General features: G+C 45.2%; 1 pseudogene across 1 annotated transcript; it reads left to right on the top strand.

Moving 5' to 3' along the window:
- Window positions 1-658: 658 nt before the first annotated feature.
- LOC147692116 (adenosine receptor A1 pseudogene) lies at window positions 659-28,016 on the top strand (annotated as a pseudogene). The gene is made up of 2 exons (XR_015299994.1): window positions 659-1,530; window positions 25,685-28,016. The product of XR_015299994.1 is annotated as an adenosine receptor A1 pseudogene (transcript).
- The last annotated feature ends 44,073 nt before the right edge of the window (window positions 28,017-72,089 follow it).

The raw sequence follows: 72,089 nt of genomic DNA on the forward strand, positions 1-72,089 counted from the left end.
ATGGCCACCCTACGTATTTTATTGTGGATTCCTATAATTGTAACTTGAAAGCATTTTTTACGTGTTTAATGTGTTTTAAAACCAGCTTTTTATTAATGCGTTGATCCGTCATGATCAAAAATTGCATGATTTGAATTAATCAAACAATAAAAATATATTACTTAAGTAGTACGTGGAGTTCGGAGTTTTTCAGTTCATGCTTATTTTTGCTTTTAGAACTTATATAAATTCAGGGCTCCTCGCAAGGATTATGAAGCTAGTAATAGGGTTTGGAGGACGACCTCAGCTTCGATGCGAGGACTGTTTGTGTCTCGCCCGTCTCGTTTAGCCGCTCTCTTGGCCCTGGCTGTTTTCCCACTTAATTTCACGAAGGCATTTTATCATTAAAGGTAAACAGATATGGGAGGTTTAGGGCCATTTGTGAGACAGCGCTAATGAAGCGTTGCACTGATAAACACCTGCCCACAACGCCTAGCCTGGAGGAACAGTTAATATTTTGCCTATGGCGATTAGAAGGCAATATTTGCTTGAGCTTTGTTTGCCAAACAGCCTGGCCGCCGTGACGTTCCCCAGATTATATTGATAGACAAACTGAGCACAATGTAACGGCCAAAGTCCAGCTTTCAGTTTCTACATTTTATTTTTTGGGTAACTATCTAATCCTCGGCCTAAAGAAAGGGTGAGAAGCAGCGGGAAGGCTTATGCGTGAATTTTCCCAAGGAGCCACTGTACACCCGTCTTTAATACTAAAACGTATGTCGCAGATGCATAGAGTCAGAGGGGGGCAATTTAGCTGAGAAGGGCGTTCTCTATCTGCAGATCTTTCATGGCTGTTTGTCGAGCTGGGAGCAAAGAAGAAGGAAAACGAACGGCCTAATAACATGGACTCCAAGCCCGAGCACTTTCTTCCCTCAAAGCCTGTGCTATGAACTGAGATGGTTGGCTGCAGATGAGCTGCTTCGTTTTGCCACTAAAAGGGTGACTTGGCTGCAAGATGAGAAGCTCGGTAAAAAGCAGGGGGAGAAGGTAACCTGGATACAGAGCTAGAAGGGCGCTTGGTTGAAGACTCAAACATTGGCTTGTCAGAAGGAAAACAGTTGCTCATCTATAAGAAGGTCTATTGGCTTCAGACAAAAAAGTCATTTTGCTCCTGACATGTACTGTCTCATTGCTGGAAACTGAGATTTATTTGGCTGATACAGAGGTTGCTTGGTTGTAGACATAGAATTGCTTTGATGTCGTTTGATAGGGTGGTGTGGCTTCCGCCTACAGATGAAGGTGGTCCTTGGCTTCAAACATAAGGGCAATTGGCTACAGTCGGAGAAGGTTGTTTTGCTGTTGACAGAAAAGGTCTCTTGGCTGCAGAAGATCACTTGGCGGAGGTGACGAAAGATTTCTTGGTTACAGTAGAATTGCTTGCTTTTCTGCAGACGAGAAGATTACTAGGTTGCCAGCAGAGACGTTTGCTTGACTAAAGGAACATGATTTCTTAAACTGTGAGTGAGGATGCTTGACAACTGAAACTGACAGGTGAGGATACATTATCTTTCTCAGAACACAATGAGAAATCCAAAAAGTACCATTGTGCCTCTATATATAGGGAACAGAGCAATAATTTAGTAAGAACTGTTTAGCTATTAGCTGCGATTAACCAGGATAATAATATTTTTCTGGTGTTTTATGTACTTCACTTACACCATTTGGTAGATTCTGCTGTAACAGCGCTTGGGGTAGGACAGGGTAGGTTGGAATGGTTCACGATGCCGTACAACGGTGGCTCAGGGGAGTGAGGAGAGGATTTGGCCTAATGGCTGGGGCAGGCCCACTGGGGAACCGGGTTCGAGACTCGGCTGGGACGCTCAACATCCTGGGCCTCATTTATGAAAAGTGACGCATCGCTGCGTGAAAACAGCGATGCGTCACTTTTCACTGCGCACTCCTTGCGACACCAATGATGCGTCATATTTAATGTATGATGCATCATGTCGCAAGGACTTACAGATACGTCAGTATTTCTGACGTATCTGTAAGCGCAAAAGTGACGCATTGCTGGAGTGTGTCACAAAAGTGACGTAACTCCAGCAATGCGTCCTTTCACATGGGGAAAGCCCCATGTGAAAGGGTTTGCGTCAGTCTTATGCCTGCTGTGAGGAAGGCGCAAGATTTTGACGCAACAGCATCCTAAAAGTGATGCAGTGAAATCTCATAGATTTCACTACGTCACTATTACGAGGCTTTTTGCGGGGGAACGCCCCCTCTGCATACATTATACCTGACGCAGGTATAATGTGGCGCAGGGGTTTAAAAAGTGACGCATCTACCTAGATGTGTCACTTTTTAAATATGGCGCGACAAGGCACATTTTTTACGCCGCTGCTGCGTCACAAAAAGTGACGCACCGGTGGCGCAAAACTGATGCAAGGCCTCATAAATAAGGGCCCATGTGTTTCTGTGCAAATCACGTAATCTCAACGTGCCTAAAAATGAATATGTTAGTTTGTAAGCAACTGGTGATCATGTAAAGTGCTCTGATACCTTCTGGTCTAGTTCGCCCTATATAAAACTCCCCCCTCAAAAACCTGCATTTGTTGCTATTAATGACTGACAAAGTCTTCCTTGATGTTTGTGTTAATTTTTTTTCTGTAGTGCAGGAGGGAAGAAGAGAGTTGCATGTCTGGCAGGATGTTATTTCAGATCGTGCATGCACGGATTTTCTTCTGTTGTTTTCCACTTCTCATCGCTTGCTTTCCAGTCTAGCAGTGTCATTGATTTGTGTGACTGCCTCAAATGGTTTTGCTTAGGTGTTAACAAACATGCCCCAATATAATAGTAATCTGATAGGAATATCCACAAGTTTGCCTGCAGAACAGTAGTCTTACTCACAATACTGCAAACGTTCCCTGCAGTATAGAAGTCTACAAAAAGTACAGCAGTCTGACACGCAGTACTGAATATGTTCCCTGTGGTATAGAAGTCTCAGAGAAAGTACAATAGTATGAGACACAGTACTGAAAATGTGTTTCCGTAGTATAGAAGTCTCAGAGAAAGTACAGTAGTCTGAGACACAGTCCTGAAAATGTGTTCCCGCAGTATAGAGGTCTCAAGGAACTTGGACACAGTACTGAAAATGTGTTCCCACAGTATCGAAGTCTCAGAGAATGTACAGTAGTCTGGGACACAGTACTGAAAATGTTCCCCGCAGTATAGAAGTCTCATAGAAAGTACATCCGTCTGACACAAAGTAATGAAAATGCTCCCCGCGGTATCGAAGTCTCAGAGAAAGTACAGTAGTCTGAGACACAGTACTGAAAATGTTCCCCGCAGTATAGAAGTCTTATAGAAAGTACAAAAGTCTGAGACACAGTACTGAAAATGTTCCCCGCAGTATAGAAGTCTCATAGAAAGTACATCCGTCTGACACAAAGTACTGAAAATGTTCCCCGCATTATCGAAGTCTCAGAGAAAGTACTCCAAGTGAGCCTCAGAGCAACGAGTGAGCTTTCCCTCATTCACTTTTTGTTCTTGGCTAGGAGTCTGAGGGAGAGTGTCACAAAGTGCACCCCTCTATAACGGTGGCAGAGAACCATAGGAAAGTGCCCCAAGTGAGTAACTACACAGCCTGGCAGATGGTGTCGGAGGTGAGTCTCGCAGGATAGTGATGTAGTAGAGTCATAGGTGTTTTCTTCAATCTGTTTTCTAGAAACACAATATAAGAGAGGCCTACCACATTGGCAGATGTTCTGCATTGAAGGGCAGCAGAGTAGATCTCGAGAGAAAATAAGATCACTAACAAGATTTTGATGGTAATCCATCTCTGGATCTTGGGTCTCACCTACTGTTGCTGGTGGTTGGATGCCTTGGATTATTAACTTTATAGAAGACCTATAAGTTATTCTATTTAGTACATTGGTGACTTTTGATTTCTATGGGTTTTTGAGTACATGATTGTCTCTTTGTTGCTTAGACCCCCAGGTTTCTTTGTAGTTTCAAAGGTATTCCATGCACAACAGCATTTTGGCAGATAGTGTCATAGTACAGTACATTAGCCTAACAGAAAGTGACGCTGGAGTCTCAATCAATGAATCAATGGATTAATCAAACAAGACTTGTAAAGTGTGACTTATCACCCATGAGGGATTCCAGGTGTTGAGGATTCTTGTCCAGCGGCTCAGTCGTACACCCAGGTCTTTATACCTTTCCTGAATTCCAACAGCGAGGGTTAGGTCCGGAGGTGTAGAGAAAGGTCATTCTAGGCCCAGGCTGTGTGGTAGGAAAAGGAACGACCTCCGCTGAGGCTTCAACGTATATGAGGTGTGTGAGCCCGGTGAAGGGAGTTGGAGTGCAGGAGCCTGGAGGGTTGGTGGAAGCTCAGATGGTGGTTGATGTATGCTGGTCCTTGGTTGTGCATGGCTTTGAAGGTGTGGATAAGCATCTTGAAGTGGCATTGCTTCTGAATGGGGAGCCAGTGGGGATCTGTTGGTGGGGGGTGAAGTGGGTTCACTTTGGGAGGTCAACGATGAGTATGGCTGCATAGTTCTGTATGGTTTTCAGGAGGTGTGAGGTGATTCCTGCATAGAGTGCATTGCCGTAGTCCAGTCGGCTGGTGACTAGGGATTGGGTGATTGTACGTCTAGTATTGATAGGCAGTCATTTAAAGATCTTGCAGAGCATGTGAAGAGTAAGAAAACAGGCTGATAAGACTGCGTTCATCTGATTTTTTCCGGTGAGCTTGCTGTCCAGGATGATGTAGAGGTTGCAGGCACGATCTGTAGGTGTCGGTGAAGGTCCTAATTCTGCGGGCTATCATGAGTCGTTCTACTAGGGAGGTGTTATTTTGGAAGATCAGTACTTCCGTTTTTTTTAATTGTGTTTATGGAATTTGTCTTTTATCCAATTGGCGATGTTAACCATACACCTGTGAAAGTTGGTCCTTGTGGTGGAGGGCTTTTCTGACAGCGAGAAGATGAGCTGGTTGTCATCCGCAAAGGTAATGATGTTTATTCTGTGGGTTCTGACAATGTCAGCAAGGGGATTCATGTAGGTGAGGCTGAGGGAGGAGCCTTGTGGGGTGCTGCAGATGATGCTCTTATGTTTGGAGGTGAAGGGAGGCAGGCAGATTCTCTGTGTTCTTCCGGTGAGGAATGAGGTATCCATCGGAGGGTGTCTCCTTGAATTCTGATGTGGTGAAGTCTCTTGATAAGGGTGCGGTGGGATACAGTGCTGAACACTGCTGAAAGGTCTAGGATGATTATGGTTACCATTTCCCCTCAGTCAAGGAGGGCTTTGATGTTGTCTATAGTGGTGATGAGGGTGGTTTTGGTGCTGTGATTGGCATTAAATCCAGACTTGGAGAAGTAAGAAGGTTGCTGTTCTTCAGGTGTTTGGTGACTTGGCAGTTGAGGGCGTTTTTTCGGGGACCTTGGCAGGGAAAGGGTGCAGAGAAAAAGACAGATATTCTTGTGTTTGCTGGGGTTGCCGGATGGTTTCTTGAAAAGGGGTGTGAGTTCAGCATGTTTCCATTCCTCAGGGGAGGTGGCTGTGGTGATGGATGTGCCGAAGATGGTGGTGAATTCATTGCTGATCGACTTTCTCCCAAAGTTGAAGATGTAATGGGAACAGTGGTCCATTGGAGCTCAGAGTGGAAGTAGTTCATGATGGCAGTTGTGTTTTGAGTGATGACCTGGCCCCAGGTGGTTAGCAGGTGGTCGTTGTTTTCCTCTGTGGGGGTGATGAGGCTGAGGATGTTCGTGGAGGTAAGTTGTGGCTTGAAGTGTTTGTAGATGTTGGAGATCTTGCTGTGGAAGTAGTACAAATAATCAAAAACAACAATTCCCTGTGTGGATTTGGACAAACCGATAATAAATCATACATCATTCATCCAAGCATACTAATATCACCATAGAGTGGTGATCGTATGCAAACATCAATATGAATGTTTATTCTGTAAAATCAGTTTAAAAAGTCATACAAATGGTGCATATAATACAAACATGGATTATTTCAAGATAAAATAACTCTCTAAATAGAGTCACATCAAAATTTCACAAAGATCATACACATTGTTACAAAAATCAGAGTTAGTGAACATTGGAGAATTTCATAGATGCACACAAACGAAAGACGACTGAAGTGAGGCTGGAGGCAGACATGTCCGGGCATTGATTTTGACTTGAAGAAGTCTACCTATGTAACCACAGTAAGGAGGATCAATAATTTGGAGATTGTTCAATCCCAAAACTCGAGTGACAAAAGACTCAGAATATATTAAGACTACATTTCATTGAAGATCTGAAGTTGTTAGAGACAACAAGTCTTTTTCCTGAAGGAGGTGGCCAGATCATTTTAACCCACAGAAATGCATTGCGCTGGCTCTACAAAAGCACTAAATCAACCCTATCTTGGCCAAACAAGAGACTGTACAAAATAGTTGTTTGATCAATGAATTTCTTTGCGATTAGTGTATAACTATAACAAAAAATTAATGTCTAAGATATTCTCCCATGTTCATTTACTCTGATTTTTGTAACAATGTGGATGATCTTTAAATGTTGATGTGGCTCTCTATTTAGAAAGTTATTTTATCTTGAAATAATCCATGTTTGTATTATATGCACTCTTTACATGACTTTTTAAACAAAATTTACAGAATAAACATTCATATATTGAATTGTTTTTAAACGGTCAGCATTCTTTGGTGATGTTGGTATGCTTGGATGAATGGTGTGTGATTTATTATCGGTTTGTCCAAATACACACAAAAGGAATTGTTGTTTTTGATTATTTGTCAATTTGGCGTCCTGTTTCTTTGTGTAAGGTGGACCCCTCTCTTGTCATTTGAGACTCTGGGGAAGAAGTACGCATGGCTGTTGCAGAGTTACTGCGAGGGTGTGATGATCTTCTCAGCGTCTGCAGGGTTGGTGAACTCTCCGATGATGATGAATAGTTCTTTACTATGGTTGACTCTGGCCTTAATGCGGTTGGCAAGGGCTCTCCTTTTTGTCTTCCTCAGGAGTTGGTGGTATTGAGTGAGTGAAGTATTTTTAGGATGCTCGGTCTGTTTTGTCCTTGCTGGTTCACCACCTGCTTTCCAGTTGCTTGCAGTTGTATTTTGTGGCACTTAGTTCTGTACTGTACCAGCTGGTACACTTCGAGGTTCTCTTTGATTTTATGGGCTTGATGGGGGCGACTCTGTCAGCACAATCGGTGATCCAGGCAAAGAAGTTCGTGACAGCCTGTTTTGCAGGATCCTGGTGGGAGGCTTTGATGGTGTTGGTTCATTGGCTGTCTACTACTTTGTTCCAGCTTCGATGAGAGGTGCTAGGACATTTGATGGTGGTGCCAAGGGTCCTTTGATTGTGATGTGGACAGCAGCCTGGTCTGTCCAAGTGAGTTCAGAGACGTGGCAGTACTTGACTCTGTTGCTGGCCATGAAGATAGGGTTGAGTGTGTGTTGTACAGTGTGCGTCGGGTTGGTGACAAGTTGAGTGAGGCTGAGGGTGTTAATGTTTTTGAGGAGGTAGGTGGTATTCGTGTCGTCTGGGGTGTTGAGGTGGAAATTGACGTCTCAGAGGAAGATGCAGTGCTTGGAGTCGATGGGAAGCGAGGTTATAAAAACAGGGGTGGTTTCGCAGAAGCTGGGACAATGTCCTGGGGGTCTGAAGGCGAGCGTGCCTCTGATGGTGGTTTTGTCGTTGGTGTGGAGTTGGAAGTTGAGCTGCTCCATGATCAGGGTGGCGTCGCCAGTGGTGGTGATATAGCAGATGATGTTTGTTGATGCCGTCTTGATGTGTTATCTTGTATCCTTCTTGTGTGGATAGGGTGATGTCGGGCTCCAATGTGGAGTTGAGCTATGTCTTGGTGAGGAATATGACTTCGGTGTGAGGGAGGAGATGGTGTCCCAGATCTAGGTAGTGTGCTTGCTGAGAGATTGTGCATTCAACAGGCGGCAGTTGAGCTGTTCTGGGATGGTTGAGGTCGGTGTGGTTGTAGATTCCTCAGGAGCAGAGTTCTGGTGTTGCAGGTGAAGAGGCAGTGCTGGCAGGTGAAAGGTCCTATCATACATTGGGGCTAGGTGCGAAAGCAGTGTATAGTAGTAAAGTTTAATGTATTAATCAATGATTACAGTAAAAATATAAAACAATACACATAGCTTAAATAAGTTCCTAAAGTGGTAAAATTTTACAATTAAAACGTACAATTATTACTTTCAGGTAATTAATTCAGTGCATTAAACTCTGAGCATAAATTTGTATTTATATTCCACTTTCAGTTGTAATTTACATGCAATTAATCCATATATGGTCCACATAATCTTTTGCAATTATAGAGATGCATGATTAAACTTTTCCAGTTTCAACCAATAGCAGCACTGGCCACGTTGTTCATACCATTGACCAAAACATTTACAGCCTTCCTTCAATCTTACTTGGCGTACTGCCTTTTACCTTATCAAATGAAGTGCTAATGTGTCCCAATGTTCAAAGATGCATAGCAGTTCACAGAATTTGTGCAAGAGATAATTTGTCCCAAGAGGTAAATCAAATTAAATAATGCATTTTGTCTTTTCCCTTTAGTTGCACAATGATCATAAAATCATACAGGTAATGCTCTGTAGGCCTGATCTAAAAATTTTATCAGCATTATTATTGCACAGTCTTCTCTGATTCTAAAACAATATCCAACAGCTTCCGCAGTTGTTCTAATTTTTTTCTCTTTAAACAAGTTACATATGTATTTTCCTTATAAACAACAGTAAAGGACATATAATGTGTATAAGAGATTCGGTAAAAAAAAAAAAAATTCCACCATAAAAGAATAACATTTCCAACAATATACATTGCAATCCATTAAAAGATAAAGACATTAAATAAAGCCTAACACAATAAAATTCCTGATAAAAATGGAACCTTACATGATTACTGTACATTGGATGTTTACTATAGGCCCAATTACAACTTTCTCAACAATACATTATAGGCTAAGTAATAAAAATACAACAAGCTATACTAACTTAGCTTTACATAGGTCCAGTGGCCAGCGAGTGTCGACTATCTATTTATCCGGGGGGGGTCTGCTGCTTTAATCTCCTAGTACGGGTCAGCCATGCGCTGCCTAGAAATTTGGCCACCCCGCAAACAATAAGAGATTCAACTGCAGGGCCACAGAGACAACAGGCTGTTTTTCCTTTAAAAACTGGGTTCCATTTCCCTTCAAACCCCCAAATCAGAATGTGTAGCAATCTAAAACTTAAAAAGTTATTTTCTAACATAGCCAGGCAGGTTTAGCCCTAAGTATTCTTGGCTCTGTACAGTGTAGGTTTCAAATACTATGCCCAATGCTTGTATTTTACAACTTGTGTCAAGTCCGAATTCCAATATTTAATTGTAAAAATATCACAGATAAGGTTTTTCCAGGCTGATTGATTCATTGGCCCCAGTGTCTGTGGATCAGGTAGATCATAAGATTCTAAACCCACCTATAAGGTGTGCAATGCTATATCCTTGTATACAGATTTACCCAGTTCTTGGAATATTAGATGTTTTAGTTAAGTGGTGTCAGCTTTTGCACATTTGCAAATTTAATTCACAGTACTTCTGTAGTGGAGTGAAACCAAAGATGATAATGCACTGAGGAGTTGCCAAGCATAAGTGCAATTGTTTACGTACACATTGCATAAAGATTTTGTCAAAACTGGAAATGACCTTGTGGTTCATTACCGGAGATGCATGCAGTAGATATGGAAGCAATTTCTTATTTAATGTTTTGAGTGATGGCCTAATCGCTTTTCCACCAAACATATTTGTTAATCTTAATACCGATCTGGTAATCGTTGTTGACTACAATTTCCTAGTGACCAGGTGGTTTGACAATGATAATTTACTGTAGAGAGTCACTCTGAAATAGCCATGTTGATTTACTAGTTCAATTTAAGTTTCTCCTACAGCCCGCCCCTTGGTTTTAGTTTGCCTTCCAAAGGTCATCATTTTAGTTTTGAACAGATTGGTAATTAGTCCATTCTCCAAGTTGTAGATGTGTAATTGGTTTAATTGATACTGCTGTCCTTAAGGTGTCTGTGACAGGATCACCAGATCATCAGTGTAGGCCAAATATGTTTTTTGGTACCTCCTGACTTTGGAGGAACACCCTTATCTGACTTTAATAACACGGTTGGTCAGCGATGTACAAGGAGAATTATGTAATTATGTTACAACACTCAATAAAATATTTTGACCGATAAAAGTGGAACACTTCTGCTGTCCAGTAAAGAAGTTTGACAAAGGTGTCCCAAATGTGTCCTCCAGGTACATTGATCCAAAAGGAATTATCACAGGTGTGCTATACAGTATGACAGACTTGCTAAAAGTTTCCCAGGTGTGCCCTGCAGTACATCAGTCTGACAGAAATTATCACCTGTGTGCCCTACCACATAACAGACTGACAGAAATTCCCCTGGTGTGCCCTACAGTATGGCTGTTTGACAGAAGATATTACAGGGGAACCTGCCTAATAGTATTCTGGTAAGTTGCAAACTAGTGCAGGTTCCCTGTGATGACAACAAAGTGCACTGGATATCATCCATATAAATTTGATGAATTACAGAAAATACAGGTACACCTAGAAAAATGATACACCAAGCTGCACCTTTCTTCAACTGTCCAGTTATTCTTCAAACATCCCCCTCATCGTAGCCCTACATTCCGGCCATAAAATAACTAATTCAAGTACCAGCATTCTACATTCCACTACAAACACCACCATGAATGACATACCTTTCCTCTGTCTACTACATAACCGATGCACACCACAATCACACTGCCAAAGACACACTTCCCATGCGTACCTGAAAAATAACCTGCTACAAAGTTGCTAAGTTTTCCTGCTGACCTCGTCCACTTTCAACCACACCTGATATTCTCACACAACAGCTCCTCTCTTTTAAATCAATAGACTTCAACCCTACTCAAATACCCAATACCTCTACAGAACTGACAATCTTTTCACCCTGTCTTCTGAGGCCTTTCTCCTTACTACTGAAATTTGTCCATTCTACCTCTTTCTCTAAAACATCTAAAAATGCATTGTTTCTAGTATCCACATTACTCTTCAGGTAAAGGAGAACTTCCAATAGGCCATACTTTACTATTATATACCTTTACCGTGTTGTTAAATATTTCAAAAACATCAATTGGTTCTGACCACCAAGCATACCCTTTCCTATCAAGATTGGGTTAATGAAGACCCACCCACTGTTCTGCCATGCTATTCACTTCCTTCATCTTTTTCAATGTAGGATCCATATACAATCAACTACATTTGGACCAAAAGGAGGTACAACATGGTCACTGTGTACCAGAATATTTCCTTTGATTGCTATTTCCTTATGAATCTCACCATAAACCCTTTCTTCACAACATAACTTCCTCTCTTCAAGGAATCTCAGCTAACCGTGCAAACTGACGGCTATTACTGGATGCACATCAGTTTCCTGATTCCACCTTTCCTCAGTCACAGGTGCCCTCATCACCTTATTATTAAACACACCACCCCCATCTTTCAAAGTGTAAGCTGCTTCACACTCATTCGCTTGTCCGCAGCATGCTTCTTAATTCTTTAAGGCATACCAGACATGCAAACTGCAAGCACAATGCATTTCTTTGGATTATATTTCATTTTGTACTGACATACCCGCAATTATGTTGCCAAACCTTGACATTCATGTCTTGAAAACTCTACTACCCCCTTGATAAAACATTATTTACTAGTGGCTTATGTACTGTATGGTATGTATGGTAAATTTCACCTGATCAAGTAGTATTCTTCTGTATTCCACCTCCCCACTGGTCGTCAGAAGATCCCACTCAATGGCTGAGTAGACACATTCTGCTTTGCTCAAAATCATAGCCATTTCTTGTTATTAATTACCAAGTTGCATTAAAACAGCAACCCCACTACTGTTGCTTTCATGAAGTGCCAATAAACACTCATTGCCTTCTACAAATGACTTAATTGAAGGCGCACAAAGAATTTCGCTCTTGAGCCCATCAAATGGTCTGTCTTGATCACTGCTTCAATTATGCATTTTCCTTTAACATTTTCTAAAATGCGCAAAACGTCTTAAGGATACCCATTCAAAAATACTGCCTGAAACTCAGTCAAGCCTAGAAATATAGCAGTTGTGGTTTGGCTGCTTCCAAAATGTCAGTAACGCGACTCCGCTTCATTATGATTTTGTCCTTCGAAATACTGCATCTCAAATATTCCTGCTCCAGGCTCATAGTGTATTCTTGCTGATTTTCATCATAGACTAAGATATCATGCTGGAACACAAGTGCTCTGGTTACACCTTTTACATTTACCTTTATGGGCTTGTGGAAGAGATACACAGCATTGGCAGACCAAACAGCATTTTTCCATACTGGAATATCCTTTCTTGTGTTACTGATACCACTAAATACGTGGACTGCACATCTACCTATCTGATGATAAGCACACACTAAGTCAAGAATAGAAAACAATGTTCCTCTTGCCAGTGATGATACAATTTTGTATAGTATTTGAGCCAATACCGCATGATTAAAGAACCTTAAACAACTTTTTCCTGTCATCAATGAGATGTAAAAACAGTACGATGACTGTAATATACTTGGATCAATGACATGCTATGATGGCGGCAATACAATCTGGAAGGACGATTGTGTAATGGTCGTCCTTTCTTTCTTTCCACTGCAGGGGAGCAGAACAAAGTATTTAACCACCCGCACGTAAATGAATTGTTTTACAAAGGGCATTTGAGAAAGGCTTGATGCTAAAACACTTCATGCCCAGTGCAAATAATATGGACATTGAACCCGCAAGAGTGCTCTGGTTATGTTCATGGTGGAGGGACTTTGGTGTAAAATATATTGGTGCAGGCCATATGCACTCCGGAGGCACCCATCAAAGAGTTCTGCAGGGGTGGCACTTTGTTGGAGTATTAAATTTGAAACCTGCCAGAACCACTCCGGCTGTGAATATTAAATATGTACCTGCTGACAGCAAGTTGGGCATGACCACTGGGCAAGGTGGAGGTACCTGAGACTGAGCACCTTCAGGTACAAAACTTTTATTGGGCAGTGTAGGAGAGTAGGGTCTGCAATCCTATGATCCCCCGGACTTTTTGCTTTTGTTTCACTGGTTTACGACTTTCTCGGGCTGCGGGCCTGCTAATCAAACCCACAGCCTAGCTGTTCTCTCTCTAAATTGATGCATGTACCTTAGGTGCATTACCCAATTGGAACTGGGCCACCCTGTCAGACCCTGTAACTCAGGGCATTGGTGTACCCAGGGCCTACCAGGGGCTGAAGCATGTATTATGCCACCCCTGGATGGCCATCTAAATCTGACACAACTGGCTGCACGACAGCTGGGGCAACGTAGCGTACCCGCTCGTTGCTTTAGGTATAGTAGCCCTATATCTAACCACACAATGGACACCCGAGTTCCTATCAGACACTCCTATGGCAGGCCTTGACAATCCTGAAGGCAGAGTGCTTGGACTCGTGTGAATTGGGTTCTGGCCCGAGCCGAGCCCGGTTGCAGCTGGCGGAACCAAGACCCAATGGCTGTTCCATGATAACGCGTGCCATATCGGTAACTTCGGTATTGCGTCACCCAGACATGTCGAGTAAGGTGTCATACGAATCGGGATACTACCCCCTCACCAATTCTGGCGACGAGGTTAGCATTCCGCCCTTCTAGAGGGACACGACATGTATGTAACTGTGAACCCCGGTTAAAGTTAACTAAAGCCTCAGCTCCACAAAATGGATGCTGCCACCACAGACACGAGTCTGACCTCCTGCTGCTGGGAGTCCTTCCAGCGAGGAGAGCTTGGACAAAGGGTTTCCTGTCGAGGGCGGTGTTCGCACCGTCCCAGAAAGGGTTTGTGTATTCTGGGTAGGTAGGGCTTCGCGAGAAGGTGACTGCGGAGTGGCACCCCGGTGCTCACTACGCATCTAACGGTCAGAACCAGTTCCACGGGCGCCAGCCCCTGACCTGGGGACAGTCCGGCAGGGGAGAGGGGTGTAACTACCCCCCTTCCTGGTCCCACCCTTAGGGCAGGACCTAGTCATGTACCCACCCCTTTCTTTAGGATAAAGGCCGGAGCGGGGACCCTTCCAAATTAGATCATCTTTGAATCAAGAATACTTTCTACGAAAGGACTTCGAGACTCTTCTCAAGATTTCTCCCTTGTGGCTAAGGAGTAGTCACCCTGCACCAGCGGGCACCATCTAAGAACTCTGCGGTTTGCTGCAAGTCCTTCCTCAAGGAATCCGACAGCCCAGCTCAACGAGAACCGGCTTCCCTGGCACCTCTGACCTCTACCCACGTCATCAGCTCAGCTGTGATCTGTGGGTGCGACGAGACCTCGAGGGACCGGCCATCATCAAAACCTGCACGCTTTCTTAATCAGCACGACCATCGAAGCAATTCTCTGGTAAGTGCTCTTGGGTCCGAGAAGCCCCGACCCTGAGTAGCTCCAGCACCGAAGTGCAGTCTCCCAGCATCTCCACGATCTGCGTGGGGCCCTTCTGCTCGCTGCTCAGCACGTTGTCTGGTCACTGGCCGCTGGCTTGTGCCCTTCTTTGACGACACCCGACAACCAACGCTGCTGGTCTGGTTGCTCCAGACTGGCCTTTGCTTCCATCTTTGAGAGAAGCACCCCGGACCCTCCCGGTCCACTCGAGACGCCATTTTAGGCCCACCACGTGGCCCTGAAATCTGCCAAGGCTTGTTGCCCCAATCCTGGGCCCAGCGACGCCGACAGCATCAACCTTCGTGGGACAGCTCGCACCTCCATCCTGGTCGCCGACAACGCCTCCTGGTCCGTGAGACTGCAGAGCCTAGCGTCGCCCACTCACCTAGTCGAGGTGACGGCCAACCGGTGCCTTCCTGGTACCCTCTGACTACTGGCTAGTAGTACGAACTTGGTCCCCTCTGCTTTCAGGTGTCAACGATCTCTGATCCAGGCTTGGATCTCTACGAACTATTCAGCACTGGTCGCCGGCCAGCAACTCCTTTTCATCCGGCTCCTGGCTCGTCAGCGAAGACCCCGACGCCTGTAAGACTTGTGCAGCCGCAGCCCTCGTGGCTAGGTAACTTCGGCATTTCGGTGCCTGCATAGCCTCCTTACTCTAGGGTCCCGAGTCCCTCGCTTCCGACTTGCCTTATCGGGTCCGCCCGAGACCACTAAACTTCCCGTGTCCCCGGACACTTGTTTAAATTGTGCACTTGAAGTATTCTCCTAAGAGTTTTGGTTTGTGCTTAGTACCCTGTCCTCATAAAGAGTCCAGGGCTGTTGTGATTCTTAATAAATATTCTGTTTATTTTCATAACACTTGTGTGGTGTCCTTTCACTTGGGGTTCAAGGGGTATGTGATGGTATAACAGCTGGCTTAACACGCCCTCTAGAGTTTAGCCCGAAGACTGCTCGTATCCACGCTACTAGGATAGCTGGTCTAAGGTTGACTTACAACCAATCACCATAAGGGTCGTTGGAACGATACATAGCGGTCGCTAGAATAGCGAACGTTGCATATCGGGCCAACTTCTCACAGGCAGTATGCGGCAAATGAATGGGTTATCATGCTAGTTCAAGTTCAAGTTCGGGAATTTGTATAGCGCACTGCTCACCCAGAGGGTCTCAAGGCGCTTGGGGAAGGGGTTCATTATTTGTCGAATAGCCAGGTTTTAAGATCTTTTCTGAAGGAGATGTGCTTTTGAGTAAGGCGGAGGTGAGTGGGGAGTGAGTTTCAGGTCTTGGCGGCAAGAAAAGAGAAGGATCTACCACCCATGGTGGATTTTCGGATGCGCGGGACCGTGGCAAGGGCTTGATTGGACGATCTTAGTTGGCGGGTGGGTTTGTAGAAGGACATGCGAGTGTTGAGGCATTCGGGTCCTAGATTGTAGAGGGCCTTGTGTGCGTAGGTGAGAAGGCGGAATGTAATTCTTTCGTTGATGGGAAGCCAGTGGAGGTCTTTTAGGTGTCCGGTGATGTGATCTTGGCGAGGGATGTCTAATATGAGTCTCGCTGATGCGTTTTGGATGTGTTGGAGTTTTTTCTGTAATTTTGCTGTGATTCCGGCGTATAGTGTGCTGCCGTAATCCAGTCGACTCGTGACCAGTGCGTGGGTGACAGTCTTTCTTGTCTCTAGGGGGATCCAACGGAAGATCTTTTTGGGAGTGCGAAGTACGTTGAAACATGAGGAAGAGACTGCGTTGACTTGTCTGGACATCGAGAGAGAGGAGTCTAGGATGAAGCCAAGGTTACATGCATGGTCTGTGGGTGTGGGTGCTGTGCCCAGAGCGGAAGGCCACCAAGAGTCGTCCCAAGCAGAGGGGGAAGATCCTAGGATGAGCACCTCCGTTTTGTCTGAGTTGAGTTTGAGGCGGCTATGTTTCATCCATTCGGCTACTTCTTTCATGCCTTCGTGAAGATTGGTTTTGGCGGTGTTAGGGTCTTTGGTGAGGGAAAGGATTAACTGGGTGTCGTCGGCGTAAGAGATGATGTTAAGGTTGTGTTGACGCGCGATGGAGGCAAGTGGACTCATGTAAACGTTGAAGAGGGTGGGACTGAGTGAAGATCCTTGTGGTACGCCACAGATGATTTCGGTGGCCTCAGAGTTGAATGGGGGAAGTCGGACTCTTTGAGTTCTCCCAGCGAGGAATAAGGTGATCCAGTCCAAGGCTTTTCCTTGTATTCCAATGTTGCTGAGGCGTTGTATAAGGGTACTGTGGCAGACTGTGTCGAAAGCGGCGGAGAGGTCGAGTAGAATGAGGGCCACTGTTTCACCGTTGTCCAGTAGTGTTCGGATGTCGTCAGTAGCTGCAATGAGGGCAGTTTCGGTGCTGTGTTTGGCTCGAAATCCGGATTGAGATGGATCAAGGGAGTTGTTGGATTCAAGGAAGGCGGCGAGCTGGCTGTTGACGGCTTTCTCGATGACTTTGGCCGGGAATGGGAGGAGGGATATGGGCCGGTAGTTTTTAAGTTCAGAGGGGTCTGCTGTGGGTTTCTTCAGGAGGGCGCTGAGTTCGGCGTGTTTCCACCTTTCTGGAAAGGTGGCAGAGCTGAACGAGCAGTTGATGACATCACGGAGATGGGGTGCGATGATGGAGTCCGCTTTGTTGAAGATGTGGTGGGGGCAGGGGTCAGTTGGCGAGCCAGAGTGGATTGAGTTCATTAGGCGGATGGTGTCTTCAGTGGTGATTGGGTTCCAGGCGCTAAGGTTGTTAGTTGGCGGAGTTGGATCTGAGGGGGGTGGGGAGGGTTGAACGCTGGGAGTGTTCTCGAAGCTGTTGTGGATGTCGGCAATTTTGTTGTAGAAGAAGGAGGATAACGCATCGCAGAGGTCTTGGGATGGAGTGATGTCATTGGATGCTGCGGTGGGGTTGGTGAATTCTTTGACGATGTTGAAAAGTTCCTTGCTGTTGTGAGTGTTGTTGTCGAGACGACCCTTGAATGCTGATTTCTTGGTGGATCGAATCAGTTGGTGGTGTTTGCGGGTGGCTGCCTTGAGGGTGGACATGTTGTCTGTGGTCGGGTTTTTTCTCCATGTTTTCTCCAGGGTGCGGCATAGCTTCTTGGATTTTTTAAGGTCATCATTGAACCACGGAGCCTTTTTGTTGGCTGATTTGATCTGGTGTTATTTCAGGGGTGCTAATTCGTCAGCACTGTGGGTGATCCATTGCTTGAGATTGGTGGCCGCTTGGTTTGGGTCCAATGAGAGGGTGGGAGGGTTTTGGTTGAGTGATGTGAGGAGTTGGTCGGAAGTGATTTTGTTCCAGTTTCTCCGAGGAATAGGTTGTGGGCGGTTGTGGGTCAGGGTGGCTTTGTAGCTGAAGTGAACACAGCTGTGGTCCGTCCAGTGGAGGGCTGTGGTGCGATCGAAGGAGATGTGCTTGCTGGAGGTGAAGATAGGGTCTAGCGTGTGTCCGGCTACATGGGTGGGGGTGTCAACGAGTTGTTTGAGTCCGAGATTGGCCAGGTTGTCCAGAAGGGCGGTGGTGTTGCTGTCGTGTTTGTTTTCAAGGTGGTAGTTGAAGTCTCCTAAAAGAATGTAGTTCTCGGAGGCGAGGGCATGTGGGCTGACGAAGTCTGTGATGTCATCGCTGAATTGAGTGCGGGTGCCTGGAGGCCTGTAGATGAGGGTGCCTCTAAGTGTGGTCCTAGGGTCGGTGTGGATCTGAAAGTGGAGATGTTCAGCGTTTGCATTATCATCGGAGCTGGTCGTGATTTTGATGGTGTTCTTATGGATGATGGCGATGCCTCCTCCTGTTTGGTTGGTGCGGTCTTTACGGGTAATCTTGTAGCCGTCCGGTATGGCTATGGCGATGTCGGGTGCTGATGATGTGTTCATCCATGTTTCGGTAAGGAAGGCGATGTCCGGTGACGCAGTGTCGAGTAGGTCCCAGAGTTCCGTTGCGTGTCTGTGGACCGAGCGGGTGTTGAGCAGGATGCACTTCAGGCGGTTAGAGTCGGGGCTGTGTGTGGAGGAAGTGGGTTTGGTGAGGGTCCTGGAACAGTTGAACTTGCAGGAGAGGCAGGCGAATGGACCGTGGGTACGTCCTGGGGTGGCTTCGCAGCATTGTGGACGCGTCCGGGGTTGAGGGCGAGGAGAGTTGCGGCATCATATGTGACTCTAGTGGGTTGGGTACGGCGGGGACCAGGAGGACAGGCGCTGGGCGTGGTCCAGGCGCGGACGGGCGTAGACGGGCTTACCTTTGGCGCACCTTCGGCGCGGCCGCAGAGCGTGGACGCTGCACGTTGGGACATCTGTCATTAAATGGATAGTCGAGGGGGCGGAGCTTGGGAGGGGCAGCTGGGAGGCGGGAGCGAGGTCGAAGGAGGGCTCGGGTCAACAAACAAAATGGCAGCAACAACAACAAACGCTGCAAGGCAGGGCGAGAAGGGGCACAGGCAGTGGGGGCAAAGGGGCGCTATGAGGGCCAGATATAGTTAAGGGTACTGCCGCAGTGGAAGCGGATTCAAGCGCGGAGTGAAAGCGCTATGCTGATGGTCAAAACAACATGAGGTAATGTACAGCCAAATGCACGCAGACAAAGCGCTATGGAAATTTAAACACAGTCTATGGAAATATAAACATAATAAAGCACAGAGTAAATGCCCAGAGGTGCACGCAGTCAAAGCGCTATGAAAATTTAAACACAGTCTATGGAAATGTAAACACAATAATGCACAGTAATAATGACTAGAGGTGTACGCAGTCAAAGCGCTATGAAAATGCTAAGCACAATATTGCACAGGGATGATGTCCAGAGGTGCGCGCAAGCGGTTCGAATTGCGAGCAGAGATGAGCGCTACGATACCAGAAGTATCAGGTGAGGAGGATGCGAGGGGAGCGACCACTCGTGTGGAAGGCAAGATGGTCACAGCTCTTCGTGAGGGTGAGGACGGCCTGTAGCTCTCGTGGGTGGGAGGGGCAGCTGGGAGGCGGGAGCGAGGTCGAAGGAGAGCTCGGGTCAACAAACAATATGGCAGCAACAACAACATCAAACGCTGCAAGGCAGGGCGAGAAGGGGCACAGGCAGTGGGGGCAAAGGGGCGCTATGAGGGCCAGATATAGTTAAGGGTACTGCCGCAGTGGAAGCGGATTCAAGCGCGGAGTGAAAGCGCTATGCTGATGGTCAAAACAACATGAGGTAATGTACAGCCAAATGCACGCAGACAAAGCGCTATGGAAATTTAAACACAGTCTATGGAAATATAAACATAATAAAGCACAGAGTAAATGCCCAGAGGTGCACGCAGTCAAAGCGCTATAAAAATGTAAACACAGTCTATGGAAATGTAAACACAATAATGCACAGTAATAATGACTAGAGGTGTACGCAGTCAAAGCGCTATGAAAATGCTAAGCACAATATTGCACAGGGATGATGTCCAGAGGTGCGCGCAAGCGGTTCGAATTGCGAGCAGAGATGAGCGCTACGATACCAGAAGTATCAGGTGAGGAGGATGCGAGGGGAGCGACCACTCGTGTGGAAGGCAAGATGGTCACAGCTCTTCGTGAGGGTGAGGACGGCCTGTAGCTCTCGTGGGTGGGAAGGGCAGCTGGGAGGCGGGAGCGAGGTCGAAGGAGGGCTCGGGTCAACAAACAAAATGGCAGCAACAACAACAACAAACGCTGCAAGGCAGGGCGAGAAGGGGCACAGGCAGTGGGGGCAAAGGGGCGCTATGAGGGCCAGATATAGTTAAGGGTACTGCCGCAGTGGAAGCGGATTCAAGCGCGGAGTGAAAGCGCTATGCTGATGGTCAAAACAACACGAGGTAATGTACAGCCAAATGCACGCAGACAAAGCGCTATGGAAATTTAAACACAGTCTATGGAAATATAAACACAATAAAGCACAGAGTAAATGCCCAGAGGTGCACGCAGTCAAAGCGCTATGAAAATTTAAACACAGTCTATGGAAATTTAAACACAATAATGCACAGAAATAATGCCTATAGGTGCACGCAGTCAAAGCGCTATGAAAATGCTAAGCACAATAATGCACAGGGATGATGTCCAGAGGTGTGCGCAAGCGGTTCGAATTGCGAGCAGAGATGAGCGCTACGATACCAGAAGTATCAGGTGAGGAGGATGCGAGGGGAGCGACCACTCGTGTGGAAGGCAAGATGCTACGCTAATGCTTCCCAGAAAAAGGAACAGTGGAATGATATGATATCAGCGCATGATTAAAGAACAGTGAGGAACTTTTTCTTGTCATCACCAAGATGTTAAAATAGTACGATGACTATAATATACTTGGCTCAATGACATGCTATGATTTTGGTTTGTTTAAATATCTTTTTTTGCATTTTATCTTGTCTGGTACATTAGTTTACAAGCATCAATACACAGCGCTGTGGCAATAATGTCACTCGTTCCACAACACTATATATATATAGCTAAGCATTATCTTCACAGTATATCAGTGTCATCTACACCTGGGATATAAGGTTGCACTGATGCAGCGCTTATCTGGAAATAATTTCTAAATGCAAGTCAGCTTTCCCTGAACTACAACTTCTAACATTTTCTCAACAGTGGGGCACATAAGACTGCAATTCACTCTTGAACACTTGCACTCTACTTCATGGATCAGTGAGACTCAAAGGAAAAGCTGCTGTATCATAGTGGAGTATCTAAAACTAAATTGAATATTTATACTATTTACACCTGCAGTTTAGATGCGTTTACCATGGTTTTCATAAAATACGGCATTTTATTTAGACACACCACCATTGAGATCAATGGATCTGCTGGTAAGAAATTAGGCGTAGGAAAACTCAAGACCAGCTTAATTCTCCATTTATTTAATTTTTATTAAGAGCAAATTCAGCATGTCTAAATATTATTCGCTTTATTTATTTCTTTTTTCCAGAGACGACATTTAAAATATAAGGATTTAAAATCAGAACAGTTAAAATCATTTATTTAAGAAAACTCGAAGATAGACATTTTCATTTGTTTTATATATCAAATATTAGCAAAGACAGATAGTTCCCAAATAAATCATCTATTCCCTAATATCACTAACTAAACTCTCAATTAAAGTGCATCTCTCTGTGGGGAAAAAATAAAATTTAGGCAGAGTCTTAAATATCAGGAAAATCAGCATTCCAGCAGCATGTCTGGAGGAAATCAAACCGAAGATCCTTCTTCAGTAAAAACAGCACTTTTTATACCTTTTCACTAGCTCTATCTATCTAAAAGTGTAACTTTCAACCTAAATTCGAGTTCTGATTGGACAATTTTGAGGTGGATGAACATCATCTCGTCATCGCAAATTATATTTTCCTTCCGTCCGCAATTTTCTAATGGGTCCATTGTTTTAGCCTAAGTCCGGCCGATTCCTGTTCCCTACTTGCAACTTTGGTCTGTATTCCCACGTTCTGTACCATTGTGCTCATCATTTGGCAGCCATCTGCACTTCCAGGCTAACATGTCCTTGAACCATAGTCACTCCAGGCACAAGCAGCTCGCATTCAGACTTGCACATGCGTACTTCTTTTGTGGTCTCAATAATCGAGTGACTCCATTTTCTTTTAGACCTCACGAGTTAAAATGGGAGCTATCATAGAAACAAACACAAATAAACATTAATTTTAAGTTATTTAACCCTTCTGTTTACCTCCCCTTTACTAAGGTTTTCCCTATTAGTAGTTACCTAGCAAATACCAATATTTAAGCGTGATATACTCACTTTATCCTCGCGCTTTGCCACAATAACACATAAACAAAAGCACATTTATGCCGCATTCCGTTATCTTAAAGCTGCTCATTAGTTTAGAACATGACAAAATCACATAATTAGTTAATTATGATTGCAACATAAGCAAAATTAGTTTCCCGCGTGTATTCGTGTAGGTGCATTTCTTATTCTATGTTGGTTATTCACGCATAGCATTCCATAAGTACAAATTATAGTTATTGAAGTATGACTTCGCAAGGGGTATGCAAAATTTTGCAATTCCATCTCACTCCATCAGCACTTGCGTTTGTAAGTCATCTTGGGTTCCCGCGGATGACATGCTATGATGGCGGTGATACAATCTGGAAAGACGATTGTGTAATGGTGGTCCTTTCTTTCTTTCCACTGCAAGGGAGCCAATCAGAGTATTTAACCACTTGCACGTAAATGAATTGTTTCACAAAGGGCATTTGAGAAAGGCATGATGCTGAAATACGTCATGCTCAGTGCAAATAAAATGAGCATTGAACCCTCAAGAGTGCTCCGGTTATGCTCCTGGTGGAGGGACATTGGTGTATGATATATTGGAGCAGGCCACATGCACTCCAGAGGCACGCATCAGCAAAGAGTTTGGAAGGTGTGGTGGCACTTTGTTGGAGTGTATATATATATATATATATATATATATATATATATTGACAGAAAAGGAACAATAAAAGAACTTTGATGCACATACTTTGGGTCCGGGTCCAGATTGCGGCAAGCGGCGCACACCAGCGAGTCTAACTTTGTAGTATATATCTATATATATATATATATATATATATATATATATATATATATATTCACTGAAAAAACCATAGGTTTCACACCAGTTATAGTTAGCTGGACATTTTACTCATACAAAACCATTGAAATTCCCCCGTTATAGTTAGTTTTACTCACTATAACTCGCGCGCCCGCAATCCACTGCTGATGATGTCACATATTACATCATTCAATTAGGAAACTTCATAACAAATAAGTCTCCCAAGATGGCCACCAGAGACAAAAGAGCCCAAATGTAGCACAAATATCCCCTAGATGTAGCCCAAGTATAGCCCAATGACAGAATGTCCCAGAGTGTTCTAAAGAACAACTAGAGCGCTAACAGTCTTACTTATGACAAAAGTATGGCACACTTGAAGTCATCTTGATTGGAATAAAGTGGTAACACTTTTGCAAAGGAACAAAATGAGGGGGCTCATTATGCCATAGAAATTAAGATTAGTGCTGAAGAAAGAAAAATTAGGGCACATTTTGACTTCTCAAATCCTCTTCTATTTCATGAAAAAAATTCTGACATGAAGACTGAAACATGCACTTTGAATACGAGCAGCAGACTTCCCTGGTGAGCAGTAGCTTTACTACAGTGACCTAATGAGCAACTAGAGTGCTAACATTCAGAATTTATGGCAAATGTGTGACACATCTGAATGCCTTCTTGATGGAACCAAAGTAAACAAGCATTGAAAATGCAATAGATCTCGCCCTTGTTTAAGTTAAAGCCATTCTGTTTGTAATGAGGTGGCTTTTTAGCTTTGCTTTTATTAGTGTTTTTCAAACTTTCATGTAAATAACATGCATATGTATGCATATATGTATATGTATGCATGCATTTATATGTGTATTTATATAGATATGCAGATTATATATGTTTATATATGTATGTATATCTATATATACACATACATATATATAAATGCATATGCATATATATGCATATATATATGTGTATATGTGTGCGGGTAGAGGGGGTAGAGAGGTAGAGGTGTAGAGGTAGAGAGGTAGAGGTAGAGAGGTAGAGGTAGAGAGGTAGATTTAGAGAGGTAGAGACTAGTAGAGAGAGAAGTAGAGAGAGGTAGAGAGGTAGAGAGTAGAGAGTGAGTAACAGAGAGTAGAGAGTGAGTAGTAGAGAGTAGTAGAGAGCAGTAGAGAGAGTAGCAGAGAGTGAGCAGTAGAGAGTAGTAGAGTGAATAGTAGAGTGAGTAGTAGAGAGTAGTAGAGAGTTCGTAGTAGAGAGTGAGTAGTAGAGAGTAGTAGAGAGTAAGTAGTAGAGTGAGTAGTAGAGATCAATAGAGAGTGAGTAGTAGAGAGTAGTGAAGAGTGAGTAGCAGAGAGTAGTAGAGAGTGAGTAGTAGAGAGTGAGTAGTAGAGAGTAGTAGAGAGTGAGTAGTAGAGAGTGAGTAGCAGAGAGAATAGTACAGAGTAGAAGAGAGTGAGTAGTAGAGTGAGTAGTAGAGAGTAGTAGAGAGAGAGTAGTAGAGAGTAATAGAGAGTGAGTAGTAGAGAGTGAGTAGTAGAGAGTAGTAGAGAGAGAGTAGTAGAGAGTGAGTAGTAGAGAGTAGTAGAGAGTGAGAAGTAGAGAGTGAGAAGTAGAGAGTGAGTAGTAGAGAGTGAGTAGTAAAGAGTGAGTAGTAGAGAGAGAGTAGTAGAGAGTGAGTAGTAGAGAGTAGAGAGTAGTAGAGAGTGAGTAGTAGAGAGTAGTAGATAGTGAGTAGTAGGGAGTGAGTAGTAGAGAGAGAGAGTAGTAGAGAGTATTAGAGTAGTACAGAATGAGTAGTAGAGAGTGAGTATTAGAGAGTAGTGGAGTAGTAGAAAGTGAGTAGTAGAGAGTAGTGGAGAATATTCCAAAGTTTGGCACAATACCACTTGCAAACCACATTCACTGGATGATCTAATCAGTGATGTCATCAGTGATGTCATTTGAGATGTAATCAGTGATGTCATCAGTGATGTCACTGACCATGTCATGAATGATGTAATATGTGACATCATCAGCAGTGAATTGCCAAATAAATGTTTACACAAGGGAATAAAATCACAGAGCAACTATGCATATCAGATACTTCATTCTCACGATGGGTGAGATCGGGTTCCTGTAGCTGTGCATAGAGGAGATTGGTCACATGGAGGATGGGTGCAGAGCATGACCACAGGCAGGCACAAGGGCAATGAGCAGAGAATGTTAGACACAAGGCTGAGCTACAGGACAGGCTGTGGCCATTCCTGACTGCTCATGGCCTCCCCAGTAATTGGACGCTGAGAGTCACTGGTTAAGTATAGCACCTGCAGATCATATTGCTGTATACTCGCTGAAATTTGGTTTCATGACTTTTGGTCATATCACGAATTAAACTGGTATCTAATTCTTTGCAGCATAACATAAAGTTAACAGAGGATGCAAACAGAGATGAGGTGAATACATTCTCTCTCAGTCGCAGAAACAATCAGGAGGAAAATTAGGGCACAGTCCCCAAATAACAGTAGAGAATTACATACAAAATAGAAAAGGGTGCAGCAAAAAGAAAATAGGACAGAAACGTAACAAATTACAAGATGAATGAATGCAAATTATAGTTTGGATATGTAGATGCTCAGAAATAATAATTTTTTTCTCATGTTCCAGCATGAAAAATTGAAAGAAGTGATAAAAAGAACTCCTGGAAGATACTTATACAGAGAAGGTTTATGAAACACATGAAAGACAGCCACCACACAGGTTGCTATGGAACCACACACGTATCTTCACCATCCAACAATGAGCTCCTTCAATTTCTCCTACACCCCAGTAGGAGGTCACCATAATGAAGTTCCCTCCAGAATGAACATTCCTTACCTGATTACAGAAGCAGTCACCGCCCTATTGGCCATTACTGGCAACCTATTCATCTGCATGGCTGTGCTGTGGGACAAAAAGCTACGAACAGCCACCAATTACTTCCTTGTATCTCTGGCAACAGCGGACACCTTAGTAGGGGCAGTAGGAATTCCCTGTGCCATAATGCTAGATATTGGGGTGCCACAGTGCAACTATTACTTGTGCATGATGATGATTTGCAACTTGATTCTTTTCACAATGGCCTCAGTATATGGACTGCTGGCCATTGCAGTGGAACGGTATATCTCCATCCTGAGGCCGTTTCAGTATGCATCGTTGATGACCACCAAGAAGTCTTTGCTACTCATCCTGGCCTGTTGGGTTCTAGCTCTGCTTACCAGTCTTATTCCTCTCATGGGTTGGCACAAGCCCTTTGCTCCAGATGATGAATGTCTCTTTGACAGCCTCATGTATGACTCTTATATAGTCTACTTCATCTTTTTTGCGTGTATGTTAGCACCCTTGTGTGTCATGTTTTTCCTTTATGCACGAATCTTCATGGAGATAAAGCACCAGATCCGATGGATTGTTAAATGGGATGTAGAAGTGAGCAGGCGAGAGAGGCGCCGTACAGTTATCTGGAAGGAGTTGCAGACAGCCATCTCTCTCTTTATTGTTCTCTTCTGTTTTGTCCTCTGTTGGTTCCCACTCCAAATACTCAACGCTATCCGGCTGTTTAGGCCCACCTGCCGCATTCCTGATAATCTTATTCTTTTTGCGGTTATCCTCTCACACTTCAACTCTGTAATAAATCCAGTTGTGTATGTCTTCCGAATGAGGTCTTTCAGGAAGGTGTTTGAGACAATAGTATCAGGTGTTTGTTACCCACCATCTGTTGTTCAGTTAGCTGAGTCTAGTGCAACCCACTCATTTGATATTAAGGGGCGCAAATGGAAAATAAGGACAACTCCACTGCCTGGTAGGTGACTCTTAATTACAGGGCTTTATAATTCATACATCAGTTGGCCAATCATTACAAGTTCTATTGGCATGCTCATGTTTGAACAAACTTTGAATCAGGTCCTGAAAAAATGCAATTATTAGATATGTCTGGCATGAAATGTGACAAAATGTCCACTCTAATTCCACTATTACACAAAGTAAGGGTCTGGTTGTATCAAAGTTGTATTATTGTAGTGTCATGTATACAAGGATCCATGTACTTTCTATAACCACAGAATGGTGTGGATGAGATACATAAGGTTTGCAATAATCTGAGAAGTACCCTTATAAACGTACGGGACAGGGTCGTTTACGACAAAGCTAGGGTGGTTCACACCACCCTGACTTTGAGATACATAAAGAACATTATCCTTAGGTGTTATCCCTTGTGAGATTCAGTGCAGACTTTAAGACCTTGTACCGCACACACAGAGCAGGTTTACTTCTGTAATTGTTATACCTATATTCATTCCATATCATTAATAACGAGGGACAATAGGTTGATGGAAACATGACAGCTTAAGAAAATTGGTGCTCAGAACCTGACATGACATTATGAAGACCATTTAAACACCCAGAATGATACTATGAGATTAATGGATATAAAAATGCAAAAACACTACTGTTAAAGAGAGGTTTTCAGGGATGGAAGGCTCAGGAAACTTTTCACTATATTAAAAGACCAACCCACTTAGAGTTCTGAAGGCAGCCCTTGTGTGTTTAACAAAGATAACAATAAAATAAGACAACATAATAGAAATAGCATGATTGCTAGCTGAATTCAAAATATCACCATAACTGTTACCAAAGATGTTTTATCCATTCCAAATTATGCCATCGAATGTTCGAAGGAGATACACAATGAACACCATGAAGACAGTGGAGTACAAAAAACTGCTCATACAAGTATGTGTGGTATCTTCCAGCATGGGGGAGTTTATCTTTCCATTGTGATCTGGCACCCCTTCCCTGTTCTCCTTGGTTCTTCTCCTGATTGTCTGAGGGCCTATGATTCCTTTGGAGAGACAAGATTCCAGGTGAAGTGCAGTGACTCTGTATGAGAAAGAAGACCAGTAGGAGCTATGGATGAGGCGTTTGTTTATTAACTTGTCTTAATAAACCCTAGTTTTACTCATCACTCGTTCCTGTTCTGGATCTTCTTATTGCTGCACTGATGACAGAGGGCGGGATATTATCCAGCAGTGTTTCAACTTCTTATGGGAGAACAGCCTCAACATGCACATTGAGAGAGTTTGTCACCTCGGCTCATCTCCACGAGAAATGTAGTGTGAGTACTTGTGATTGGAAGTAAGAAGTCTTTTTTTTGTAATAGTGTGCCTCCTTTCCGCTTCATTATCTGAGTTGCCTTGTGGACCTGCGGGGGTTGAAGAGGCATTTGTGCTCCAGTGTGACTGTTTTCTCCTCAGCTTGCCCTCTGGGATAGGACCTTGTAAAGATGTCAAAGTTCTCGCCATCTGCTTCGAGCGTTCAAAGCTTGTGGGCTTCTTTGCAAAAGTGTACGTGAATCTCAGCTGAGCATGAGGGCTCTGGCGTCCCTACTGAGGCTCACTTTCAGTTGATCTTGACAGCCCTGGTGCTCGAGGAGTGCTGGTCAATTTTTTTTATGTATTTGCTCTTTCTTCTTCCCTGTCATCTTCGCTTTAAAGCACAAGTCTGTTGGTTGGAGATTATTCACACGCACCTGGAGAGATAGTGCAATCCTCTGACAGGCGCTCCCTAATCCATTGTGCTATGCACTCGTGGGTTCGGATCCCATCCTCGTCGCCATTGTAATGTAGTTATTTCAAGAACGACATGAGACTTAGGTAAGTTAACTGTAGTTTATTTCCCGGAGCGCCGGGACCGCGTCTTAACTCTGTGCGGTTGGCGCCTGAATAAAATGGCCGCCCACAACTTCCGCTACACCCCTTCCGGTTCCGGTAACTGAAACACTAGACCGATACCACAAAGACTTCTATTAAATCGAACCTGTCGCACTGACAGGCACAGCAGAACACCGATTAAAATTCGTACTGTAAAAGGATTTTCTCTTCTCAGAAGCCGGTTTGCTCTTAAAAGCCTTTCACGCTGAAGGGCACAGCTGAATATCTATTTCTGTTTAACAAGCCATTTCAGGCCTTTCAAAACACTTTGGATTTGTGCAGCGTGAGGGTATTTAAGGCACAGCTCAGGCAACTGTATAATCACTTTTTCCCCAAGATCAGCACCATAATAGAATGCTATCATTTCGGGAAAAGAGGCCAGAAGGAGAAGGAAGCAGTGGAAGAGTTTGTGTCCGACTTGAGGAAACTAGCTGCTAGTTGCAAGTTTGGAGGTGCGTGTAAAGAGAGCATTAGGGATCAATTCTTGCTAACATGTAAAAAAGAGAGAACACAGGAAGAGTTGTAGTTGAAGGATGATCCGCCTCTGGGGGAAGTGCTGATTGTGGCGGAACAGGTTGAACACATGATGCATTAGGTACAAGAGATAAAACAGGCTGGAGAAGGGAAAACTGGTGTGAGTGAGATCAGGGATGAACTAAGTGGAGTCATGGTGTTCAAAGGAGTGAAAAAAGAAGTGAAGGAAAATAAGAGTGTAGGTGGATTTAAAGGTTCTTGTTATAGATGTGGTAAGGTAGGACACCTAACCAATAACAAAGACTGTCCAGCATTGAGCGCAACGTGCAATAGGTCACTTCAGGATATGTTGTAACAGTGGATTGAATTACCGTAGTAATGTAATGACAACAGGAATAGCAAGAATGATGCACCCACCACATGTGAAGAAATTGTTTTGCAAGTTGATGGAGGAGTTTTGTGCAGCCCTAAGGATGCCATTGGTATTGAGGAGCAGAATGTTGAAGCCATGTTTGACTCGTGCTCAAAATTGACTATAATTTCCAAAACTTTGTTTGACATGAAGTTTTGGAAAAGGGAGGAAATTGCACAAAATGGAAGTAAAACCTGGAGGATATGGGAAACAACCTATTCACATGTTGGGTTATTTTTGGGATTGGTAGCCTACAAGGGCAGATACACAGTCATGAAAGTTTCATCCAGACTCTCAGGACCTGATGGCGGTTATCACGCCCATGGGGGTATACAGGTTTAAACGCATGCTGCTCTGGCTTGTCTCAGCAGATGCATATTCCAGAGGGTCATGACAAACATTCTGCAAGGCATAGTAGGTGTATTCTGCTACCAAGAGGGTGTTTTAATAATCGGTAAAGATCATGTCCAACATGACCAAAGACTCAGACAGGTTTTCCAAAGATTTCAGGAGAAGGGCCTCACTGTAAGGCTAGAGATGTGCAAGTTAGGCTGTTCAGAACAGAGTTTCTAGGACGCAAGATCACAGCGGATGGTATCTTGCCAAAAACTGAACTTCAGAACACAATAGTGAACATGACACCAAAGGAAGAGATGAAGTCCTTTATGGGAATGCTTGAATTCTATAGTAAATTTGTGGACAATTTTGCTAGGCGAACATTTCATATTCACTCTATACTAAAGAATGAGGTACAATTTGTATGGTCGGAAGACTGTCAATAGGAATTTGATTTTGCACATTCTTTTGCGGAATTATACTCCCCTAAGGAACTCTTTCCGGATGGCATGATACACAGCTTCATAGAGGATCTACCGCTCGGGCCCTCTCCGACATGGAATGTGTGAAGCTAGATCTCCGGCTCAAAGAGGATGAGCTGGGTACGGCTTTAGGAGAATTGAATTCATGAAAAGCGCCGGGTCCCAACGGATTCCCCAGTGAGTTTTTTAAGAAATACTTTTCAAACTTTGGGCCGGCTTCCTTAGGGTTGTGGATGAAGTAAGAGAGCAAGGCTGCCTCCCGCGCGAATTTAGACATGCGGAAGTGGTTTGGTTCCATAAACCAGGCCAACCCCTAGACCAGCACGCCTCAGAACGTCCCATTTCACTGTTAAACGTAGAGGCTAAACTCTTGGCCAAAGTATTGGCCAATCGCCTCCTATCCCACACAACCACTCTGTTACATCCCGACCAGGCCGGTTTTATGCCCCAAAGAGCTACGCGCCACAATATTCGTCAAGTACACATTGCCATAACCACCATCCAGGGATTGGGGGAACAAGCCGCACTTCTGTTGGCAGACCTGAATAGGGCATTTGACTCCCTTAGCTGGGTATATCTGTTTGCACTTCTAAGTAGCCTATGGGCCTGCACTTCTTGTCATATTTGAGATTGCTATATACGGATCTTTCGGCTTCTGTGGGCATTGCGGGATCCACCTCCTTCACATTCCCTATTGAAAGGGGCACCTGTCAAAGCTGAACTTTGTTGACATATCTCTTCACTTTGGCAATGGAGCCTCTGGTGGCATGGGTGCGGATGGATGCACAAGTGGCAGGCTTCGAGTGGGCACATGGGCCCTCGGACAGCATTGCATTATATGCCTACGATGTTTTATTCTTTTTAACGGACGTCAATAAGAAGGGCCAAGGCTGATCCGTATTCTGAAAATTTTGGGGAATCGCCGGGGCTTTTCATGAATCCCCGTAAACCTACTTTGTGGGTATTGGTGGACAAGACAGAACTGGGCCCTTGGGCGTCGGCAGTGCAGGTTACCACAGTGGGGGTGAAGTATCTGGGAGTCTTTCTGTCAGACTGAGTGTCCTGGGACAGAAATATCGTTCCGATTTGGGCGCTGGTTCATGAGGAGTTGACTGCTTGGTCACATATGCCCCTCTCCATATATGGTAGGTTGGATTTTTTTAAGATGGTATCACTACTGCATCTGCTCTACCAATTACAGAATTATTATTTATGTGGGCGGGAGGGTTGTCCAGAGTTGTGTTGCGGACCTGCTTTCAGTTGACGTACGGATGGGGGTTGGCTACATCAGATGTCCAATCATACCATATGGCTTGGCATTTGCTGATACTAAATGAATAGTGGCGTGGAGACAGGTCGGATCCTGCATATGCAGTAGAGCATGCATGGGAGACTCCACCCTACATACCATCTTGTATTCGGCACCCATACGTAACTCTTTGCCGCCGGCCACAAGGGTGGTATTCCAGGTATGGAAACAGGCTCTCCGCAAGATGGGGTGGTAGAATAAATTAACAAGGGAGACCCCACTGTGGTATAATGGGTGACTGCCACAATTGGCTGCCCTATCGGGCTTTCGTGAGTCGGATCATATAGGTATTTCTACCTTTTGGGGATGTAATGCGCGGCCTGGTACGGAAATCCTTCCAGGATCTTCAGCAGGAATATCAGATGCCAAAGACCCAATTTTACAAACACCTCTAATTTAGACATGCTATCTCTCCCAGTATCGCGGGGTTGGAGGCCCTTCCTGAGTTTAGCCCCATCGAAGCCAAAGTGTTTATGGGAGACTTACAAGACCATCAAATTTCAATTTCCAGAATATATCAGTCCCTGGTGACAAATAGTTCTACCACGCTACAGAAACTTAGAGAAGCATGGGAAGGGGATCTTGGCCCATTACACGAGGAGGATTGGACAGAGGCACTGACCTCCCCTTGGGAGGCGGCAATTGCGATGCGGTTACGCCTCATCCAATTTAAATACCTACATTGGGTGTACTATACCAGAGTCAGGCTTTGTAGGGCGGGACTGGTGGCATCCTCAATATGCCTGCGATGCGGGTGGAAGGAAGGAACCCTCCTACATACGATCTGGCATTGCAGAGCACTAATGAGATTCTAGTGAGGGGTTCTGGCTTGTCTCGCAGAGGTGTTAGGGTGGGAGCTCCCCTCCTCACCAAAGTTGGTAACGTTACACATAATGGAAGGTATAGGGGGCAATATCAGTAAAAGACATCTAATGCTGCTGGGATTCATATTGGCTAAAAGGGATATTGCAAAGCTCTGGAAAACAGCAGTCTTTCCCTCTCTGTCCTCATGGAAAAAAAACCTTGACTTCTGTATGGGGTTGGAGATCCCAATATTCAAAGCCAGGGGATGCCTGCAAAAACATCCAAAGATTTGGAAGTGATGGGCAGACTACATGGGACTTGATGTAGAGCCTGTGTCTCCGGCGGATGCCTTGATCCTGGGATAATCATTCAGGCCTGTGGACTGAGAGACCAAAGTTATAGTATAGATTGCATACATGGGAGTGGGTATTGGAGTGGAGCTTAAGCTGTGCGGATAAAATAGTGCAACTGGAGGGTGGTATAATGTTTATGTTATCTTTTTTTTTTCTTGAAAGTATATAATCTAAATGTCAATGCCTTTATCCTGCATTACATACTGTGGCAGAAGTCTTCTGGGTTACAGGGCTCTGCATGTTATTGGACACTTGAAACAATAAAATCTATTTATAAAAAAGAAGGAATTTGATGATACTAAGTCAGCATTAGCAAGGGCACCCAATTTGAAGGTATCCATCCTGGTCAAAAATACTGTGATAACCACTGATGCTAGCTCAAAAGGCTTAGGAGAAGTCTTAAAACAAGAGGGAGAAAATGGCGTTGAGACCGTTGCATTTGCCTCTCGCTCATTACATCAAGAAGAAGTCAATTACTCAGTAATAGAGAAGTAGGCACTTGCACACTGGGCAATCAATAAGTTCAGAAATATTATGTTGGGAACAAAATTTGGGCTGAAGACAGATCACAAGCCACTTGTTGAAGTTTCACCAAGAAAGGGTTGGATTCCATCTCCAGTAGGATCAGGAGGTTGGTGGTGAGCCTGCAGGTGTATACGTATGGGGTGGAATATATACCAGGAGTAAGAAACTATGCTGCAGATTGTCTTTGATGCCTTATAGGGGGTTCAAGGGAGGAGGAAAGTACTGGCAACTTACAGGTGGAAGAGGATGCAGATTTACAAGATGAGAGTGTCCATAACACAGGGCGCAGTTGAGAAAACACAGTGAAAGAAAGAATTGAGAAATGATTCTCTCTTACAGAGGGTTTGTCATTAAACTCAGGAGGGGTGGACAAGTCAAGTCAGACATGAGGAAATACTCAAGCCATATTGGATGGTGCGAGTGGAACTGTCAGTAGCAGATGGATATCATTTCTGGGGCACAAAACTCATCCCACCTAAGGTCATAAGAGAAAAGTTAATCGACTTAGCTCATGACGGACATCTCAGGATCACAAGGACCAAGAAGAGACTATGCTTGGACTTTTGGCATCTCAGAATAGACTTGGACATTGAGAGAAAGATTCGAGAGTGCATATCCTGCTCCACTAGTGACAAGATACTCAAACTGCACATACCACCCATGCACTGTAGATCACCACCAGAGGGTCCATGGGTGGATATCGCTTGAGATATTGTAGGTCCTCTAACAGGAGAGAAGCAGTTCCCCTACATAATAGCGTTAGTGAATCTTTTCTCACGTTGGCCGGAATTAAAGTTTGTGTCAGAGGGGGTTGCCCAGCTCCATACAGACAAAGAATTCTTACATTGCTACGGTATCAGATACAGGTTAAGTACGTTGTACTATCTGAAATAAATGGAATGGTGGAAAGGTTGAACAGGACCATCAAGAAGGGAATTCAGTAGGCCAGAGCCATCAAATTGTGTTGTAAGGAGGAAGTCATGAAACAACTAGAAGCATATCGCTTGACTCCGTACCCAACCACTAATGTCACACCATTTGAGCTTATGAAAGATAGGAAACCTAACTCGAGGATAGTGCCAGGTTGGATAAAGTGGCACATGTGTTGGTTGGACTTTACTAAGGTCAAACAAAGGGAACAGAGAGCTCAAGCTGAGAGGAAAATACTCTATGATAGAATACATGGTGCCATAGACTCTCACTTTGAAGTGGGATACCTGGTTAAGGTTAGGGCATCTACAAGCAGAGCAATATGGTCAAGCTTCACAGATTCTATGGGGATTGTGAAACTATTCAGCAATGCGGTTGTCATGTCCGTTAGGCTAGTTCTGTCATGTATACCCCTTTTCACATACATTGTCCCATCCACACGACAATAACGGCTCCGAACAGGTGACCTTTTACCTAGGAGCTTGCTCCTGTCTCTTTGACACCAGGCTCCTAGTATGCTATCATAATCCCTGTACCTGACGTACCTAAACATGTCCTCATGCACGGCATAATTATTCTGTATAAGGGTCATCACTTTTTTCATCCTTGGCCAGCAGCCCGTTGTGTATGATCGCATTTGTTTGGAAAAACATTTATGATTGTTTCCAAAACGTTTATGATTGTTTAAAAAATATATTGATTCTAGAAGAAATCCTGGAGTACCCTCTTTAATATATAAGACCCTTATTCGCCCCTACAAATCACAGGAGAATTCCTGCCAAGCTGACACAGGGTCCTGCATGCTGAATCTTCGACACTCAGCGGTCTGACATCCCATGCGGGATGTCATCCTCGAAGCAGCGGGTTCCTTCGTTCTCAACCATCAGGTGAGGGGGATGATTCTTCCCTAGGGGATTCTTGGCTACATATCTGCTTATACATGCTACACATACAGATCTAGGCTAGGTACAGTTAGGCAAAGTACTTAGGGCATGCATTTTAGGAATATGCTGGTGCTATTGTTTTTATCTGAACTGCTTATGTTCATCTTATTAGCACTATGATAGAAATGTTTCCACTATTTACTATATTGGTACTTGCAATCTCTTTCGTATGCTTCTGCCTCCTGATTGTCGCAGCAAATATGTTTTACACAAGACTGACGCTGGGCCAATAAATACTTATTGAAATGTCCTAATGTCCTAATCGCAATGCTCCAGTTGATCCACATCAGACCACACCTACCATTAACCCACAGACACTAAAATCAGTAATGGGGATAATTCCATCCAAACGGGAGCACATTTGATTCTAAAAAGCACAGAAAATTGCCCCGCTGGAAGCAGTATTTCCCCATATGGATCCGCAGGAAAAACATAGAATGCTAACCATTTGCTTGCCAATGCGGATGGTTCCCTTGATTGACGATTGTACCACTTAGGGAACAATCTTTGCTGCTGTATACAATAGAATAAACTGTACCACTTCCATAGCAGTTGTTCAAGAGGTATTGAAACAAATACAGAATGAGTATGGGACAGGTCCTGCCCTGGACTTGGGAATGAAACTGATGGGTAACTTTGCCCAAGTCGCTGCATTTATGCTGAGCAACATAAAAGGGGAGACAGCAGCAGTGGCTGTATACCACCGCCTAAGGGATTTAGCTCCTGTAAAAAAGGAGCTGGAATAACCAAACATTATCGAAGAAACCTATGCTGCATTAGGTAGAGATAGTTTGGGAGCCAAACCAGGGAAGCCACAAATGGCGGGTTGTCCCGATAAGGACAACTTGAAGCAAGCGCCCTCTTCTTCAATAAAGAAATGGGAAAACAAAAATTCTAAAAATAATGATTCAGAAAAGAATTCACGATCAAGGGGTGGGTCTCCCCAACGGGAGTCCTCTGAAAAGAGGTACAACCTTAGGAATTGTGATAAAATTAGGAAACCTGACAGGTATCAGAACACTGATACACGTTCCTTTAGTTCCTTTCAGGGTTCATCAAAAAGCATGGAGAGGGAGAAGCGATCAGAACAAAAGCAAGAAGATCGACCAAAGACAAAAAGGAAATCACATTGAAATTCAGATTATATTATCAAACAGGTAGAGCAACCTAAAACAAACCCTCACTTCAAAAAGAAGAAAGTAGCTGGCTTGAAAATTAGACAGGCCCTGGTTACTGAGGACTCAGCTTCTTAACGGGGAATGGGCTCTGACGATGCTAGAAAGTGCAACAGAAGTAACAATAGCTCCCCAGAACCTGAACGATTTTCTGGTGACAGTAGTATTGAATGAACATATAACGGTGGAAACACCTGATACAAGAGTTAGTGTCCCACATCGATTATACGAAATTACACTCCAAATAGAGGGGGACAGCTCTAGAAAGGTTAAACGTCTCTTTTGGGAGAACTTAACATATCAATATGACATACTGCTAGCAGAAAAATATTGGCCGCCTGAGTTTGTGATGGATTGCCCAAGATGGGAAAGCGTCATTTTGCCTGCTTTCTCCAACCTCGTTCCAGAATCTTTCAAACATTTGAACATGCAGAAGTGGGTGCTAGCGCTAGCTCCAGCATTATACCTCAACCATGTAGGGTGGGACGTAGGGTCTATTCACCACAAAATCCCATGAAAATCTACTCCAAATCCACAGAGACAGTACATCATTAAAAACTATGCAAAAAGACAGGTCAAAGAAATCTTAGACTAACTTGAATACCAAGGTGTGATTGAAACTTGCACCTCCCCAATGAATAATCCTTTTTTTCCAGTAATGAAACCTTACAACACACATCGCCTAGTTTTGGTTTACAGTTAAACACAGGCATGCAAACGTTTGGAGTTCAGAACGCAAATAGTGCTGCATTAATGAATTAATTTGTACGGAAGAAATACAAAACAGCATTAGATATCTCAAATGGATTCTTCTGCCAAAATAGAGCTCCAGATAGCAGATTTTTGACAGCATTCTCTGCCCTCAACACTCAGCGAAATATTTGTTCTTTGACCCAAGGGTATAGGAACAGCCTGGGATATTCTAGTCAAGAGTGTTAGAATCCTTACAAACATGCGACGAGGAAGCATTGTTCTATGTAGATGACATCTATCTGACAGACTATGAATTATTTGAACACTTGAATAGGGTGAACAACATAATTGTGGGTTTCACCAACGTGAGCTACAAATGTAATTTTAAGAAATCAAAAATTGCCCATCTTAATGTCCTATTTTGGGGATATGAGCTCTCAAGTGAAGGCAAGTACCTGGCAGCCAACTTTTTAGAAAAGTGTGTGGTGCTCCAACCTCCGAAGACTCTCAAAGGTTTGCAATCCATTTTAAGATTTCTGAATTTTGGCAGAACATACATTCTAGATTATGCAGAAAGAGTAAAACTTTTCTACGATTTAATCATACCTGATTTCACAGCACATTAGTGGACACAGCAACACACAGATACTCTCAGCTTGGTGATCTGGGTGGTACTGAGTTTATCGGGATATACATACATCACTTTCAAAGAAGATGAGACAGTACCAATTGCATACAAATCACATTTATACACAAATGCTGAAGTGCGATTTGTGGCCACAAAAGAAATACTGACAGCAGTACAGACTACTTGCACACACATGTGAATACTAACAGCTTGGTGATCTGGGTGGTACTGAGTTTATCGGGATATACATACATCACTTTCAAAGAAGATGAGACAGTACCAACTGCATACAAATCACATTTATACACAAATGCTGAAGTGTGATTTGTGGCCACAAAAACAATACTGACAGCAGTACAGACAGCTTTAGTGAGAGAAGGAGCACTGGCACAGGGGAAATGCATAATCGTGGTAACCCTGGTACCAACTTTAGAAGCTGTTACCAAAGCAAGCATTCCAAAAGCAAAAGCACTGTATCCGCGATGGATACAAGGGGCTAATTATCTCACTGCAATAGATGCAGATTACAAATACGATCCTACATTGAAAACACAACCGTTCCTGCAGTACGAACAAGAATACTCTCTCCCGAATGAAATCTTGCCTCAAGAGAAATATGAATACATCATTTATACTGATGGTTCTGCTCAGCCTGCTATAGGAAGTAAACAACAGTATAGCGCTGCATGTGCTATAGTGAAGGGATGTATGCAGGACGGTAAGTTCCATCCCAGCAATACGACTACGCAATCTCTAGAGATTGTACAGCACAGTTGGCAGATCAGAAAGCCCTGATACTAGTACTACAATATACAGATCGGGAATTCCCCACATGGATAGTGTGCGATTTGTTTTATTGTGTGCAGTCCTATAATGAATATCTTCATTACTGGGGCCAGAATTGGTTTAAAGATTCCAAGGGTTGCACAATTAAGCATAAATTGTTATGGGAACAAGTGGAAAAGCTGAAAGCATGCCTGCCACGGGATCAAGTTATTCACACCTTGAGTCATCAGCGTGTTGGCATATACGTTGAAGGGAATTCACTGGCTAATGAAGCCGCCAAGGCGACAGTGCGAACTGCTGCAGTGGCTGCAATCACTCATTCTAGTACGAGGATAGACGGAGACATACTGATAGCTGCCAATGCATCGGAGAACGGCTCGGCCGTACCAAAGGGCTTTCCGCTCAAATATTCCCATAAATTTGATGCACAAAATACACCATATGCTCGAATTCTAGGAGTAGGGAATAGAGATATATCAAACATGGATCGCAGATTAGGTTATGTCCTAAACTGCGACATCTGCCAGCATATAAAAGGTTCCAACGTAGCACAGCCACCGCAAACACCATTACTCATTTTAGACAGACCTCTGGAATGTGTCTATTTGGACCACTGCAGGCCCTTAAATTCGGACGGGCCTACAAGTACATCTTGGTGGCAGTGGATTCATGCTCTAGATTTCTATGTGTTTGGCCTCAGTGCTTGGTTGACACTCTAAGCGTTATAAAGGATTTGCGAGTCTCATCGGTACATACGCAGTTGGCACGTTACATTCCGACTGTGGCCCTGCGTTTAGCTCTCGGGGATACAAGAAAGCCATGGAAAGTATGGGTGTGGCCTTGCGGTACACTTCCCCCTACCATCACGAGGGAAATTCGGTGGTAGAGAGGAAAAACCGGGACCTAAAGCAATCCTTAACAGCAAGGGTTTTAGGTAAGGGTGGTAGTTGGGTCAATCACCTATATGGGGTCCAGATGGCACTAAACAATATGCCAAGAAAATCCTTGGGAAGACGTACCCACTATGAGATCCTGTTTGGGTTAAGAATGTGGGTACCTGACCTCGATTGTGCCAGCACGGTGGCGGATGTAAAACCATTTGAGTTGAATGATCGTTTGGCTGTTTTACAGGAACTCGATGAATTGCAGGCATTACAAAGTAACGTCCAAGTAAATTGCACCACCACTGGGGAAGTGAAACCGGTACCGGGCTACCGGCATGACCTGTCTGGGTCCCGAAGATTGGGGACCTGGTCAGAGAAAAGATTGTGGGCAAGAGGGAGTTTGGCTCATCTTACAGTGTGGGAATGAAAATGTTTTTGTTATCTTTACTTGTGCATTATTCTATATAAGTTAGCATTCACTGCACCATTTTATGTTTGGCCCCCATTTTGAATAATGTTCGAAACTACTCCTTGCCTTTTTGAGAAACGGGTTGTGGTAAGTTTCGTTTCTACAAGGTTGGGCCTTGCTTTGCTAATGAATACACTCTTCTTATTAGCGCATACCTTTTCCCCTAGATAGAGGCCTTCTCCCACTAGTCTAGTGGCGGGCACGTACAGAGCGACCTTGAGTAGCAGATGGTGTGTTCTCGGCCTTAGAATCAAAACCTATCCATCTGTACTTCTTTGTTTAACTGCATCTGCCTGGAAAACTCCATTATGGGCGTTCCTCCATTGGTTCTTAATTGTACATAATGCATCTCCATGTTTGCTGATACCAGTCCCTCTGTAGCACTTCTAAGAGACTGGGCAGACTGGGCTCTGCTTGAGTGTATCTGAATAAATATATATTGGTTTGTATTCTCTACTGTCTGACCGACTCTTCATTTGGTATGGAAGGCTGAGAAGTGGTCGTGATTGACCCGGATGACCCTAAGTGGGCCACTTGCTTCAACAGAACATCTGTACCTGTCCTGGTGGTTCAAGGAACAAGAACAGTACTTCTTCCGTCTCCTGCCGGCATAAAAAGAGGAAGAATAGTCTCTATTGATATGATCAAACCACACTAAGTGGCTGATTCTCAACTGTAGGCCACGTGGAGGGCTCTGAAGCCACATATCTCCTCTCGCTACTGTACAGGAAGTTCAGATGGAAAGACTAATATTTTTTCAAGACTCCTCTGCGCAAGATGCCTGAGTAGCAAATAATGGATTACGAATTCCACCAATTGAAACTGAACAAGATCCAAAAATAACTGAAACGCAAATTGCAATACTGCTGAATAATGAAATTTACATCAATGTGCCTTCACAGGAAGCACCTGCCAGTTCTACAAACACTGCTGAGCTACCAAAGATAGATCGAACTGCATCTGGTTACTTCATCAACTTTGATGACTTTTCTGCAGATCCAAGTGAACCAGAGCAAACGTCACCCATTTCCAAGAAAGAAAGATTTCGACAATTCTAACTCTGGCTGAAAAAGACTTACTTTGTGTCTCCTTGGTTGCATCTTTGGTTTGCATTAGGGATCCTGTTCCTGTTAATTTGAATTGGTATAGTAACTGTCTTGTTCCTACTACTGAATAGACATTAGCTCCCATAACGCTTTGCAGTGCAAACTGTGAACTTGGTCCTGAAACCACATACGTCATCACTTTGTGAAAAGAGAGACCTGTCCATAGTGACCATTACTGCAGTTCCAGTGCCGGATGGTATAGCTTGGGATAGGGTTTCATATGATGTATTTGGTCCTACTGAACATTTGAAAATTCCACATGTATTGAATGATTTCATCACCCCGCTTTCACTCTCTGATGATGGGGACATTGAGGCTGTAAATACTATCCTCTCAGATCTAAAACAATCTTCTGCATTTTCTTACAGGGAATCGTATGAAGATACACCTGACTTTGACAGTATGTATTGTTTCCACCATTATGGTCCTCACTTTTTGCATAAAGCGAGTGTCCAACGCACTGTTACAAATTTCCTATCAATGAGAACATTGCCCGACACCACCGAAAAGTAGTTCTACCACATTCAGACAGAAATTTACACACTTTTCAGGGTATAATACATCAAACCAAAAGTCATACTATTATAAGCTTGTGCAACTGAATACAACTGCGAATAAAATTACGCTGACAAACACCAAGCTTATATATTTAGCACCTTTTATCTCCCAACTGTCTATACAAGGTTTCAACTTTTGGAGGGACACAATATACACAATATCCATCTGGAGGTCAAAAGAATGGTAGGTTCAGGAAACATAGGCTTTATTTAGAGCTTGCCTCATACCATTACAGATAATTTTCCTGAACAGGACAGTGCAACAGACTACCTGCTATGGGTTTGCAAAAATAAAAGACCTGAAAACACCATGCATCCCCTTGCCCACACCAATTGAAGATATATTAAATGACACACTAATAAGTGAAGAGATGCTGGGTGCAATGATACAGAATGGTACATACAATTCATCAGCTCCCAATTGCAAGAGTTGGTTGGTTTGGCGCATCAATACAAATAGGTGTCAATCAAGATTCAGGGGTACCACCGGAGGGTTTAATATCCTTAGGCCCGACCCACGCTATTTGCACACGGACGACCCAGTGGTAGTGACTTCTTATTGGGAAGTTATGCCTAGGATGGCTCAAAACCTCCACAGTTTTACAGGTCAAACAACACTTGTCCCTTCTATCAGACAACATAGATCTTAGATGTTTCTTGCTAGGTCCCAAGAAACTGCATAAAAACGTTTCTTATATGCCATCTACAATGAACTATGGAAAGACTCCCAACAGGATGCCGCTGACAGATTACGTGAGATGGATAGAAATAACTTAGGAAAAGCCTTAGCTGTGGTAGACAATTGATTGACCAAACTTTCCTCACGTATTTATTCCCTGGGCAACATTGTGTCCTCAGCAATTGACATAATAGAACAAGATTTGTCTATTTTACTAAATGTCAAGTCAAGTCAAGTCAAGTCAGCACTTATATAGCACACTACATACCCAGAGGGTCTCAAGGCGCTTGAGGAAGGGGGAGGGATTTTACTTATCGAATATCCAAGTTTTTAGTTGTTTTCTGAAGGATAGGTGGTTTTGTGTAAGGCGGAGGTAGATGGGGAGGGAATTCCAGGTTTTGGCCGCTAGGTAGGAGAAGGATCTACCCCCCATGGTGGCATAGTGGATGCGCGGAACAGCGGCGAGGGCTTGGTTGGACGATCGCAGCTGGCGGGTGGGGGTGTAAAAGGATAGGCGCGTGTTGAGGCATTCGGGACCAAGTTCATAGAGGGCTTTGTGTGCGTGGGTGAGGAGACGGAACGTTATCCTCTTGTTGACGGGGAGCCAGTGGAGGTCCTTCAGGTGACCGGAAATGTGATCTCTGCGGGGAATGTCTAGTATGAGTCTGGCTGAGGCGTTTTGGATGCGTTGGAGTTTTTTCTGAAGTTTGGCGGTGGTTCCGGCGTAAAGGGTATTTCCGTAGTCCAGCCGGCTTGTGACCAGTGCGTGGGTGACCGTCTTTCTTGTTTCGGTGGGGATCCAACGGAATGTTTTTTTGAGCATGCGTAGGATATTGAAGCATGATGATGAGACGGCGTTGACTTGTCTGGTCATCGAGAGTGAGGAGTCCAGGATGATGCCCAGGTTACGTGCGTGGTCCGTCGGTATTGGTGCGTTTCCCAGGGCCGTTGGCCACCAGGAGTCGTCCCAGGCGGAGGGGGATGTACCTAAGATGAGGACATCCGTTTTGTCCGAGTTAAGTTTTAGACGGCTGTTTTTCATCCATTCGGCTACTTCTTTCATCCCTTCGTGTAGGTTGATTTTGGCGGTGTTTGGGTCTTTGGTGAGGGAGAGGATCAGCTGTGTGTCATCTGCGTAGGAGATGATGTTGAGGTTGTGTTGTCGCGCGATGGTTGCGAGGGGACTCATATATACGTTGAAGAGGGTAGGGCTGAGTGAAGATCCTTGTGGTACGCCGCAGATGACTTCGGTGGCCTCTGATCTAAAAGGGGGAAGGCGGACTCTCTGCGTTCTTCCGGCGAGGAACGAGATGATCCAGTCCAATGCTTTTCCTTGAATTCCAATGTTGCTGAGGCGTTGTATAAGGGTGCTATGACAGACTGTGTCGAAGGCTGCGGAGAGGTCAAGTAGGATGAGGGCGACTGTGTCTCCGTTGTCCAGTAGAGTTCGAATGTCGTCTGTTGCTGCGATGAGGGCGGTCTCGGTATTGTGTTTAGCTCGGAAGCCGGATTGTGAGGGGTTGAGGGATTTGTTGGGTTCGAGGAAGGCGGCGAGCTGGCTGTTGACGGCTTTCTCAATGACTTTGGCAGGGTATGGGAGGAGCGAGATGGGGCGGTAGTTTTTGAGTTCGGTGGGGTCTGCTGTTGGTTTTTTCAGAAGGGCGGTAACTTCGGCGGTTTTTCCAGCTTTCCGGGAATGTGGCGGAGTTGAGGGAGCAGTTGATGACGTTTCGGAGATGGGGTGCGATCATGGAGTCTGCTTTGTTGAAGATGTGGTGGGGACATGGGTCTGTTGGTGATCCTGTGTGGATTGAGTTCATCAGGCGAATGGTGTCATCAGTGGTGATTGGGTCCCAGTTGTAGAGGATGTTCGGGGGGGGATTTTGGTTCGGAGGTGGGAGGGGTGGACTGGTCTCTGGGTTGGTTGCCAAAGCTGTTGTGAATGTCGGCAATATTGTCGTGGAAGAAAGATGCTAGGGAGTCGCAGAGGACTTGGGAGGGAGTGATGTCGTTAGTGCTGGCGGTGGGGTTGGTAAATTCTTTGACGATGTTGAATAATTCCTTGTTGTTGTGGGCGTTGTTGTCTAGTCGGTCTTTGAATGCTGATTTCTTGGTTGTCCGGATAAGTTGGTGGTGTTTGGGGGTGGCGTTTTTGAAGGCGGCCCGGGTGATAGTGTTTGGGTCTTTTTTCCATGCTTTCTCAATGGTACGACAAAGCTTCTTGGATTTCTTAAGGTCCTCGTTGAACCAGGGGGCATTTTTGCTTCCATGCTTGATTTGATGGTTCTTCAAGGGTGCTAATTCGTCGGCGCTGTGGGTGATCCATTGAGTGAGGTTGATGGCTGCTTGGTTTGGGTCCGATGAATTGGCAGGGGGGTTTTGAAGAAGCGATGTGAAGATCTGTTCGGTGGTGATTTTGTTCCAGTTTCTTCGCATAATTCGTTAAGGGTGGTTGTGGATCGTGGTCTTTTTGTAGTTGAAGTGAACGCAGCTGTGGTCCGTCCAATGGAGAGCTGTGGTGTGATTGAAGGAGATGTGCTTGCTGGAAATGAAGATAGGGTCTAGCTTGTGTCCTGCATAGTGGGTGGGGGTGTTTACAAGTTGTTTGAGTCCGAGATTGGCGAGATTGTCCAGAAGGGCGGTTGTGTTGCTGTCATTGCTCTTTTCCAGGTGGAAATTGAGGTCTCCCAGTAGAATGTAGTCTTCGGAGAGGAGGGCGTGTGGGGTAATGAAGTCAGTGATGTCTTCGCTGAATTGTGTGCGGGGTCCTGGTGGTCTGTAGAGGAGGGTGCCTCTGAGTGTGGTCTTGGGGTCGGTGTGGATCTGGAAGTGAAGGTGTTCGGCGATAGCGAGGTTGTCGTCTGAACTGGTCGAGACGCGAATGGGCATTCTCAATTGTGCTCCATTATGCTTTTAAGCTGGACGCTATAATCATTACGTTCTGGTGATGTGTGCCATGGCGGTACATTAACTGCACAAATCTGTTTTTCGCTTATAATCTAACCACAGACAAAAGACCATGGCACGCAGAGACGCAAAGTACACCATGCTGCTCATTGAAAAATTTGACCTTTTACAGTAGCAGAGTCATCGTCTATGGAATGGTTAATTAATGGCTATAGCACACTGCCAATCACAACAATCCAGTTCCTATACTGCCTGAAATACCTCCGGTTCGGCAGGTATGAAGCATTGGGTGAAGGGTACATACAGGAAACCTGGGAGTTACTGTACAGATATAGGTGTACAAATAAGTACACTGAAGTTTTCTTAAGTGGTACAGACTGTGAGAAGGCGCCAGGCAACGCGTATCTTGTCACAGTAAACTCCAGGGTTATTTGTTGTAAGCAAGTAATGTTTTTCCCCACTCGCCTTGTTAGGGAGGCACCACTGTGGACTTCGTTGAATGCTTCCAGTATAAGGTTTGATTCGCCGAGCAGACTGAAAGCCATGCTGTTTCAACAAAATATGGCCTTAACTTCAGCCCGAGAGACTTTTGATCTCCAGGTTGCAAGGTCTTCAGCAGAGATACAGGCCCTGGTCTGTACGAACTTCCCGATCCATTTAGGAGAAATGGTTCACGGTGTCTTTAACATGTATCATACGAGTGGGATCCTACACTTATTTAAGATTTGTGGATCAGGTCTCTTAACCTCCTTTCAGACCATCTTTGGAGTAATTTCAGCCTTCATACACTCTGTACGTGGAAGCATTTTTGAAGGGCTTCCTTTTGTCCTGCTATCAATGGCGGGCATCCTGATTTTAATCCCATTAATTTGCAATGGACTTCTCAATTCCTCAAGACACGGAGAGAATACTGCTGGAACGACAGTGCCATGTGCATATGGTATTCTACCTGACTACGCCTCGCCTTCGAGAGCTGAGTGAGCATTGGTTTCTGTCTTTTAGGCCAGGCTGATTAGACTGTGTCCTGCCTGTGTTCTGCTGCCTCTTCTGTGGATTCGGATGCATGTTGGATCAGTGTCTGACACTACCATTGGTTCTGCCACTGGACATAAACGTGCTCCTGGAGCGCTTGCAGGCCCACGTGTACAGTTGTCCACAGCGTATTCCCATGTTGATGAAGGCATTTCTAGAGCCTCCAAGGGATGCTTCAGCTCCTGTTGGAAGGGAAATCGGCTCTGCTCCAGAGGTACAGGCATTGGTTCCAGGCGTGCAGGCATCTAATTCTTCCCTGGTGGCTGCTGTGTGAAGTGGAGATTACCATCTTTGCTCACTCAACATTATATTGGAAGTGCTGGAGTGGTTGCCCTGAGTCTTTGGCACAGGATTAATAAATAATCTGGCCTCTCCTGTGATGGGAACTATTCAGCATTTTTTAAACAATTACCAAATTGCAGGTCGTGACTGACTTTATTTTATTTTTCCTACTCTGCTCTAACTGACCACAATGGCTTTTGGGGTAATAAAACACGATATACAAGTTTAAAGGACCTTTTGAACGCCCTTAGGGAAAAATTACTTTTTTCCTGGCCATTTTTTTCTTGCTTTTAAAATGTTTTGATTAATTTTATTGTAAATGATGTTATGCTTTTTAATGGTCTTAGCTTTATCATATCTAGCTGACCTTGTTGACCTTTTGATAAGGAGTGGGCATCATATCCTTTAGGCTAGTCCTGTCATGTATACCCCTTTTTACACGCATTGTCCCATCCACAAAACAATGACGGTTCTGAACAGGTGACCTTTTACCTAGTAGCTTGCTCCTGTTTCTTCGACACCAGGCTCCTAGTATGCTATCATAATCCCTGTACCTGATGTACATAAAAATGTCCTCAGGCACGGCATAATTAATCTATATAAGGGTCACCACTTTTTTCATCCTTGGCCAACAGCCCACTGTGTATGATCGCATTTATTTGGAAAAATATTTATGATTGTTTTCAACACATTTATGATTGTTTTCAAAACATTTTGATTCTAGAAGAAACCCTGGAGTGACCACGCTAGTATATAAGACCCTTATTCTGCCCTTAAAAAATCACAGAAGAATTCCTTCCTGAGCTGACACAGGGTCCTGCATGCTGAATCTTTGACACGTGGAGGTCTGACATCCCGTGCGGGATGCCATCCTCAAAGCAGAGACCATAAGGTGTGGGGGATTGTTCTTCCCTAAGGAATACAGATCTAAGCTATTTACATTGAGGCAAATTTCTCAGGGCGCGCATTTTAGGAATATTCAAGTGCTACTGTTTTTATCTGCACTGCTTATGTTCATATTATTAGTACTATAATAGAAATGTATCCACTATTTACTATATTAGTACTTGCAATCTCCTTCGTATGCTTCTGTCTCCTGATTGTTGCAGCAAATATGTTTTACACAAGACTGATGCTGGACCAATAAATACTTATTGAAACATCCTAATCTCCAACATGTGTATTTTCTGAGAATAAGTGAGCACGAGTGACTGAGCGAAAAGTACAGTACTGTTTTCCACGATCCCTGAGGAATCGGGGTTGTCATGTTCAGCGGTTGCCAGAGACTACCTACATGACTGTAAGATACAGGGGGGTGGTAGTGGCACAGTAGAGCTAGCTGGTCTAACGGCTGAAAAATCCTGTAGGGGTGTCCGGAAGTGGTTTGGACACTAAGCCCTCAGTTTAGGTCATCCAAAATGCACAGGTCCTGAGGATTCCTATGAACTACATGACTCATGATGGCAGGATCTAGGATGTGAGAAGAGTAGTGAGATATTTTGATCTTAAAGAAAAGGGGTCCATACCTAAGGAGAAGGAAATGGTTAAGAATAAGACTCCCACAGCACATGACACTGAAAAGGTCAGGGCTCCCATCAGGTCCTGCTGTTCTTTTAAGTCTACATTGATCTGTGTTTGCTGTGTTTCATTTCCGGTTGTACGTATATATTGCTTATTGTACGCATATCACCCCTTTGCCTTTTGTTTCCCTTTTTCTTCCCCTCAAGGGTTCTTATTGTAAAAGGCGGGGGATGTGTGGTATCTTCCAGCGTGGGGAAGTTTATTTTTCCATTGTCATTTCCCCGCTCTCGTACCCTGTTCTCCTTGGTTCTTCCCCTGATTGTCTGAGGGCCTATGATTCCTTTGGAATGTTGGGGAGACAAGAGTCCACGTGAAGCACCCTGTGTGAGAGGGCAGACCAGTATGAGCTGTGGTTGAGGTGTTTGTTTATTAACTTGTCTTAATAAACCTGAGCGTTACTCATCACTCGTTCCTGTGACGGATTTTCTTTATGCTACAGTATGTGCCAGAATATCCTAACTAAAATATAGGCTAGCATAAATATTGTGTTCCAGATATTGATTATAAAAGTAATGCCCTATTGAATTTAATAATGGAAAATATACATTCAGTAATATAATTTTTTGGAGCTATTTCGGACAGGATATTTCTGTCTGATTATATATTTGCTAATGATATTTTAACATTCAACATTCATATGCAACCACAACAGGCCTTGAGAATTTTGAAACCTCACTCCTTCATGGAGCTGCAAAGTGACCTCAGGACAAGGATCAGAAGAAGATACAATTAAAATTAAATGTAATGACTGTTGGACCTGGCTCTTTTTGAAGGGTTTTCCCACAGGTGTTTGCCTTGTGTTGCTGATCCTGTTTTTGTTGGCATAGGACTCTGTGCACCTTTTCCCAACTAACCAGTGGTAAAGTACTAGTGATTGCTCCCTAAACATGGTACAATTGACTTACAACTGATTGGCACATCTAATATACTTGTAAGGTCTAGTAAATGGTACTACATGTACCCAGGGCCTGTAAATTAAATGCCACTCTGTGCTGCACACTAAAGTAGCCTTTTAAACATGTCTGTAACCCTCTTTTTTAATACATATGTCACCCCTACGGTAGGCCCTAAATGCTCATAGGTCAGGGTGTATTGTTTTAAAAAAAGTAGGATGGATATTTAGGTTTACGTTTTACATAACATGGAAGTGAAAAATCTCTGAAAGTTGTTTTTCACTACTGTACGGCCCATCTCCCCTATTGACTAACATGGGGTTGTCTTATTACATTTAATAAGAGATTACTTTCGATTGGGAGCAGATAGAGATATGGCCTATATTTATTTATTTATTTTATTCTGCTCCTTGGTTCACCCAGGAACTACGCGATTATAAGGTGTCGTGTAAAAAATTAGAGCGCCAATGGCGCACAAAATACTCAAAGGCAGACAAAATGATACTTAATGCCAGGCTTAAGACATACAAAGGAATGATTAGAAAAGCAAAAAGCGTTTATTTTTCCGCCAAAATTGAGTCCGCGAAGAATTCCTCTAAAGAACTCTTTGAGACTGTGACTAACTTAAGTACTTTGAAATCAGTCACTATTCCTCCTAGCTTGGAGCTATGCGAGACTCTTGCTAAATTCTTCTTGGGAAAGGTAGAGCAAATATTTGCCGCCCTAGAACATCAAGTGAAGCTTACTCTCAGTGAAGGAACCCACAAATCCATACAAAAGAACTCACAGCCTTCGGAATTCGTGGAGTTCAGCCCAGTAAAAGTAGAAGAAATAACAAAGCTACTGTTAAGAACTAAATCAGGCTCACCCCACGATCCCTGTCCAGCTGCTGTGGCTCAACTTGCAGCCACTCCCATCTCAGTTATGCTAACTGAGGTCTTTAACACAATGTTTAAAGGGGGAGAATATCCATTGTGTTGGAAGCAAGTCTCCATCGCACCTTTGCTTAAAAAATCAACTTTGGACATTTCAGACCCCAATAGTTACCGGCCCATAGCTAGACTTCCATTGCCGGCCAAGCTTATTGAGAGGGCCATGAATGCTCAGCTCTGTGATTTCCTCAGATCCTCTCAAGGGCTTGACATGGCGCAACACGGATTTAGGGAAGGCCACAGCACTGAGACTGCCCTTATTAAGTCCACAGAAGAAATCAGGAAGGTGTTGGACGCGGGCGGACGGGCAGTCCTGGTGCTTCTTGATTTGTCCGCGGCCTTTGATACGGTCCACCATAGTATTTTGGTGGACCGCCTTGAGGGGTGCGGAGTGCGAGGAGTCGCGCTGAGCTTGTTGAGATCTTTCCTCTCGGACAGGGTTCAGGTGGTAGCCCTGGGAGATTTCGAATCCACTCCTTTTACACTCCCAGGAGGGGTTCCTCAGGGCTCCTCCCTGAGCCCTACCCTTTTTAATATATACATTTCCTCCCTCGCCCCGGTGATTCGGTCATTTGGCTTTGAATTGACATCATATGCAGATGATACACAAATTGTGGTATCTCTGCTCCCGGGTCGAGAGGAAGGAACAGCAGCAAGATTTCAGGACTGTATGATTGCAGTAAGTTCATGGATGGCTAGGAATTGCCTTAAATTGAACTCCTCGAAAACAGAGGTTCTTCTCTTTGGCAATGAGACCAACTTATGGACCCCCAATTGGTGGCCCCAAGAAATGGGAGAATCTCCCATACCTGCCACGACAGTAAAAAATCTGGGGGTACTCATTGACAGACAACTTTCTTTTAAAGCACAAGTCAATGCCCTCTCATCCTCTGTTCACTGGATAATAAAAACAATCAGGAAAATTCTCCCCTTTCTCTCCACTAGCCGCAGGAAAACTGTCGTGACAGCATTAGTGCTGTCACGCCTTGATTACTGCAATAGTCTGTATTTGCAAGCACAGCAAGGGATCCTGAACAAGCTACAGATGCTGCAAAATGCTGCTGTCCGCTTAATTACGGGTCTACCCAAGTTTGCATCCGTTTCTGGGGAACTGAGCAAATTGCACTGGCTCCCAGTACGGAAACGTATGATGCTCAAAGCACTGTGCATAGTGTTCAAGGCAGTGAATGGACAAGGTCCGTCTTTCCTTCAACAACACTTCCAGCTGTATCAACCAGGCCGACAGTTAAGATCATCCAACAAATGGCTTGTCAAGACTGATCGTATTAGGAAAGCTCGATGGGGAGGTCGCAGCTTTATTTCCGGAGCAGCCGATATCTGGAATAAAATGCCCCTCCCCCTAAAACAAAGCACTGACCTAATGACATTCAGGAAGAACATTGAGACATGGCTTTTTAATCTATAGGGACTAACACCGTATGGAGAAAGTATATCATTTCAGCGCCAGGACACCTGCCCGGTAACAGTGCGCTTAATAAATGGTAAAAAAAAAAAAATAGAGATATGGCCTATATTTATGGGAAAGTAACGACACGCAGCGCAGCAAGACACCTTTCTGCGTTGTACTGCGTTACAGGGAAAGGGCAGTAATGCACAGCATTTAAAAGAATACAGTGCATTCCTGCCTTTGTCCCTGCACTGGTGCCATTTTGTCTGTCTAGTGCCAAAGCAGGCACCCTTGCACCATGGTGCAATGGTGCCTGGGTTGCCTGTAGGATTGTTTTTGCGCAGGAAGGGGCACCTTCCTGAAGAAAAACAATTCTGAGAGGCCTTCTCCTCTTTTTATATGTGCTGCAGAAAGCAACACACCTCAAAAGAGGAAGTGACAAGAAGAAATAAAGATATTTCCCCTTGTCACGCTTCTCCTGGGATGGCGTATCTTTTTACTTGTTCTTGTAAATCTGGGAATGCATCAAAATCCATGGCTGTTGCCTGTGAACACCCACGCAACACCCATGAAAAAGCCTCCCTGGCACAGATTAATGGAACGCAGCGATTTGCGCTGCGTGCTGTTACTCGAGATCTATGAAACCACCCAGGGCCAAGCAAGGTGGCCTTGGTGACTTCTTAAATCTCTTTTTTTTGTATGTTACTCTTGCACCACATTGTGTGGTGCAAGAGCGAAGCACAGGGACTCAAAATATACTCCAAATGAATTGTACTTTAAAATCCTCTTTAATTTTAAAGTTCGATTTAAGTCAGTTGGCATTTTCTTGTCCTAACCATTTTTGCCCTATACCAGTGTCCTGGGTCACATGACAATAAATAGCGCTATTGTTGGGGTTTGTGTATTCCTCCCAAAACTGAGACTCAGGATACCAGGTGCAGGCAGAATGGGCGTGGGCAGAGCTGAGCCCAGTCTCACTTACAATTCAAAGAGCTTGCTCCAACACATACAAAGGAACGTGACACTATTCTTTTATCACCCCAGACCTCTTGGAACCTTGACAGTGGAAGGGAAGAGCTTTCTGGAATCAGATGTGGGGTAGTATAGGGAATCTCCCCACTTCAAAGGGTGCCACCAGGTGTAAATATTGGACTTCAGAACTACTCTCCATTACACTCCTGGACCTGTGGGTACTCCAGAAGAAGGCTGCCTTGTGTTTTCGAGAGGACTGCCTTGCTGCTTGAGGTCTGCCTTGTCCCCCCAGGGGACTGTTCTGCTGCTTGAGGCCTACCCTGATCTCAGAGAAGAAAGACTGGACCTGCTCCCTACATCCCATGCTACCTGAGTGTGAACTATGCAACCATCCATACATTATACAATTACCTATGAACTGGACAATTGCAGAGAGAATAACAGTCATGGAATTCTGATGCTAGCAAGCTTGGTCGCTAAAAGTGAATATACTTCTGACTACATGTTTATGACAAAACCTTAATGTTGAATTCCATCATGCAGTATCCATAATGTTGAAAAACTTTCATGAGAACACACCATATAACTTTTACCACAAACTAGCTGTTCACAGAGCCTCTGGGGCCCAATAGCAGTGTGGACATGATCAATCAAGATTTACAGTAGTATATTCTGCACCCAGTTCAGAGTGTTAAAATGAATAGAAGACATATAATGCACTGTCCATACTTTGTGAAGATAATTTCTTAGGCATATGTTTCTTTATCTGAGGAGGAACCTCCTGCAGAGCGCTTTTCATAGGAACTCGTCTTGAATAAACTATTCTATCCCAGATGACCAGCAGACCTTATGATGAAGCATGCCTCCTCGGTGGGGGAGGGTCCAGAGTCCTTAAAAAGAATACCCTTCATTTTTTCTGGCACACCCTCAAACCTGTGGTAAATCTATATATAACCTGTGTCTGTCATAATCTTGTAGTTCAATCGGTAATAGACTGACTAATATACTTGCCTCTCACACCTCTTTGATTTGTTTATGTATTTAGGCCCTATCCAGGCCTTAACTGGGGCAGAAGTCATGTCTAATTTTGAGAAAACAAAATGGGGTAAAGTTTTCCTCAATTCTTGTTCATAATTGCTTATTTACCCACCTACTGCTGCTCATATCCTTCTCCTTCTTTCGCTGCATTGTTGGGTAACTGAAAGGTGACATGAGCATGAGTTGCTTGAGGGCATTCAGACATAATCCTTTTAAACTATCTTGTTCTTATACTTACATGCTTTCATAGGCATAGGGGCCCGATTCACAGAACTAACTTTAGACAAAATCCTAAACTTACCAACATTTTGGTATTCACAGAAGACACTTACTCATTTTGATATTCACAGAAAGCACTTACTCATTTTGGTATTCACAGAAGGCACTTACTCATTTCAGTATTCACAGAAGTTAGGCGTCCTAACTTTAGGACTCCTAAATGCCTTCTGTGAATACCGAAAATCTTAAAGTTAGGATTTTTCTCAATTTAGGAGTAGTAAAGTTAGGACTCCTAACTTTAGGACTCCTAAACTGAGAAAAATCCTAACTTTAAGACTATCGGTCTTCACAGAATGCATTTAGGAGTACTAAAGTTAGGACTCCTAACTTCTGTGAATACCAAAAGGAGTAAATGCCTTCTGTGAATACCAAAATGAGTAAGTGTCTTCTGTGAATACCAAAATGTTGGTAAGTTTAGGATTTTGTCTTAAGTTAGTTCTGTGAATCCGGCCCGCAGTGACAAGTGCCATGCTGTATATTAAGTAGAACAGGGCAATTCAATGAAAAGATGCTAAACACTTCTTCATCAAAAATGAAGGCTCCCTTACACCTTTTTTGTGATGGTGTTGGTCTGGCTTTGAGAACTCTCTTGTGACAGGCAAGGTCTGCTTATGCGTTGGACTCATCCCCATATGGAGTTCTGCCAATAAAAGCTTGTAAGTTGTTACTGCTTCGGCATGTTACAGCCTGACCAAGACAACAGGCATATCTTATTTCCTTCTATTTGCTTTTACCTTTAACATTTCCTTTACTTTTGAAATGAATGACAAAATAATGATGCAGGAGTGGGTAGAAAGACACGGATCATGTCTCAAGAGTAATACGTAACTGGTAAAAAACAGGGTATGTTCAAATTGGTTGGCAGATGACCTTAATCCAACAGACATAGACCAGTACTGATCTCTAGGATTTGAGCTGTACCATTGTGTGCTCAAAACATTTAGTAACATAGCTAATTGTGAAGGCCAATTAACTTAGTTCACCATTCTCTCCATTGTGTCCATGTAGGAGAGTAGGGTCTGCTTTCCTATGGTCACCCCAGATTTTTGCTTTTGCTTCACTGGTTTTCGACATAATGTGGCTGTGGGCCTGCTAATCAGACCCACAGCCTGCTGTTCTCTCTCTAAATTCACATCCATGTACTTTAGGTACATACCCAATTGGACATTGGTTCACCTTATCAGCCCCTGTACATAGTACTATAGGTACCCAAGGCATAGGTGTATCCAAGGCCTACCAGGGGCTGCGGCATATCTTTTGCCACCCCTGGCTGGCTATCCAAACTGACACAACTGGCTGATCACTCACCTGGGGCAAGGTTGTGTAATCACCCCTTGCTTAGATATAGTATACCTATATCTAAACCTATATCTGGACATATATATATACCTATAAGTCACTCCTATGGCAGGCCTTAACAATCCTGGAGGCAGAGTGCTTGGTTTTATGTGAGATGGTGCTCTAGCATGAGCTGAGCCTGTCTGCAGCTGTTGGGACCAATTCCCTTAGCTGTTCCGGGATATTGCCATACAATATACTCTTAAGTGCATTATAATCCTCGCAGTTACTTGCTAACTTTGATTTGGCTTTATCAAAACATGTCGTGTAAGGTGTCATACACTTTGGAATACTACCCCCTCACCAGTCCTGGCGACGGTGGTAGCATTCCACCCTTCTAGAGGGAGAAGACATGTTACTTTGCTTAAACGCGGTTAAATCTAACCACAGCCCCAGCATCACAAAATGGATGCTGCTGCCACAGACACGAGTCTGGCCTCCTGCTGCTGACCGAAACTCCGGCAGGGGAGGCCTGGACAATAGATATCCTGTTACAGGGAGGTGTCACACCATCCCAGATAGGAGATAGTGGATTGTAGCAGGGAGGGTTGAATGAAACTAGGCACTGCCTGGGGAGCACAAGGCTTCCCATGCATAGTCCAGTTCAAACCGGTGCTGGGGCACTCCAGCCCCAGCTCTGGCACGAAACTGGACAAAGGGAAAGGGGTGTAACCACCCCCTTCCTGGGTCCCACCCATAGAAGGGACCTAGCAGGTAATCCAGCCCCTTGATTTGGAATAAAGGTAGGAGCTGTGCAGATGCGCATCAGATTATCCTGACTGAAACTTATGAAACAAAACTCTGGACCCTTCGACATCCCACTCGATGTGGAAGACTGAAGAATCTCCCTTGTGGTCAAGGAGTGACCACACTGTGCAAATAGGCACCATCCAGCGCTTCACAGTTTGCTTTGTTGCAGTTCCCGCTAGGACTTGAGCGACAGAGATCAACAAGACCCAGCGTTCCTGCCTTCCAACAGCCCGATCCACAGTCCCAGCGAGTCTGAGACCCGTGGAGGCGACCTGAAGCGTGGGGCTGGCCATCTTGGAAAAACTACGAAATGCTGACCGTGCAGCTCCCGAGGCTCCCTCGATGCTGTGCATTGGGGTTTGAGAAGCCCCATCTCCGAGCAACTTTTGCACCAAAGCTCTCCCCTCCACACTCACCGAGTGCTGCGTGGGGCCGTTTTGCATTTTTTTGCTTGACGCATTGGTCCGGTCGCTTGCCTGTTGGCTAGCAGCCCCAGTACCGATGAACCTTTGAATTTGCTCTGCTAGTCTGGTTGCTTCAGACTGGTCCTCGCTCCCCTGAAAAGGAGCACCCGCTCTGACCTTGCTGGTCCGAGTAAGAAGCAATCTTCGAATTCTGCGTGGGTTGCAATTGCCAAGGTTTGTTTGCTCCAATCTGGAAGCTGACTCCGCTGACAGCGACATCCTTTGTGGGACAGCTTGTGATCCACTTCTGGACATCCTCGGTACCCCAGAGTCCACCTGGCAGTGGAGACAAGCTTCTCAACAACCACCTGATTGCGCCCGACATTGCCTGGTTCTTTCCTGGTTCCACCCTGGTCACTGCTGAGTACCTGCTTTCAGGTACTCTATATCTTTGATCCACCCTTAGATCACACCGGACACTTCTCTTCTGGCCACCTGCAGCATCTTCATCTCCAGGCTCCATAGATCTACACGACGAAACCCGACACGACTTTGCACCTGTGCACTCGCTTCCTGTGGGTGAGGTAACTCTTGAACGCCGGTGCTCCTGTAGTGGTTTACACTTCTAGTGTCTAAGTCTAAAGTTTTGTACTTCTAGTCCAGTCAGAAGACTCCTAAAACTGTAACTCGATAACTTTTACGCACTATTGACTTTGCATTGGTGCATGCGTGTGCTTTAAGCGCTGCACCCGAATCCCACGGGCTTTTCCCGACTTCATTACTGCTAGTCCCGAATAGTCCCAGCGATTCTCAAGGCCCTAGGCCTTACCACTGTTCAATTAGTGATACTTATACCACTTTTTTAATATATGGTTTGAGTGGCCCCTGGCCTCATCCATAATTGTGCAACTTTCATATGTTTTACTGTGCTTTTGTTTAAACGCTTGTGCTTCTATACTCATAAAGAGTACAGGGGATTGTTCTAGTAATAAATACATATATTATATATATATAATATATATATATATATATATATATAACTTGTGTTGTGTACTTTCATTTGATATTACAGGATTGCATTTGGTAAAACAGCTGGCTTCACATGCCCTCTTGAGTTTAGCCTGAAGGCTGCTTAGTCCATGCTACCCCTAGGATAGCTTGTCTAAAAGGTTGACTTACAACCACCATCATAAGGGATTGTTTGGACTGATACAAGGTGCCCCCAGAATTGGAGACATCATATATCAGGCCAACTTCTCACATTGGTGTGCAGCGGTTGGGATTTGAGCTTGCTGTTGTTTTACCATTGCAATCTTTTTATCAAATTGAAAGATCACATTAAGTAGAAGTTGAAGTTGAAGGTTCTTAGTTAAGCGCACTGCGACCAAGCGGCTTCCTGGCGCTGGAGTATTGACAAAGTACAACAGATGAAGCCTAGGGGAGGTTAGCAGGAATATGCTTGGGAGAACAGAAGGGTCTTAAGCGCTTTACGAAACTGAGTGTAAACTGTAATAGACCTGAGGGACAAGGGAAGACTGTTCCAGAAGCGGGGGCAACAGAAAACCTAGTCCCTCCGACACGGGTCTTGCGGAACCGAGGGACATTAAGAAGACCCAGGCTGGAGGAACGAAGGGAGCGGCTAGGGACGTAGAGACTGATCAGGGAGTTTAAGAAAACCGGGGCTGTGCGGGCGCGGGCCATGAAGACCAAACAGCCCATCTTGAGAAGGGATATCTGGTGAATGGGGAGCCAGTGAAGAGACCTAAGTAGGGGAGTGATATGATGGGACTTGGGGAGGTGATGGATAAGACGAGCGGCTTGATTCTGGATAGCCTGTAGTCGGCGAAGTTCATAAGCCGGAATGCCCACGTACAGCCTATTCCCGTAATCGAGGCGGGACAGAATCATAGCCAAAACAAGAAGTTTAAGGGCATCAGGAGAAAAAAACCGGGAGATTTTACGAATAATACGAAGGGATAAGAAACAGGATGAACCTACTGAGCTTATCAGGGAGTGCATGGAGAGGTCCTGACTGACTTTAATGCCCAGGGTCCTAACAGACACCGCCAGTACCGGGGGGGCCAAAGATGGAAGGCCAAAAGGCAGCAGACCTAGGGCTGGTGGTACTGCCAGTCAGGACCAACTCTGTCTTATCCGGATTAAGCTTGAGGTGGTTATAGTTCATCCAGTCAGAAATGAAAACAAGAGTAGAGTGAAATTTCAGAAGGGAATCAGAGGACGAGGAGAGATCAAATACGAGCTGGAGGTCATCTGCATAGTTATATACAGAGACCCCCATATCGAGAAGAGAAACAATAAGGGGATGGATATAAAGGTTGAAAAGAAGAGGGGACAGGGAAGAACCTTGAGGGACCCCACAGGGTACCAGGTGGGTAGGGGCAGAAAAACCCGAGAGATGGACCGCCTGCGACCGCCCTTTAAGAAAGGAGGCGAGCCAAGAGAGAGCGGTGCCCTGAATGCCCGCTGCCCTGACACGGTCGAGAAGGATGGAATGGTCGACCGTGTCAAACGCAGTGGACAAGTCAAGGAGCACCTAAGCTTGAGGCTAGTTGGAATCAACCTTACTCTTAAGCTCGTCTAGGACGGCCAGGACCACCGATTCGGTCGAATGGACCAGGCGGAATCGCGCTTGGTGGGAGGCCAAGAGATGATCGTCCTCAATATAAGCAGAGAGGCAGGAGGTAATGTGGCTCTCCAAGATCTTCCCTAAGTAGGGGAGGAGAGAGATGGGCCTAAAGTTGGATGGAAGAGAGAGATCTGAACCAGTTTTTTTTTGAATGGGAATAACTATAGCCGATTTAAAAGACAGCGGGACAGTACCTTGAGAAATGGAGGCATTAAGAAGGGAAAGGGGGGGATCAGGACAACCAAGGAAAAGTTCTCTGAGGATACGAGCCGGCCCACAATCGGCCGGGGAGCCCGACTTATCTTTCCTTAATAATGTAAAGAAAGAGTCCTCAGAGATAAGAGGAAAACAATCAAGAGAGGAAGAGGGAGGGGGAAAAAGAGAGGGGGAGGGGGGAGAAGACACCCGTGGGATATTGCGTTTGATCTTGGCGATCTTCTCTATAAAGAAGTCGTGAAGAGAAGAACAAAAAGCTTGGGAAGGAACGAGGTTGGGGTTGACTCTATCAGCTGCAACCAGATTATGAACAATAGAAAAGATCTCTTTGGGCTTATTGGCTGATATTATGATCTTCTCAGAAAAGTATTTGGTTTTGGCTGAAAGAACAGCTCTCTTATAGTTGCTAAGGAGAGATTTATATTTATCCTGCAAAATGGGGCAATAATTACGTCTCCAATGGCGTTCTGACCCTCTAAGGTCCAATTTGAGGGTTTTCAGCTCGCTGGTGAACCATTTGTGGGCTTCGTGGGGACGGCAGACCTTAACTTTCCTGAGAGGGGCAACCAAGTCACAGGAAGAAGACAGCCAGGCATTTACGGCGTCTACTTGGAGGTACAGTGAGAGCTCAGATAGGTCAGGGGGAGAGATGGCAAGAGAAGCACCCAAAGAATTAAGGTCCACCCGATTCCAATTTCGGGCTAAAATATTCTTGGGTAGGGGAGGTTTATCTAATGCGCCAAGGTCGATGGAAAAGGAGATCAGCGAATGCTCCGACCAGGTGCATGGGAGAATAGTGGGAAAGAGAATGGCAAGACTGGACAACCAAATTAGATCGAGGATATGGCCGTGAACATGGGTAGGGGCATGAATATGGGGAGAAAAGTTTAGACAATGAAGGGTGGCTGAAAAGTCTTTAGAGGTCTGATCTTCATTGGGGTCCCCGGGCCAATAATTGAAGTCACCCAGGAGAAGAACAGACGAGTTATTGACCACAAGCGTCGCCAGAAGTTCCTGCAGAATGGGCACAAAAGAGGGCATATTTTGTGGGGGACGGTACATTAAAACAATAGTGAGGGGGGTTAAAAGGTTAACGGAACGGGCAACTAAGAAGTCTACACTAGGAATGGTAGAATGAGGAAGGAGCTGAAACTGGAGATTGGATCGAATAATCATAGCCACCCCCCCACCAACTTTCCCATCAGGGCGATCTGCACGAAGGGCATAATAAGAGTCGGGGAGAGTGGATAGGACATCGGGCATAGAGTCAGCAGAAAACCAAGTTTCAGTAAGAAACAGGAAGTCAGGGGAAGCCGTATCCAGAAGGTTAAAAAGTTCCAGCTGGTGTCTGCCGGCCGAGCGAGTGTTGAGGAGGTAGGCAGTAGCTGTAGGGGGCAGAGGGGAAATAACGGGGGCAGAAGGGGCCAAGGGAGCTGCAGGCATAGGAATGGGCAAGGAGGGGAGAAGCAGGGGAAGAGAGGTAACAGAAATACCTAAGGCATCAATGTGCTGAAGCAAGGGAGGAGAGAGTGGCCAATTCCCAAAATATGAAAGCATTTGGGCGGTGGAATAAGAAAAAAAAGGGGCAGAGTCAGAGGCCCCAGGTCCCGACCGGTCGCGGACGGGCCCGACGGGCTTAACTTAGGCGCAACTTTGGCACGCCTCGGACGCGCCCGCTGCGCGTCCGGGATAGTGGGGTCATTATGTGAGGGTCAGAAGGGGCATGGCAGGGAGGGAATGGCCAGAAGACTGCACCGGCAACCCCACAGCACCCAAGATGGCAGCCCGACCTCGCCCGTCCCCACTCCAACAACAAGATAGGCAGAGGAGGAGAGCGATCAGCGAGCCTGCGCTCCGGAGTGCGTGCATGCAGGTAGGGAAGTTAAAAGGCACCAGCAAGAAATGTGCACAATGTCCAGTAGCACAGTTAAAAATTGCAGGGTAACGTTGCTCCCGGCAGAGCGCCACGGGAGATCTGCATACAAAGTTAAACGGGCGCGAAAGCCTTCTTGCGCAGGAAATACTTTGCCAGGGGGGGAGTGGCCAGAAGACTGCACCGGCAACCCCAGAGCACCCAAGATAGCGGCCCGACCTCGCCCGTCCCCGCTCCAACAACCAGATAGGCAGAGGAGGGGCGCGATTAGCAAGCCGGCGCTCCGGAGTGCGTGCGTGCAGGTAGGGAAGTTAAAAGGCACCAGAAAGAAATGTGCACAATGTCCAGTAGCACAGTTAAAAATTGCAGGGTAACGTTGCTCCCGGCAGAGCGCCACGGGAGATCTGCATACAAAGTCAAAAACATGGTACATATAAACAAAGCTTACATATTTAAGTTCTACTGAACTTAGTAGTTGTAGATCAAAGGGCTTAGCACACCCTGCCTACAACTCACTAGCAAGGTACAGTAGGAAAACACTTAGGGTAGGTAAGTGGGCCACTTACACCTCACTAGAAGTCATGTCTGGCACAGGTGAGCAACCCATTGCTCTGCCTGAGGACGGTGACCTTACCAAGGCACCCTCCAGCTATGAGACAGTCCGCCATTGGGCCTTGAGTGCCTTGTGCACTGCAAGGAGGCTGAAAAAGGGTCACAACCCTACCATTCCCATCCTGATAGCCATCCTGGAGAAGGATGATCTTAGGAAAGCTAGTGAAGTTCCCTCATGTAATTTAGGAGAAGGAGTGAACCCCCCAGATACTGAGAACACCACCCCAGAGGTAGAAGATGAGGAGGTGGCCCCTGAATCAGAAGGTAACGAGTCAGATCAGGATCAAGGGGATACCCAGGTACCAGTTGGGAGGCTTAGCCAAGTCAACTTGGACCTACATGGAAATGGAGAGGGCCAGCACCTCCCCAGATTCCATAGCAGAATACTCCCAGGCAATAGAAGGGATAGATTTCCTTTCATGGCATCTCACCTTTCAGTGCCTCAAGGGAATCTCAAAGGGGAATGACTTCCCCCCAGAGAAAAGAGCATAAGGCCAGGATGGGAGCTGTCAAACTCCAGAAAGAGAGATAGGAGGTGGTCCTGGCCCATCGTAAACTTGCTTTAGCAAGGGAACAAAAATGGTGTGGATTAGATTCCACTGGTGGCAGCAACATTATCCCTAGAGATAAAGACAGGTCCTATGAACATAGAAACCTGAGCAAAATTGTGCCCCCCTACAGAGATGGGGATGACATCCACAAGTGGATAACTGCTCTTGAGAGAGCCTGCATGGTACAGCAGGTTCCTCAAGACCAGTGGGCTGCAATTGTATGGCTCTCCATTTCTGAGAAAGGGAGAGATAAACTCCTCACTGTTAGACCTGAGGATGCTAAAAACTACACTGTCCTGAAGAGTGCTCTTATTGATGGGTTTGGCCTAACCGCTGAGCAATACAGGTTGTTGTTCAGAGATACCCAAAAAGGTCAGACTCAGGACTGAACTGACTTTGTTGATTGTGCCACTAAGGCTTTGGAAAGTTGGTTGCTGGGAAGTAAAGTTTCAGACTATACCGGATTGTACAATCTAATAATGAGAGAACAGATCCTTAATAATTGCCAGAACCAGCTGTTGCATCAACACCTGATTGACTCAGATCTGACCTCTCCCCAAGATTTGGGAAAGAAGGCAGACAAATGGGTCAGAACCAGGGTTAAGCAAAAAAACCAGAACCAAGGTGGTAATCAGAAAAAGGCAGACCAGAAGGGTGGAGATAAGAAAGAAAAAGACCAGAAGTCTTCTTCAGGCCCCCAAAATAATTCTAATAAGGAGGGTGGTTCCCAGAATGGAAACAAGAAGAAGAAGAATGATGGCCCAAAGAAACCTTGGTGCAATACCTGTAAGTCCACTTCCCACTGGGGGAGTGAATGCACCAAGAAAAATCCAGTCCCTACCACTGCAGCCCCTAAGGCACCTGCACCCCCTAGTATAGTCAGCAGTGGTGGTACACAACCAAAGGGTATAGTAGGGTTAACCCTGGGTACTGAGATGGAGGCTGGCCTAGTCAGAATCCCTACTCAGGCAGTTCTGCTCTATGATGTGAACATATCTATGCCCACTCCTATGAGTCCCAATACATTGGGCAAGTATAGACAGACGCCTTTAATTAATGAGAAACTGGCTCAGGCCTACAGGGACACATGTGCCAGTGTCACACCAAACTTTGTGGACCCTGGACAAATTGTACTAGGTGAGAATTACCTAGTGCCCAACACTAGCAATGGCACTACTACACATAGTGTGGCTGTTGTCAACTTCTCCTGGGGAGGGGTAAATGGCCTCAAGAAAGTTGTTGTGAGTTCAGACCTCCCAGTTGACTGTCTTCTGGGCAATGATCCAGAGAATTCTTTATTGTCAGAAGTGGAGTACAGGACTCATGCTGAGATGCTAGGTATTTCAGCACATGTCGTTGCTGTAACGAGGACTCAGGCCAAGAAGTGGCTACCTGAACCTGTGGTGGATCTTGAAACTATAGACCAGCCACAACCCAAGAGGAAGAGCAAGAGGGTTAGGCAGTGCCTTCCCACTTGCCCCAGGTTGAGGATCAGATCTCACAGGAGGCTGATTCTGTGATCCAAGAGGAGACTGTCTCTGAAGAACTTGAACCTGATCAGGTTGTGTTTCTGGGGACAGGGGGACCCTCAAGGGCAGACCTGGGGCAGGCTCAGTTAACTTGCCCTTCTCTTGAACCCCTCAGACAGCAATCTGATGCTGAGGCTGCTGGGAAAGCTCAAGGTACCCATAGAGTGTATTGGGATGATGGGCTCCTTTATTCAGAGGATAGAGACCCCAAGCCTGGTGCTACCAGGAGGTTGGTTATACCTCTGCCATTTAGGGGCTTCCTTCTCACCTTGGCCCATGAAATTCCCCTAGCAGGACACTTAGGCCAGAACAAGACTTGGGAGAGACTTGTCCCTCACTTTCACTGGCCTCATATGTCAGAGAACACCAAGGAGTTTTGTCGCTCCTGTGTCACCTGCCAAGCCAGTGGCAAATCAGGTGGCTCCACAAAGGCCCCCCTGATACCACTACCTGTGGTGAGGGTGCCCTTTGAAATTGTGAGGATAGAATTTGTTGGACCAATGGACCCCCAAAAAGCATCTGGGCACAAATATATACTGGTGGTAGTGGATCATGCACCAGGTATCCAGAGGCAATTCCCCTGAGGACCACAACAGCACCTGTTGTGGCAAGGGCCCTACTTGCAGTATTCTCAAGAGTGGGCTTTCCAAAGGAGGTACTTTCAGACAGAGGTACCAACTTCATGTCTGGATATTTAAAAGCAATGTGGAAAGAGTGTCGAGTGAACTATAAGTTTACCACACCCTACCATCCACAGTGCAATGGGCTTGTTGAAAGGTTCAACAAGACCCTAAAGGGAATGATAAAAGGGTTACCTGAAAAGCTCAGGCGAAGATGGGACATCCTTTTACCCTGCCTAATCTCTGCTTACAGAGAGGTCCCACAGAAGGGGTTTGGCTACAGCCCTTTTGAACTTTTGTTTGGCCACCCTTTAAGGGATCCATTGTGTCTTGTGAAGGAAGGATGGGAGTTACCTCTCAAAAAGCCTAAACTTGATGTTGTGGACTATGTACTTGGTCTCCGCTCCAGGATGGCTGAATGCATGGAGAAGGCAACCAAAAACCTGGAGGCCAGCCAAGAATTACAGAAAGCTTGGCATGACCAAAAGGCTGTTCTGACTGAGTACCAGCCAGGGCAGAGGGTGTGGGTGTTGGAGCCAGTGGGCCCAGCAGCTCTCGAAGACAAATGGTCTGGACCCTACACCATACTGGAGAAAAAGGGAGAGGTCACCTACTTGGTGGAACTTGGCACGCCAAGGAGCCCCCACAGGGTGCTCCATGTAAACAGATTGAAAGCATTTGTTGACAGGGAAGACATGGGCTTACTCATGGCTACAGATGGGGACCAGGAGGAAGAGAGTGACCCTCTCCCAGACCTGTTATCCCAAAACCCTGATGATGGTTCAGTGGATGGAGTAGCCTTGGCAGGCAGCCTCACTGACCAACAGCAATGGGACTGCAGACAGGTGTTGCAGGCTCATAGACATTTGTTTTCTCTTACACCCAGTCAAACTAACGGGTGCACTCATGAGGTGGACACTGGTGACAGTCTGCCTGTGAAGAATAAAATCTACAGGCAACCTAACCATGTCAGGGATTGTATAAAGGCTGAGGTGCAGTAAATGCTTGACCTTGGAGTTATTGAGCCATCAGAGAGCCCATGGGCCAGCCCAGTAGTCCTTGTGCCAAAACCCCATACCAAAGATGGAAAGAGAGAAATGAGGTTTTGTGTGGACTACAGAGGTCTCAATGCTGTCACTAGGACAGAAGCTCATCCTATTCCAAGGGCAGATAAGTTCATAGATAAGTTGGCTTCTGTCAAATTTCTGAGCACATTTGACTTGACAGCTGGCTATTGGCAAATCAGGTTAGCTGAGGAGTCTAAAGCCAAAACAGCATTCTCAACCCCCAGTGGACATTATCAATTTGTGGTAATGCCCTTTGGTTTGAAGAATGCACCTGCCACTTTCCAAAGGTTGGTGAATCAAGTCCTTGCTGGGTTGGATGACTTTTGTGCAGCATATCTAGATGATATTGCTGTCTTCAGCTCCACCTGGGAGGATCACCTGGTCCACTTGAAGAAAGTTCTGGCGGCCCTGCAAAAGGCAGGCCTGACTATCAAGGCAACCAAGTGCCAGATAGGGCAGAGCAAGGTTGTGTAACTGGGCCACCTAGTAGGTGGGGGTCAGGTTCAACCATTGGAGAGCAAGATCCAGACCATAAAGGACTGGGCTCCTCCAACTACCCAGACACAAGTCAGAGCCTTCTTTGGCCTGACTGGGTATTACAGGACATTTGTAAAGAACTATGGGTCCATTGTGACACCATTAAATGATCTGACATCCAAGAAGATGCCAAAAAAGGTTCAGTGGACAGTTAGCAGTCACAAGGCATTTGATGACCTGAAGAATGCCATGTGCTCTGCACCTATCCTGAAGAGTCCTGACTACTCCAAACAGTTCATTGTTCAAACAGATGCTTCTGAGTTAGGGGTGGAAGCTGTGCTTTCACAACTTAATGTAGATGGTCAAGACCAGCCCATTGCTTTTATTAGCAGAAGGCTGACCCCTAGAGAGAAACGTTGGTCAGCCATTGAGAGGGAGGCCTTTGCTGTGGTTTTGGCCCTGAATAAGTTGAGACCATACTTGTTTGGCACTCACTTCCTAATTCAGACAGACCACAATCCCTTTTGTGGCTAAATCAGATGAAGGGTGAGAATCCCAAACTGCTCAGGTGGTCAATTTCCCTACAGGGGATGGACTTTACAGTGGAACACAGACAAGGGACTGACCATGGCAATGCAGATGGTCTCTCCAGGTATTTCCACTTAGAACATGAAGACTTATCTGGTCAAGGTTAAGTTTAATGTCCCTGCGTTTGGGGGGGGGGTTATGTAGAAGAGTAGGGTCTGCTTTCCTATGGCCACCCCAGATTTTTGCTTTTGCTTCACTGGTTTTCGACATAATGTGGCTGTGGGCCTGCTAATCAGACCCACAGCCTGCTGTTCTCTCTCTAAATTCACATCCATGTACTTTAGGTACATACCCAATTGGACATTGGTTCACCTTATCATCCCCTGTACAGAGTACTATAGGTACCCAGGGCATAGGTGTATCCAAGGCCTACCAGGGGCTGCAGCATATCTTTTGCCACCCCTGGCTGGCTATCCAAACTGACACAACTGGCTGATCACTCAGCTGGGGCAAGGTCGTGTAATCACCCCTTGCTTAGATATAGCATACCTATATCTAAACCTATATCTGGACATATATATATACCTATAAGCCACTCCTATGGCAGGCCTTAACAATCCTGGAGGCAGAGTGCTTGGTTTTATGTGAGATGGTGCTCTAGCTTGAGCTGAGCTTGTCTGCAGCTGTCGGGACCAATTCCCTTAGCTGTTCCGGGATATTGCCATACCATATACTCTTAAGTGCATTATAATCCTCGCGGTTACTTACTAACTTTGGTTTGGCTTTATCAAAACATGTTGTGTAAGGTGTCATACATTTTGGAATACTACCCCCTCGCCAGTCCTGGCGACGGGGGTAGCATTCCACCCTTCTAGAGGGAGAAGACATGTTACTTTGCTTAAACACGTTTAAATCTAACCAAAGCCCCAGCATCACAAAATGGATGCTGCTGCCACAGACACGAGTCTGGCCTCCTGCTGCTGACCGAAACTCCGGCAGGGGAGGTCTGGACAATAGATATCCTGTCACAGGGAGGTGTCACACCATCCCAGACAGGAGATAGTGGATTGTAGCAGGGAGTGTTGGATGAAACTAGACACTACCTGGGGAGCACAAGGCTTCCCATGCATAGTCCAGTTCAAACCGGTGCTGGGGCACTCCAGCCCCAGCTCTGACGCGAAACTGGACAAAGGGAAAGGGGTGTAACCACCCCCTTCCTGGGTCCCACCCATAGGAGGGACCTAGCAGGTAATCCAGCCCCTTGATTTGGAATAAAGGTAGGAGCTGTGCAGAGGCACATCAGATTATCCTCACTGAAACTTATGAAACAAAACTCTAGACCCTTCGACATCCCAAAGACGTGGAAGACTGAAGAATCTCCCTTGTGGTCAAGGAGTGACCACCCTGTGCAAACAGGCACCATCCAGCGCCTCACCGTTTGCTTTGTTGCAGTTCCTGCCGGAACTCGAGCAACAGAGATCAACAAGACCCAGATTTCCCGCCTTCCAACAGCCCGATCCACAGTCCCAGCGAGTCTGAGACCCGTGCAGGCGATCTGAAGTGTGGGGCCGACCATCTTGGAAAAACTATGAAGTGCTGACCGTGCAGCTCCCGAGGCTCCCTTGATGCTGTGCATTAGAGTTTGAAAAGCTCCAGCCCCGAGCAGCTTTTGCACCAAAGCTCTTCCCTCCACACTCACTGAGTGCTGCGTGGGGCCCTTTTGCTTTTTTTTGCTCGACGCGTTGGTCCGGTTGCTTGCCCGTTGACTAGCGGCCCCAGTACCGACGAACCTTTGAATTTGCTCTGCTAGTCTGGTTGTTCCAGACTGGCCCTCACTCCCCTAGAAAGGAGCACTCGCTCTGACCTTGCTGGTCTGAGTAAGAAGCGATCTTCGAATCCTGTGTGGGTTGCACTTGCCAAGGTTTGTTTGCTCCAATCCGGAAGCCGACACCGTCGACAGTGATAGCCTTTGTGGGACAGTTTGTGATCCACTCCTGGACATCCTCGTGCCCCAGAGTCCACGTGGCAGCGGAGACAAGCTTTTTGACAACCACTTGATTGCGCCCGACATTGCCTGGTTCCTTCCTGGTTCCACCTTGGTCACTGCTGAGTGACCCAGACTCTGTCCCCTCTGCTTTCAGGTACTCTACATCTTCGTTCCACCCTTGTATCACACTGGACACTTCTCTTCTGGCCGCCTGCAGCATCTTCATCTCCAGGCTCCATAGATCTACACAACGAAACCTGACACGACTTTGCACCTGTGCACCCGCTTCCTGTGGGTGAGGTAACTCTTGAACGCCGGTGCTCCTGTAGTGGTTTACACCTCTAGTGTCTAAGTCTAAAATTTTGTACTTCTAGTCCAGTCGGAAGACTCCTAAAACTGTAACTCGATAACTTTTACCCATCATTGACTTTGCATTGGTGCATGCGTGTGCTTTAAGCGCTGCACCCGAATCCCGAGGGCTTTTCCGGACTTCATTACTGCTAGTCCCGAATAGTCCCAACGATTCCCAAGGCCCTAGGCCTTACCACTGTTCAATTAGTGATACTTATACCATTTTTTTAATATATGGTTTGAGTGGCCCCTGGCCTCATCCATAATAGTGCAACTTTCATATGTTTTACTGTGCTATTGTTTAAACGCTTGTGCTTCTACACTCATAAAGAGTACAGGGGATTATTCTAGTAATAAACACATATATTTTTATAATATATAACTTGTGTGGTGTCCTTTCATTTGATATTACAGGATTGCATTTGGTAAAACAGCTGGCTTCACATGCCCTCTTGAGGATAGCTTGTCTATAAGGTTGACTTACAACCACCACCATAAGGGATTGTTTGGACTGATACAAGGTGCCCTCAGAATTGGAGACATCATATATCAGGCCAACTTCTCACAGTCCAAAATAGGTAACATTCCTGGGCAAGCATGCTTTTTAAACTGTCTCTGCTAAAGTTCAAGATCAATCTGGCCATGTGAACTGTGAGGTGATGCTTTTCATATAATAGGAAAGCTCGAGGGTCTCTCGCACTTGTATACTTCACAATACAAGCATGCATTCCAAGTGGAATGAATGCCTGCATTGTGAAAATCAGGGGTGCACTTCATCCCTGCACCCTGTGGCCGGCACCCCAAGGTGCCTGCCACCGGGTGCAGGGATCTACAGAGGGGCACCATAGGTAACCCCAGGCCACCATTCGGCAGCCTCACACCCATGGGGGCCCTACTGGGGGCCCCCAAAGACAGTTTCCGACTGCCTTGTTGTGCCAGAAAAACCGGCACAAAAATGCAGCGAAAAACTGCCATTGTACTCCCTCGGTCGCAAAGAGGCAGCCGGGGGAGTACTGAGGGATTTCCGGACAGCGGACGGCCACTCCGAGCCTGCCGTCTGCAATCCTGAAATCCGACTTAGATTCCTTTCGACCAAGCCCATCAGAATGGCTCGGTTTGAAAGTAATTCGGGCAACACATTCAGGATTGGTCGGAAGGGCTCCGACCATCGTTTGGAGCCCTTCCGACCGAAATCGGAATCGGCCCCTAAATCTCCTAAAAAGATGAATATGTGAGGGATGAAAATAAAGTAAAAGCTATATAATCTACTAAATATTGCAGAGCCAAAGAAGATGGCTACATTTGTTACTGGTAATTTTGTGGAGATCTGAAACCTGTTGAAAAGAGTTCTAAAGAGTAAGGAGATCTAAAGAGTATATGCTGGAGGATAGTAAGCCCACTTCCTGCTTATAGGAAACAACATCTCAAGGGCAGGTGAAGGGTGGCTTGGGACCACCATTCACACCTAATAAAAGCTTTTCTGGACTCGCCCGGAAAAGGCTGGGGGGCTCATTTATAAAAATTGTTGCATTGCTGCGTGAAAACAGCGATGGAACAGTTTTCACTGCGCACTCCTGGTGACAGAATGGATGCGCCGTATTTAATGTACAGCATTTCATGTTGCAAGGAGATACAGATCCATCAGTATTTCTGACGCATCTGTAGACGCAGTAATGACGCATTGCTGGGGTGTGTCGCAAAAGTGATGCAACTCTAGCAATGGGTCATTACACATGGGAAGTCCCATGTTAAATGTGTCTGCGTCAGTCTTATGCCAGCATATGTCCCTTCGCTGAAGGTTTCTGCAATTCAAGCTGTTCCTTAGATGATAAAGCTCACTTGACGAACAGACTATTGATGCCAGTGAGTAGGGATCAGAGAAGATGGCAGCTCTGTCAAGGGAGTTGAAAGCTGCCTTTACATACACTATCCAGGGGATTCTGTATGCAAAGTCAAGGGGAAAGCAACCAGAGAGGATCAGATGATTAAGCTTTAAATCCTCCAAAGCCCAGATCTTGATCAAACACTAAGGGGTTGAGGGCTACTAAATCTGTTATGTGGACTATTCCTAATTCTGCAGCCACTGAAAAGGCAGGGGTGCATTGCAGGACCGTCGCTTGTTTTCAAAGAAATTAATTCTCAACTACCTGAGTTCTATCAATATTTGTGAACCCCCAAAACTCACTCCCATATTCAATCTGGGACAAACATTTAGCCGGGTCTACCATGAGTGGAACTTGCAGTAAACAGGAACCCAGTCTACGTGAAAAGCTGTTTACTACTCCAATGGTTTTGATGATCTCAGATTTCTGGACCTCAATTAAAGGAATTCCAATTATTCTTCACATCAAATAAAACCCCTAAGTAGGGGAAAGTGAAAACTTTACCCAAGGTATCGATTGCCATTTTAAAGGTCTTGACATTGGTTGATCATAACATAAGACTTAGTAAAATTTACTGCAGGTCCAGACTCCCCATGAAAGAAACAAACCTGCCTAGGAGTTGCTGCAGCCCCCTTTCCATTCGGGCCATGAGGACCTCATCATCATCATACAACAACACCGGGAGAGATCTAGCTCCTGCCCTCAGAAAATCTGCCTGGGCAGAGAGAAGAGTGCATTCAAGTCCATACAACGTAAACAGGAATTGCTTGAGAATGCACCCTTGGTGGACGCCGCTTCTCGTAGTGAATAACCGTGTGCGGGCCATCCCCTGCGAGAAGCGCACTGAAGCAGTGGTATCAAGGTGCAGGTCAGCCAAGAGGGACAAAATGCTTGAATCCACCAGTAGCTGGGACAACAAGGCCCAAAGTTTAGTACTATTGACCCTGTTGAATACGGACATGAGGTCTATGAATGCAAGATGGAGGGATACTTGCCGGGCAATGGTGTATTTATTAATTATGAGATGGAGGTCCAAATATTGGTCTGATGTTGACCTACCTGTTCTGAAGCCATGTTGGACGTCACTCATGATCTAACTGGCATTGGCCCACTCCAGTAACCTATTGAGAATTGCCCTCCCCAGGACCTTTACCTCTGCATTTATTGATGGAATGGGGTGGTAACATTGGAGATTATTCCTTTAGCCCTTCTTAAACACAGGTATAATCACTGCCAAACACCCCTTTCCCATGTGGTAGAATTCGGCATCCAGGCCAAGAGGGGCCCCCAGAACTCAAGATCAGCCTTAAGAAGGTTGGAAGGAATTCAATCCAGTCCCAGGATCTTATTACAGGATAATTGCTGTATGCCCTGTATAACTTCAGCCAGTTAAAAAACCACAGGGTCACTCCTCAGCACAGCAACCATTCTCTCCCCCCCCGTCCTCACCCCTGGATTTTAGACCCATTCAAAGTATTCAAAGCATTGTTGTTTGGATATATGATGGCATGTTACCAGGCCGGTCCCTTCTGACAAACAGGGCCAGTTAAAAACCTTCCAGAAAAGAGAGCTGTCCCCACTCACACATGCCTGGCCTAATTCCTCCCAAGCAGTCTCCCACAGAG

Source organism: Lissotriton vulgaris, chromosome 9 (genome assembly GCF_964263255.1).
Source record: "Lissotriton vulgaris chromosome 9, aLisVul1.2, whole genome shotgun sequence".
In the NCBI taxonomy this organism is placed as follows: domain Eukaryota; kingdom Metazoa; phylum Chordata; class Amphibia; order Caudata; family Salamandridae; genus Lissotriton; species Lissotriton vulgaris.